Here is a 60948-nt window from a genome sequence, read left to right as displayed (position 1 = left end):
GGCCTTGGCTTTTACTCAACATTTTTCCTGTTTTAGTATTTGTAATTTTGGAAGTTACTTCCGATCCACCTTTGTAGAGAACAGGAGGATACTGCCATGCGGAATCACTGTGTAAAACAAAAAATGCTTTGCAAGCAGAGGGAAGTGAGGTTGAGTAAGCAGGAGTGAGGTTATTGGGGTCAAGGGTGTGGAGAGGGAAGGCGAGTGTGACGGAGGGGTTTTGGGGTTTTTTGTTTGTTTGGTTATGGAAACAAACTTGCCAAGGACTAGGAGGGAGCTGCCCCAGGGCTGGAAATAATCCCTCCTGTCTAGAAGAACTGGGGCTCCTCTGGGGATTTCTGCAGAGGCCAGAGGCAGTGGCAGTGCTGACCTGGGTCTGAGTCCCCTGCCAGAAACAGGAAGGAATGCCACCCATTCTCCTCAACTGGAGAACGTTCATTGGATTGCAAGTAAATGAGAATAGTGGTTCTATGGAACTAGCTTTGAATCCGCTGTTACAGATTTTTTAGGAGTAAGCCTGGGAGACAGAGGGAGACCACATCTCTCAAAAAAAAAAAAAAAAAAAAAAAAAAAAAAAAAAAAAATTAGCCGAGGTGGTGGCCTGTGCCTGTGGTCCCAGCTACCTGGGAGGCTGAGGCAGGAGAATTGCTTGAGCCCAGGGAGGTGGAGGTTGCAGTGAGCCACAATTGCACCACTGCACTCCAGCCCGGGCCACAGAGTGAGACCCTGTCTCAAACAAACAATCAAAATTAATTGCTTGCAAATTTCAGTATTTTATTACACCATCCTCAGCCCCGCCAAGGTTTGATTAGCAGAGACAGGTCACGGCAGGAAGCTGTCCAGCGGCATGGAGGGGACCCTGTCCTCAGCCTGTTCCACTCAACGCCAAAACAGCCATTTGCAGTCGGGTATGGATGGCACATTCTCTACATCTAGGGATGACCCCGTGGTTGCCAGATGGCACTGAGGGCCTGACAGAACCAGGATCCAAAAGTGCTTGACAGGCCGCAGTGAGGGCAGCTTGGACCAGATGCCTTTAGGAGGGATCAGTGGAGGCTCCGGGCTGGCCGGGAAGGCTTGCAACCACGGAGGGCGGTGCTGAATACTGCAGCTCGCCCTGGAGGAAAGGCGGCTGGCTGCTCCTACAGAGTGGAGCCCTTTGGTCTCAGGAAGAGGCCCCGAGGGAGGGGGCTGCCCTGCCTCCGGGGCCACCGGACCCCACGGAAGCCTCCGAGCTCCTCTCCTTGTCTCCCGCTCTGCCCACGCCCCCCGCCTCCCCTGTAAACCCTGCCCTCCCGCGAATGCCGTCCCGCTGACAGCACTCAGGCCTCCCCCGCGGCCGGTGCCCACCTGATCAGGCCCTGGCCACCCCCCACCCCTCTCTCACTCACTCTTCCCTGGACATCTGGGGGCCCCCCACTTGGGGCGCCTTCCTGGCCGCTCCCCCGGCACCCTCGCGGCAGACTGCGCTTCACTCAGGTCTCAGTGCAAACGTCCCCGTGTCCTTGAGGACCCCCGACTCCACCTGTATAAAATCGCAGCTCCCTGGTCACTTTCTATCCGCTGTCCCCGCAGTGATGCATTTCACTTTCTCTTACCACCACATTACACCTTGTATTTTACCTGCTTGATGTTCACACGGAGCTCTGCCAGAGCAGACCCTGCAGGCCCCCTGCAGCTCTGACCCAGTGCCCAGGACCATGCCTGTGGGTGCTCAGTGATGGCCACTTGCGGATGGATGCGCGAATGAATGAATGAATGAATGAACAAATGAACGCTTTTTAAGAGAGACAGAGGAGAACTTTAGGCTCAGAGCTAAGGCAGGACAAGAGTCTCCAGTATCATATGGCCCCAAGCAGAGGTGATGAAACACAGCCAGTGAGGTTTTTACTAAAAACTAAGGACTTGATCACCATCGGAGTTGTACAGTACAGTGAGGGCCACAGAAAATGCCTGCGTTTTGGAAGAATCCAGGTGACTGGTTCAAAAACAAAAGCAACTGGACAGAAAACAATTTGGTTGAGAACAAGTTGCAGAGGAAACAATTCAGCCCAAAGGACAATTTGGTCTAAAAGTATACTCCACATTATTTTTCAAAAATTAGAATTTTAATGCAGCATGAAGGTGAATTGCATCGTTTTGTGCCTTTCAAGTATTTTGCTTACATTTTGGCATATTTACTTTTACCCTGTGCTTTAAATTTCTAGTTAATTTTTTAGTTAACTATTTTCATTCTGTTCATTTTTAACGTTTTTTATCATGATTTGGCACATGCATATATATTTGTTTGTTTGTTTGTTTGTTTTTTGAGACAGAGTCTCACTCTTTCGTCCAGGCTGGAGTGCAATGGCACGATCTCAGCTCACTGCAACCTCTGCCTCCTGGGTTCAAGCGATTCTCCTGCTTCAGCCTCCCGAGTAGCTGGGATTACAGGCATCTGCCACCATACCCAGCTAATTTTTGTATTTTTAGTAGGGATGGGGTTTCGCCATGTTGGCCAGGCGGGTCTCGAACTCCTGACCTCAGGTGATCCACCTGCCTCAGCCTCCCAAAGTGCTGGTATTACAGGCATGAGCCACCACGCCTGGCCAGCACATATAGATGTAAAAGTGCATAAAACATAAAAGTGCTGTTTAATAGTTATTATAAAGTAAGCACCCACAAAAACACAACTGGTGAAGAGCCAGGACATCACTGGCCCCCAGGTACACCTGAGTGTCCTTCCCAACACAGCACCCTTGTTAGCCCTGAAGGACACAGCCACCCTGCTGCTGGGGTAACCGTGTCCTTTTTGCCTTTGTCCTTTTGCCTCCTAAGAATGCATCTCTAAGCCTGGGCTTTAGGTTTGCCTATCTGTTTGAGAATACTACACAAATGAAATTATATTGTGTATGTTTTGGGTCTGGCTTCTTTCATTCAACACTGTGACATTCGTTTTTCTTGTGTGGTTGCAGTACATTCCTTTTCATTACCGTACTGTGAGTTTTATAACAGCAAAATATTGGAAATGATCTAAATGTTAAAAAAAAAAAAGTGGGGGGGGAAGCTGGGAACAGTGGCTCACCCCTGTGATCTCAGCACTTTGGGAGGCCAAGGTGGGTGGATCATTTGAGGTCAGGGGTTCCAGACCAGCCTGGACAACATGGTGAAAACCTCGCCTCTACTAAACACATAAAAATTAGCGAGGCATTGTGGCTAGCGCCTGTAGTCCCAGCTATTCTGGAGGCTAAGGCTAGAGAATCACTTGAACCCAGGAGGTGGAGTTTGCAGTGAGCCAAGATCACATCACTGCACACCGGCATGGGCAACAGAGTGGGACTCTGTCTCAAAAATAAATAAATAAATAATAAAAAATGAAATAGGGGATTGGTTTAGTAAAGTATGAAAGTTTACAAAACAGAAATTACCATGTAATCCTATTTTTGTTAAAAGGAAAGAAAGAACAGGCAAGAACAATAGAGTGAAAGAGAAAGAATGAAAGAAAACACATTCATATGAGTGTATACAGAGAAAGGTCTGGAAAAATACACCGTGTTTGACCTAAGCAGGGTGAGTGGGTTCAAGTTTCTGATATATGTATACAAAATATGTGAATGTGTGGCCCAGGCCAGTGACTCACGCCTATAATCTCAGCACTTTGGGAGGCTGAGGCAGGCAGATCACGAGGTCAAGAGATCGAGACCATCCTGGCCAACTTGGTGAAACTCCGTCTCTACTAAAAATAAAAAATTAGCCGGGCATGGTGGCAGGTGCCTGTAGTCCCAGCTACTTGGGAGGCTGAGACAGGAGAATCACTTGAACCTGGGAGGCGGAGCTTGCAGTGAGCCGAGATCACGCCACTGCACTCCAGCCTGGGCGACAGAGCAAGACTCTGTCTCAAAAAAAAAAAAAAAAAAGTGAGTGTGTGTATATATATATAATATGTAGATCTAGATATAGACTGACCAACGTTTCTGCTTTTCCCGCAAGGCTCACTCATTGCTTTTGTAATTAAAAATATATATATACTGAAGGAATTTGAACCACGAAAGAATAAACAAAGCAATAAAAATGAACAATCAAAAAAGGATTTGGAGTTTTAGGGGGGTTTTAGGGGTTTTTTCTCTCCTAGTTGATTTTCAGCCAATTGTGTCTCCTCTACTTATTTGATGATTTTTTTGGTGAGTTTTTTATTTTCATAAATTGATTTTTAGAATGAATATTTCCAACCACAGTTAACTGTTTTTGAGTTTCGTTAATAACTTATACACTGCTTAGTTAACCAAGACCTAGTTGTTGGTTACTTTAGCTTTTCAAATTCATTTTCATCCACTTTGTCTTGCCTTGCTCTGTTTATAATAGATGAAAACAACCTAAATTCATTTTAATAAAATCTTTGTTTGACCAAACTGTTCCAGCTAACTAAATTGAGTGCTCCAAAGTCAAGCCAGCTTAAATTCCAATCTCAGTTCAGCCACTTACCATTTGCACAAACACTGGGCAAATTAACCTCTCCCAATCTCGATTCCCTCACCTACTAAATGGGGATAAAACCTACTTTGTAGATGTTTTGTGAGAATTAGAAAGAAATTGCCTGGCCGGGTGCAGTGGCTCACGCCTGTAATCCCAACACTTTGGGCGGGAGGATTGCTTGAACCCAGGAGTTTGAGCAACATGGCAAAACCCTGTCTCTACAAAAAATACAAAAATTAGACATGGTGGCCCACGTCTATAGTCCCAGCTACCAGGAGGCTGAGGCGAGAGGATTGCTTGAGCCTGGGAGGTCTAGGCCACAATAAGCTGTGATCGTGCCACTGAACTCCAGCCTGGGACGACGCAGCAAGATCCTGTAAGAAAAGAAAAAGAAAGGAAAACAAAAGAAGAGAAAAGAAAAGGGAAGGGAAGAAAAGAAAAAAGAAAAGGGAAGGGAAGAAAAGAAAAAAGAAAAGGAGAAAAGGAAATAAAGAAAAGAGAAGAGAGATTGCTCATAAGCAAGCTGTGAGTTACTTCATCTGGGGCTGGATAATTCTTTGTTGTGTGGGTTGTTTGGTGCATTGCAGGATGTTTTGCAGCCTCTGACCTTTACTCACTAGATGCCAATAGTCCTCCCCCCATTCCCCGGCCCCTGGAAGATGTGACAACCAAAAATGTCCCCAGACATTGCCAATACTGCCTTAGACCTGTCCCTCTCCCACCTCCATAACAAATGCCCCCAAGTCCTGTTGGTTTCTCCTTCATGTTACTTTTGGAATCAGTTCCCCTTTCTTACTAGCTGGCTTAGCCCTTCAGCCTGTACCAGAGCAGCACAGAACTCCCGGGGCAACCTCCTTCCATCAGGCCTTCTGCCCTGCCTCCCTCCAGGGGCTGCACAGCGGGGTGAGACATGAAAACATGAAGGTCTGCTTTTGCTCTTTGATTTTCTCCTGTTTCTCCCCGCTCAGGCAAGTAGCCAGGACTTTCATTTTACTGGGCCAAAAGCCAGTGTTGCGTGTAAGACCCAAGACACTTTTCTTCCCCATCTTCTGTACCTGCCTAAACCATGGATCAGTGTATGTCCCAGTGCGCTGGACAGAGAGTCGTGGGTGGTCTCAGGATGAGTAAGGGAATACGCAGAGGGCAGATCTGGCTTGACAGGCGATGGACAGTGGTCAGTCCTGGGGACAACTGGCACCCACGCACCTCTCAGCAGCCTTGCTCCAAGCAAGTGGCAGGACATCACAAGGGGTGGGTGCCTGGCGTCCCTAGAGAGGGAGGACCTAAGACAGGGCCTCCTTGTGCCTGTGTATGGCACAGAAGGCAGCACAACCTTGTGGCCGGAAGGGCTCACATGTGCAGGGATGCTGGGCATTTCCATGGACACAGTGTGACTGCGACTGGGCAGTTACGACCTGCAGGGTCCCCTTTCTCCAATGCTTCATTGCTGCATAAGTTTCTGGGACCTTTCCCCCAATCCAGGGTGAAAAGAGCTCATCAAAGTGACTGAGAATGAATTTCTCAAATGCCTGGCTGAATGGGGACTCAGAGTTGGACTTAATTTTCTTTCTTTTTTCTTTTTTTTTTGAGACGGAGTTTCGCTGTCGCCCAGGTTGGAGTGCAGTGGTGTGATCTCGGCTCACTGCAGGCTCCGTGCCCCGGGGTTCACACCATTCTCCTGCCTCAGCCTCCCGAGTAGCTGGGACTACAGGCACCTGCCACCTTGCCCAGCTAATTTTTTGTATTTTTAGTAGAGACAGGGTTTCACCATGTTAGCCAGGATGGTCTCGATCTCCTGACCTTGTGATCCACCCGCCTCGGCCTCCCAAAGTGCTAGGATTACAGGCGTGAGCCTCCGCGCCCGGGCTTCTTTTTTTCTTTTTTTTTTTTTGAGAGCAAGTTTCACTCTGTTGCCCAGACTGGAGTGCAGTGGAGCCATCTTGGCTCACTGCAACCTCCACCTCCCAGGTTCAAGAAATTCTCCTGCCTCAGCCTCCCAAGTAGCTGGGATTACAGACACACACCACCATGCCTGGCTAATTTTTTTTTTGTATTTTTAGTAGAGACAGGTTTCACCATGTTGGCCAGGCTGATCTCGAACTCCTGACCTCAGGTTATCTGCCTGCCTCTGCCTCCCAAAGTGTTGGGATTACAGGCATGAGCCACCATGCCTGGCCAATTCACTTTAATTATGGAAAACTTTCTTAAATGACATCTCTCACATCAGCATCTATGAGTTTGTAAACTGAGGTTCAGATGCATCTCATGATGCAGATGCCATCAAGTCACTTCCCTGCCTCCAACTCTGCCCTGGCTCCCCATTACCTGAGAATGAAGGCTCCTCATGGCCCACCACAGAGGAAGCAGGGGCTCAGCTTCCACTCCAGCTTCCAGGCCAGACATCACTAATCGATCATGGCATCTTGCTGGCTGTGTCTCAAAACAGTCCCAGAATCCTTTGCAGCACTGCCCACTAGGCAGCCACATGGGTCTGAGCTGGTCCTTGAGAAGTCAGGAAGTTTCTCTATTTTACCCCCATTTCCCCATTTTACTGCTTCTTAGATCCAGAAATACCATTGGCAGATATGTTTACATTGCAGAGGTGGTGGTTGTTTCCTCCAAAAATATTAATAAACCTACAACACGTTTTTGAATTGAGTGCATTTTAGAGCTGAAATAAAAGCAGCATCTCCTTCCCTGGTCTCCTGGAGTTTCCTCAAAGGCCGTATGAGAGGATCCATGCTGGCCCCTGTCTTCTCCTCCTGTCTCCGTTAGCCGACACCAGCAGGCTGGTCCTTGCCTCCCTGTTTTCTTCCCTTTCCTCCCTCTACCCCAAATATTCCTGGGAAACATCCATTCATTTGTCTTTCAAGACTCAAAGATCTCTAGGGAGCTGTCCCTGACCGCACAATGTCCCATCCAGCACAGGAGTGGGGAGGAGGTCACAGCACGGGGTCACTCTAAGCCCTGCCTGCCTCCCTCTCCCAGACTGTCCTAGAGGACAGGGCTCCCTTCACACCCTTCCTAGTGCAGGGAGAGGCTCTGCTAGGGGCTCCTAGAGACAGGAAGAGCGCCACATGTGCCTTGGAGAAGTCACCACAGTCCATCTCAGAGTTACACAGTTCTCCAGGCTTGGAGGCTACTGACCCACAATATCAAGCAGTGAAAACTTGAGAGCCAGTTGATTAGCCCACAGTGAAAAGCATAATAGCTTTTCTTGCTACCCAGCCAAGAAGCTTCCTTACCCGCAGTTACTTGGCAACAGTGGACTCAATACAGGAGCAGTGACTGATGGGCCTGGAACGTGGGGTGGCATCAGCTCTGACAGCTGCCCCAGTATCCCCTCAGTGGTAGAGGACCAGGTGGGCAGACCAGGTCACCTCCCTGGAGCGTGGAGGCTGGCCCTTCCCTCGCATGGCCACAAGGGCAGGACTCATGGCCTTGACTCTGTGACTCCAGCTGCCCTCTTGATGGACACATCGTGTCCTCAGATAAGGACACACCTTCACACTGGTCCTCGAGGCACTCCCTGCACACCTGGGAGGCCTCCACTCTCCCGCCAGCGGCTGCGCTCGGCTTCCTCATTTGTCTTTCTCATTTGCTGCCAAGGGCCACCCACGCCTGGCACTGGGTGGGAGATCTGAATGACTGGGTGCTCCTGGGCTTCTCTTCCATAGGTGCCTGGGTTAGCAATTCAGAAACAACTTTCTGGGTATTTTAGAACTGGGCAAATAAGTAACCTGGAGCCAGGTTTCTCATTATTAGAGAAAGAAGTCGCAAATTTCAAGGGGAAGGTTACGATCCTTTTGCAGCTTGTGAGTGTGATGATTGGGTGTTTGGGAGAGCGTGTGTGATGTGCCACCCTCGCACCTTGTTACAACATCGGCACATTAGCCGTGTGACTTGAGAAATAATAAATAAAGGGGAAGGTTAGACTAAGCCCTAGAGTGTGGGGTTGGAATTGGAAGTATCAGCATGAACTCATATTTTAATATATAGAGAGAGGGAGAGAGAGAAATATAGAGAAGTGTACTCTATGGTTTTCTTCTTAGCTCTGACCACTGAGAGGTCCTAGGAGTGATGGCATGCCAGTAGCAAGAAGCACACACACCTGACACCCAGATCCTTGTTTCTGAATATCAGACCCCACTCAAAGGAACCAGGACTCCTGGAGAAATGGCTGATCCCAGGGCTGGTACAGGGAAGGGACAAGATGAGCCTGGAACATCTTCTGCCAGAAAATAAGGAAGGGCTCTTACGATGATGGGGACATGTCCCAAGGAGACAGGAGCCAGTTTGAAGCTGCTCCCGTGGCCAAACCTAAAACAATCTGAGCATCAAAATAAATAATGATTGTAAATGAGTATAACTCATAGAAAAATAAGAATCTCTAAGTCCACATGGTATAAATCAACCAATAAATGAGTAGGGAAAGCTCTTCTGTAGAGTTAAGGGCCAGCTAATAGGTATAGAAGGATAGAATTAGTCCTGTAAGCCCAGCTACTTTGGAGGCTGAGTCAGGAGGATCACTTGAGCCCAGGAGTTTGAGAACAGCTAGGGCAAAAAAGCAAGACTCTGTGAAGAAGAAAGAAAAAAGAAAGAAGAAGGAGAAGGAGAAGAAGAAGAAAAAAAAAGAGGAAGAAGAAGAAGGTAGAGGAGGAGGAGGAGAAGAAGAAGGAGATTAGAAAATCACCATCATTTGGTAATTTGGTAATATCACAGTGATAATTCAGGCAAAGATCATCAATGGATGCTGAGGCTAGTGGTGACAGTCTTATGAGAAACAGGATATTTATATGGCTTCAGAGTGTCTCCCCACAAGACACTTACTCATGACGGGGGTAAAATAGTTATTTATGGAGTAAAAACCTGGCAAACAGCACTTTGACCAAGTGATGAAACAAGTCGGCAACATGTGCCTCCTGATACGATGTACTGAGGACACACCATCACTTCTGGGTATTCCTGCCCGAAACACACAGCCCGAATCTCACCACAACTGAACATCAGATTCAGCCAAATGGAGGAACATTCTACAGAATAACTGGCCAGGTGTCCTCAAAACTGTCAGGGTCATGAAAACAAAGAGAAGAATTATTCAGATTAAAGGAGATGAAAGAGACGTGGCAACTAAATGCAATATGTAGCTGAATTCGGTCCTGGACCAGAAAATAATTTGGGGGCCAACGATGTTCTTGTTGGGATAATTGGAAACATTGGAGTGAGGTCTGAAGATCAGATGATAGTGGTATTACATCCGTGAACTTCCTGATTTTGATAACTGCATCATGGTTATATAAGAGAACGCCCTTGTTATTGTTATTGTTTTCCCCTAGGAAATATACACTGAAGTATTTAGAGATAAAAGTGCATCATATTTTCAGTTTTCGAAGGTTCCTATACATATAGATACAGAGAAAAAGAATGAGAATGAGAGAGATGATGAAGTTAATTGGTAAAATGTGAATATTTGGGGAAACTGGGTGAAACGTGGAAATTCTTTGTACTGCTCTTGCAACTTTCCTGTTAGTCTGAAATTAAGAGTTAAAGGTTTGCTGGATAAAAGCATGAAGAATTATCTAGTATGGTCTGGGGAACTGGCATGCATTCAGTTTGTGGTGGTCATTATTAGAGAAGAAGGCAGCTTGTAGGGGACCCTTAACTAGAGGTATTACAATGTTCTAGGCCAGGGCTGTTCAAACTCATGTCCCCTAGAATCACCTGGGGATCTTGCTCACTGCAGATTCTGGCGCTGGTCTGGGTAAGGATGGAGAGTCTGTATTCCCAACAGGCTCCCAGGTGATGCTGATGCCACCTTCCTGCTGGTTCATGGATCACCCTTTGGGCAATACAGGGGTAGATGCCACTGGAATTTAGACCACGGGTTCCCAAGCCTGCTGCACTTTGGGACCACTGGAGGAACTGATATTCATGGGTCTTCTCTGGTGATTATCATGTGCTCCAAAGGCTAAACCTTCACATTGATCCTGCATCCTCCTTTCCATCATCGCAAAAGCAGACCTTAAGTCTAAGGACTGCCATGGTGTCCAAGCAGAGCCTTTGCTGCTGCTTTACTCCCTCCTATACCCAGAAGCCAGATGAATCTTCCTGCTCTCCCATGGTTCAAACACACACTGTAGGAGGCAGGTGTGAACTCCTCACCCAGGCAGCAAGCCCTCTGTGGTGTGGCCACAACCCACTTTTTCTGGCTTCTCTCCTGGGCTTCTCTGTTTTTGATACCTGACTTCCCAGAGAGCAGCTGCTCACAGTCCTGCAGCCAGGTTCCACGCTGATGCATCTGCAGCTGCGATCACTCTCACCCTCATGCAGCAGCGGTCTCAACCTCACTTGGGTCTCCCGGTAAGAAGCACCACATGGTCCCTTCCTCCATCGGGGCCATGCTTCGGATATCACAGACCCCACTCCTCACTGTGCCCTCTCGGGGGGCCCACATTTCTCTAGGAGAGAAAACTGGCTGAGAGCTGGAGACCTGGGGGCTCAGACAGGCTCTCCTCACTCAGAGCAGGGGAAGAAGGTGTCTGCTGCTGGGACACAGCATCCCATTCGCAATCACCCAGGACAGGGCTCCGCTCCATGTGGTGTGTGGGAAAGGGCAGGGAGGCTGGGGTATTGCTCTGGAATTCTGGCCTGGCCACCAATTCCTTAGTCCACTCCCCAGCTCCCCACTCACCCACTTACAGACTCTTTGTCCTCCCTCCTTCCACCCAGCACGTGGCTGGGATCCAAAGGACCTGGAGGAAAATAGGTCACAGGGAGGTGCCACCTGCATTGTTCCCTCGGGAGAAGACTCGACCCATGAGAGAGCAGCATGTGTTAGGCCACAGAGAGTGGGGCTGAAAATCAAATTTGAGAAGGGGGATGCAGGACCTGGGAGGCATCCAGAGACCACCCTTTCTCCAGTTCGCCCATCACCTTCTCTAGTTCTCTCATCCCCTTCTCCAGTTCTCCCACCCACTTCTCCAGTTCTCCCACCCACTTCTCTAGGCATCACTTTTCTGGAAACAGATTTCCTCCTGATCCCACACCGGTCCTTCCCTCCACATGCCCTGGGGCTGATGGAGCTAATTTCAGTTAAGATGCTTGGCTGCCCAGGGAAGGGGCCTCAGTAAACCCCGGGGATTAGGGGCTGAGCCATGCCTCAGTTCCCAGGAGAATCACAGCTGGAATCGGAGGGAAGAAGGGGCCAGGGAGGGGCAGTTGATCCTGGCTCAGATCAGCTTCAAAAAGTCCAGGGGCTTCACTCCTGCCTTCTGTCTCTCCCTCAGGAGCTGTCCAGGTGGGAACTTCAAGAGGCTCATTCCACCCTGGAGGATGGAAAACGGTCCTTTACGCCTCCATCAAGAGGTCCGGGATCCCCGCATGTTCGAGTCTCTGACCTTGCGCCAATCTTCCTGGGCCCAAAGTTTGGAGGGTGCAGGCCACCCTCCCCTGAGAACAGGCTCTCCTGATGCGCTTGGTGGGGAGGCCTGAGATTTGGACAAATTGACTCCTCTGTGGAGACTTTTGTCCACTCAGCTTCTCCCTTTGAGTTTCAAATTCCCAGCCCTGCTGCATTCCAGAAAAAGAAACAGAAATTTGGGAGCAAATATGAGGTGGACCCCTAAAAGAGATGCACACCCCACTCCCAGATCTGGGAATGTCCTTCCCTCCATCAGGTCGCTCTAGTTTCAGGCTCTGTTCCAAGTCCCTCCAGGAAGAAGCTGACCTCCCACCGCCGGGACCCTGCCTTGCCGCAGCCTCCCCTGTCCTCCAGCACGCCCTTGAGCTGCCCCACGCAGGTCAACACTTGTCTCCTGGCCCTGCCTTCTGCCTCTAAGTTCTCGCTCCTGGACAGCTGTAAGAACCTATTTGCCCAGCAGACACTTTCCTGTTTGTTTATCATAACCATAATTTCCCAATCCCCAATCAAGACATCTCACATAAAACTTTAGGGTCACTTTTGGGTATAGGGGCAATTTGTATGCTAAAATACTACAGATTGAAATAAGTAGAGGAATTATGACGACCCAAAATTATAAGAGTAATTCTGGAGGGAATAAGTCAAAATATTTTATGCTGAGACTGTCTTAGAAAATCCAAGACCTGTCATCCCTGTGTATATGTTCTTATACCTCCAGCTAGGCACTCATTAGACACCTGAATCTCCCTTATCTTTGACGTTGACTCCCTCTCACATTACTCTCATCCTCAATCAACACATTACACGGTTTTTCCATGAATCAATCTTTATTGGTGTTTGCAGCAATAGAATTATTGGCACAAGGCACAATGGGCTTCAAAGCAAATGACAGAAAGAAAATACCATTGTACAGGTGGAAAGGCTCTTCAGGGAGGTGTCCCAGAGCAACTGTGACCCTCACAAAGACCCTGCAGCTAGGACCCAGCCCAGCTGAGACAGGCTTTGAGAACCTGAGAGGGACCAAGCCATACCTCAGGGGATCTGAAGGGGTCCCACAGTTCTTTCAAAGACAAGCATTTCTAGCTTCCTTGGGAACTCTTCCAGCCTTCAAGTCTTTGTCATCAATAGCAGCTTGATGACCATGGGGACCCTGTCCCTCTAAGCCAGCCTGCTCTCCCTCACCTGTGCCTGTTCAGTGGAAGCCTCCCCAACCAGGGGCAGATTAAGGCCCCTGCAGAGGGAGGCAGAGTGGAGGGAAGAGCAAGAGTTGATAAGCAGACTGGCCAAGCCCAGTGACCCCCATAGGATATGCACCCCCCTCCCCCCACAGCAGTGGGTCTTCCCACCAATATTTAGTAGGTTAAAGAAAAAGTGGCTTCTCAGTGGGATAGCTCCTGCCGCCCTTCTTCTGAGGAGGGGTCCTCCTCTATGAGCTCCAGGTCAAACTCATCTTCCAGGGACCCTCCCACAGGCAGAAGGCGGAACTTCTTCCCTTTCAGGGTGCATGTGCGGTGCTCAAAGTCCAGGACAGCATTGTGGTCCTGGAGCACGTCAGTGCCAATGATGGCTTCCTCGGCACTCGCGTTGGCCACTAGGAACTGTGCTTTCAGCTTCAGCTTGCCTAGGGACACCGCTGTGTCCCAGACACCCAGGATCTTCATTTCAGCACCATTGGCCACCTTTACCACGTTCTCAAAGGGCCGCAGGGTGTCCAGATCGCCATCGGTGACCTCCTCCCACAAATTTGGGTGGACCACAGAGACCTGGGCCCCAGAGTCCACCAGGAACCTCACGGGCACTTTGCCAATCTTCCCCTTGAGATAGTAGCCCTTACCCATGCTGTTGGCAAAGACGATCTCTTTGGGCAGGTGGCTGGGGGCAGCCCCAGGGACCCCAAAGGCCTTCAGGAGGGTCTCTTTCACAGTCCCATAGTCTCCCTGGTCCTGGGGACTGAGCCTATGGTAGACATCCAGGGCCTCTCCTCTGAGGGACTCTTTCAGGAACCTTAGCTTGGTGATATGGTCCCAATGGTTGAGGTTGTTGATGACTTCAAAGCGCTGCACCCAGAGGTTTGGGACAACATTGGCCCCATCAAAAGGTTCCGGGACAAAGGCATGCTGCCGGCGGCCTTCCTCACTACTGGCTCTGCTCCCAGCCATCCTGCTGCTCTCCTCTGGAACCTCAGCAGCAACCCACACCAAGAAGAGAAACCCACAGAGCAGTGTCGGCGCAATCACGCTGGAAAACGGGTCCTCTGGAAGCAGAGCGGGGATGACTTGCCCGGCCTTGGGCAAGCAGGAGGAAGCAGGCACCGTCGGCTGGCTGACTGCTGGGGCAGAGGCAGGCAGTGCTGTGGCCTGTTCACTCTGCAGAGCCTTTTTGATGCCTAGGCTGGCCCCTGGGCTCCCCATTCTCCTTTGTTCTGGAAGCTCCGCCCCTCCCCACCCCGCCCTCCTGCCAGCATCCGGCCCGACTAGCAGGATGGGTGCCTCACCCTCTGCATCCATCCTTGGACCAACACCAGCCAGCCCACATCCCAAGAAAGGCCAGCCTCTGTTGAAGGGGGACTACCCTGTACCCTCCCCAGCCTGTGTTCCAGAATAACAGACATGCCAAGCACTGGGAAGTTTCTCACACACATTCTAAAGCAGGTATGGGATCCTGTGGGATTTCCTGGAGAGGGAGGCAGAGGAGGGTCCCAGAATAAAGAATGCACAGAAATGGTCTTTTTTAAGTGAGTGAGGACACACACACACACACACACACGTGCACAATCATCTTTCATGGACTCAGTTGCTGCAATAATTTTCCTTCATTGATCACCCCTGATTCAGAGGCAGAGGGGTGGCCGAGCAACTCTGGGTAGGCCCCATCCTGGACTCCACGAGCATTGTCTCCACCCTCTCCACCCCTCTCCGTTTCCAGGATCTGTTCCAAGGGTCCCTTCCCCAGGCACTGCAGCCCTTCCTCTCCCACTCCCCAAGCTGGTCATTTGTGGAAAGATCATGGAGAAATTTCACTCCCTTTTCATTCTGAGAGAGAAAATGTCCACTATGTTGGTGATGCCAGTGGTGAGGACCTGGGGGGCTCTGGCTCTGTGCCCCTCCACTGCAGGGGTAAAGGGTAGCACGGGAGGACCTCCAGTCGTCTACGGAGGAGATCTGTGAGTCCAAGGGCTGGAGGACTGACTTGGGGCTGTGCAGAGGCTGTTGAAGGAATCCACTTTTATGTCCCCATTCAAAGGTCACTCCATGAAGCCTTCTGCCTGTCCCTAGAAAGGGCACCCACTCCTGGTTGAGCGTGTTTTACAGTGTGATCTGGTGGTTTGTTCACAAGTCTGCCTCTTGCTATGAACCAGAGTCTGGGGCTCACAAACCTGGCATTTGTGATTGTCTCCAGCCCCCAGAACAACTTCTTCTGGGACCCATGGGCTCTTTGCTGGGCTCCAGGCCTAGCTGTGTGCTGTCACCAAACAGGAGTGATTAAGGATGGGAGAGGAGGAAGACTCGATGGCATACCTGTGGCTCTGGGGCTGTTTTCCCTGGCCAAGAGCCTGTCCCTCTCCAGCTCCCTATGCCATGCATCACCCAGTGCCTGGCGGAATCCCAGCAGTACCCCACCTTTGGACAGTCCTGCCTCTGGATGGCCCAGGTCCCCAACCACAATGCAAGACTGTGCTGTCTCCAGCCCCTTCCTCCTGATTCAGTGAGCCAGCGGAGAGGCAGTTGGGTCAACACCTCTCATCACAGCTGCCTGGCTAAGGTGGGGCCATTGTGGCATTCCAGGAGCCCAGAGGAGGGGGAAATGGAGTCACTGAGGTGTTGAGAGCAGGTGGTTCTTTGAGAAGATTGTATAATGAAAAACCTGCATCCAGAGAAATGGCCCAGCCACACACAAGACCAGGAAGCCCTTTCTGCAGATGGACTTTTGCAGATAGCTTCCCAGCTGCTGGGATGAGTGTTGTTCTGTGGCTCAAAGAACTGATCCAGTGGTTTCCTGATTTCCCTGGTATTCATTACCTCTGCACATCTGGTCCTCCGGAAGTGGAAATGAGTGAGGAGGTTAGCATGCGACCAAGGGAGGAGCGAGGCAGGTGGCTTGTCAGCTGATAAGCTGAGACTGCCAAATGCCCTGAACCGGCTTTTCAAACCATAGTGGTGGACGTTGAATTCCGATCTCCCCACTGCCCTTAGACTAGAAATCGGTGGTCCCTTGGGACCTCATTTGAGTGGGTTTGGTGTTCACTTTGGCAAAGCATTTCACACACATCACCTCCGTGAGCAGTAGAACAACCTGGGAAGCAGACCAGCTCTGCTCCAGGACCCTGGAGCACAGGAGCTTCAATGGCCTCAGGTCCCAGGCTTTCCAGCGGCCAGAGAAGGGCATTCTGCAAGGACAGGGAGGTGAAGGGCTGGGCTGGGAGAGGTATAGCATAGGCGCTGGGGGCAGGGGTCTGGTGGGCAGTGGAGAAAGAGCTGCTTGTTAAATATTCAGGAATTTGGTCAGTCAATTGTTAAACCAATTGGTACTTGAAATCAGACTTGGTGGAAGTATTTACATCACCAAAATTGGCAAATGCTAAATCGAGACTTTTTCCCCCTCTGGAATGCCAGTTCCATCACACCCCTGCATGGAAGCCTTGGTCACACTGACTCTCTAGGGCAGGCAAAGCACTGTGGCTGGTGATGAACAAGTTTATAGTAACCTCCACCCCTGCTTAGCTGCTTGGGCCCAAATCACCTCTCTCACCAAGGAGCCCAAGCCCACCTTGGCCCCATCCTTCCCCAGAATATTTAGACTGCTGTGCTGCTGTGGCTTGAGGCAGATGGCCCTTCAGACTGTGTCTGTCCACACAGTTCCCTCTGGGACCTCCACAACAGAAGCAGGCAGGGGTCTAATGGTTACCATGAGAGCTGGAAGGGGTCGGCATCAGCCTCTGGCCGAGTCTGGGAGTCTGTCTCTGGCTAGGATCAGGGACATGGGTAAAGGTCAGTTCTCAAGTTCCCCTATGCCTTGGGAGGTATCCATCCCTAGAACAGACTGGAAGCACACAGAGACCTTGAAATGGCTATGCCAGAGGTGCCCCATGAGTTAAACCAGCCAGGGCAGGCCAGGTGCCACTACCTCCTCCCGGAACCTAAGAAATTGTGGTTAATTATTGACAAGTATAGGTATTGGGGCGGGACACCCTCATTATCACCCATTAGCGTCTCCTGGGTGTACCCTGAAGCAGGCACACCGCACTTAACCCTGGAGGAGCAAAGCAGGACAATAAACAGGAAGGAGTGGGGCTCCCTACCCTCCACACCTCCTCACTGAGATTTCTGGGCTGTGAGCTCAACCAGCCCAATTCTTTCTCAGCTCCCTGGTTCCCTTTTGCCGTTTCTTTTCTGTTGTTTATTTGAAATTGTTTCACTTCGGATATTCACCTGGATCCTTTGCCTGCTTTAGTCTCCCTCAGGCCAGTTGGGCAAATCAGGACAAGCCCAAGACTGGGCCCATCGGGCCTCCTGAGACCTGAAGCCCTTGGTGGGCAGTGAGTTCACTCCAAACACTTTATTATTTATTTATTTATTGAGATGGAGTCTCACTCTGTCGCCCAGGCTGGAGTGCAATGGCGTGATCTCGGCTCACTGCAACATCTGCCTCCTGGGCTCAAGCGATTCTCCTGCTTCAGCCTCCTGAGTAGCTGGGATTACACCACCACACCTGGCTAATTTTTCATATTTTTAGTAAAGACAGGTTTCACCGTGTTAGCCAGGATAGATCTCCTGACCTTGTGATCCGCCCACCTCGGCCTCCCAAAGTGCTGGGATTACAGGCATGAGCCACCACGCCTGGCCCACCCCAAACACTTTAGACCAGGGGTCCAATCTTTCGGCTTCCCCGGGCGACACCAGAAGAATTGTCTTGGGCCACGCATAAAATACACTAACACTAATGATAGCTGGTGAGCTAAAAACAAAACAAAACACAAAAAAAACTCATAAACTTATAATGTTTTTAAGAAAGTTTACAAATTTGTGTTGGGCCGCATTCAAAGCGGGCTGGACACGTTTGCTTTAGATTGTTCCTGCGGCCTCACGACTTCCCAGAACACAGTGGCAGCTTGCAGAGGAGCCTTTTTGAACCAACAGCCCAGGGCAAGAGACACCTTACGGACTGGGGTTCCCCTAGTGAGGCCCAGGCTGGAAGAGGAGGGTCGGGAAAGGGTAAGACCAGCACAGCCCTCAGCCACTCTGCCAGCCCACCTTGGCCACTTCCCCACACTGCCAAGGTCAAGGCCACCCTGGGAAGCTGGTGGGGAGAGAGCAAAGGGGGACCCAGGGGCCTTCCAAAGTGGCATGGGAAGGTTGGAGGGAGACAAGGAGGTGCACTCCTCCGTGGGCGTGAGACCCACCCTGTGCTCAGAAAGGCCCCAGTTTGGGGTGATGCTCTGTTGTTTCTGTGTTGAAATTCCTGGTAATTTTGAATGAGGGCCCCATGTTTTTCTTTTACACTGGGACCCTGCAAATTAAGTAGCTGGCTCTGTCCCCACCCAATCTGGTGGTGGAGTCTTCTCTTCATACACATACACGTACACGCAGACACACATGCTCCCTACTACACACCACATACATGTCCATCCGCAAAAACACACTCTCCCACACTGTACACACGTCCTGCACCTGTAAAACACACATGGTACCCACAGTCACACTACAGTTCTCAGTGCAAAACGTCTGAGCAATTGTGTAACTTGCACATATAATTCAGATCCCACCTTTCTTTTCATGTATTTGCATCCATATTTACATCGAGTATTAAAATCCTGTTTATTGGAGGCACCTGCTGTTTATTAGCCTCTGGACACACTTGCTGCTTCAGAAGACCAGGCAGGTCCCCATGGCCATGGCTTACAAGCTAATGAAAACAGGATCTAGATGTTTAACAGCCAAGTTTTGAAGAGTTTAAGACCAATGTGTATATGCAGGCTGACCCACTTAAAGCAGCCCTCGTCACAACCACGCTGCTTTGAAAGGAGCCAGTCTCTAAGTGGGTCAGCCTGCCTCCTGCTCCCGCCACCTAGTGAGGGCAGGGACTGAGGCCTCCATCCCCCATCCCCCCACCCCCGCCCCACCTCTGGCCATGGCAGCCAAGACCAAGGCCCCCGCCATTTGCCCCCCGCCCTCCTGCACAACTGGGCCCCCCAGCCCATCCGAGGCCCGAGGCCCAGAACTGGTGTGAGTGTGTGTGGGGTTGGTGGCACAGCTCCTCCGAGCACCATCCATAGCTGCATTCTGCTTCCAGCGTTCCACATCAGTAGGCTTATGGCACCAGGTCTTCAAACTGAAAAGAGACATAAAGAGGTGAATTTGGCACAAAAATCTGGTCAGGAATTCAGATCAAAGCTGGGTGGGCTTTGACCAAAGCAAGATACATTCGGAAATCCAAGGCACCTGCAGTTTCCTTATCCCCAAACCTAAACCCCCAGACCACCCATGCCTGCTCCTACCACGCGGGTACCACCCAGCATTCACAGTCAGTCATGGCCAAGGGCACACGGGCAGGACAGCTTGACCTTGACTGGACCCCCATCTTGGTCCCTGCCAAACCTCCCCAACATGAGCGTTCCTGCCACACGCCTCACCCAGTAGGCCAGTGTCGCTGCTGAAGGACAGAGCTCTCCTGCCTGCAGGGCCCTTCCCCAGCTTGCCACTGTTCCAGAACCTCTTCTTCCCATTTGGGTCTCCCTCCTACCCTTCTTTGCCCCTAGCTCAGAACCCTTCTAATCGAAGTGGCCCAGTGCAGCCCACCAGCCAAATCCACTATGTCAGGAGGCAGCAAAATGCTTAATGCGAGTCCCAACCCTGGGGGGTCCTGGAGGTGTTTGGGGAGCAGTGGTCCTGGCCCCAGTGCCATTGCAAGCCTCCAGGCCTGGGGTCAAGGCCAGGACCAACCAAGAGTTGGTCAGACCAAGTTTCTGACTAACTCCTAGAAGTCCAATCTGCCAAAACCGGTTCTCTCCTGTTTTTATCTTTCAATCAAATATGAAGATTACTAAGATGTCCTGAAGACCTTCTCAGTCGCCTCCTCAGGACCCAGCCCTCCAAATTGGGTTTCTGCCTTTTTCCCAATTGCTGGTGCCCCCACCCTAGACCAAGGCTTCATCCCTTCCTGCCCCATCCTTGCCACAGAGGGCCAGGGCCCTGCCTGGCAAGAGGGGCTGGCTCTAAGGAAAGACTCTATGCAGATTCCCTTCCTCCCATCCCCTCTTCAGGGTCCCCACCACTTAACTGAGGTGGGGAGTGGGACTTGCAACACAGGTCCAGACAGCTTTGGGGACATTAAATCACTTTTGACAAACACCCCTGCAATTAGTGAAATATTCAGGCAATCAAAACATACAGATTGGGTAATCTCCAACTACAAGTGGGCTTCTAATGACACCAGGAAATTTGGCTTAGAGCTGAACACATGGAGGGCTTCTGTCCAACTTACATACCTCAAAGGCAGCTTTGAACTAATCTGGAAATAGTTTGAACTGTCTCTAATGATAACTAGTATTGTGAGCAATTAAAACCTATCAAATATCCTCAGCGCAGGAAGTTGCATCTTTTCAATCAACTGCCAACCTAGCTTTGCTCTTAACATACAGAAGATGGGGGGCAGCGGCAGAGAGGGGGTACCTTCCCTCTAGCTTGTCAAAGTGATCCAGAACATGTGGGAGAGACAGGAGAGAGAGAAAGGGAAAAACAGCAGAGCCCTTACATGTATAGAAATCTCCAGGTGGCTGGGCGCACCATCCACACACATTTATTGAGCACCTACTGTGTGTCAGACACCATGCTCGTGGCTGTAAATTAGTGTCAGGCACTCGGACAGTCTGTGGCATAGACAGGAATGGACAATGCCAAATAGGTGGGTTGATTCAATTCCATACATACTTTTTCCTGAGGCCAACACCGCCTCACTTTGAGAGATGAATCAGACCTGCGCCCTACCCTCACAGAGTTCACAGATAAGTAAGAGAGACAGACTCGAACCTAGCTACTCAGGGATGAGCATAGGAGGTGTGGGGCACACCAGAGGCTTCCGGGCAAGACGGCAGCCCAAGGAGCCTCAGGCAACTCCCGCAACCAGATATCAGCCAGTATCACCAGAGAAAAACAAACATGAAAGGAATATTACAGGGGAAACCTGCAGTAGCCCTGAAACCAGAGAACGAGGGCATCCACAGACCAAAATCTTGGGTTAATTTTTGTTGCTAAAGGCAAACCATCTGAGGGGGGGATGTGGATAGTGAAGGCCCTGAGAATGAGTCAGTGCACGTGGACACACAGGATAGAATGCCTCGGGGGGATTGGGATAGTCTCTGGGTAAAATGGCAACTGTGTCTATGAACACAGAAAAAAGACTAGGAAGAAAGACACCGAAACAATGACAGTGGTTATTCTGGGGTAGTAGAATCATGAATGATCTTAACTTTCTTCTACAGATATTCTGTAAATATATCCTCTAATAAGAAAAAGTTATTTCAAATTAAGAAAACTTGTTCTTGCCATTTTCTGTAAGCTTAAAATTATTTCCAAATAGGCCAGGCATGGTGGCTCATGCCTGCAATCCCAGCACTTTGGGAGGCTGAGGCAGGTGGATCACCTGAGGTTGGGAGTTCGAGACCAGCCTGGCCAACATGGTGAAACCCTGTCTCTACTAAAAATTACAAAAATTAGTTGGGCATTGTGGCACATGCCTGTAGTCCCGAATACTTGATAGGTTGAGGCAGGAGAATTGCTTGAACCCAGATGGCGAAGGTTGCAGTGAGCCAAGATAGAGCCACTGCACTCCAGCCTGGGCGACAGAGCAAGACTCCGTCTCAAAAAAATAAAAAATAAAAATAATTTCCAAATAAAGTTTTTTAATGGGAATAAATAGGAAACTGTACCTTTCACTCAGTTTTGCTGTGAAATCTAAAACTGCTCTAAAAATAAAGTCTACTAAAATTTTAAGTTTTTTAAAAGGTGCTTTAAAAACTGGTACATTGACCAGGCATGGTGGCTCACACTTGTAATCCCATCACTTTGGGAGGTCAAGGTGGGTATATCTCTTGAGGCCAGGAGTTCAAGGCCAACATGACAAAACCCCGTCTCTACTAAAAATACAAAAATTAGCAGAGGATGGTGGCGCATGGCTGTAGTCCCAGCTCCTTGAGAGGATGAAGTAGGAGAATCACTTGAACCCAGGAGGTGGAGGTTGTGGTGAGCCAAGATAGCACCACTGCACTCCAGCCTGGGTGACACAGTGAGACCCTGTCTTAGAAAACAAACAAACACACAAAAAAACTGGTCCATAAATAAGATTGGCAATATTAATCATTGTTAAAGCTAGAAAATAAATCTAAGAGGGTTTAATTGAGTTTCTCACCACTTTGGGGTGTGTTTGAAAATTTCCCATAGTAGAAAGTAAATAATAAGTAAGCAAAGGCTCTGCGCCAAGACCCTCCCCAGCCTGGTCTGCTCAGCTCTTGGCCCACTCCTGGGCAGTCTGCATGGGCCTGAGTCTCCGGCACTGGAACCCCTGGTCGCTGGGGACAGGCAGTCCCGACTGTGGCTCAGTGTCCCTGGTCTGTGTGGCAGCTGCTGAGCGGACTCTCCCCTGCAGCACAGGCCTCTCCCAGGGCAGCCGCTCCAGCCTTGCACCCTCCCACCTCGTGTCCTGTACTCTCTTTTCCTGAATCTCCAAATTCTCACTCTCCATGGATTCCCTGCCTTTATCCAAATTAGCACACACGAGACTTTCACATCTTAAAAAAGAAAACCCTCACATGATCCTGTATCTCCTTGGTCAATGACCACTTGTCGCCTTCCTTCCCAGGCAGTTTCTAGAAGTGTTGGTCCACACTCACAGGGCCAAGGTGCGCGGATGCCCCACTGTGGGGCAGGTGGAGGCTGAGGCCTAGCCTGCACTCCTCTTGCCAAGCCTATGTGCCAGAATGAGGGGCTGAATCTGCCTGGAGGAAGGGGTGCCCCTTTCTAATTTGCACATGGTGCGACATGGTCCGGGGCAGCCTGCTTACACTCTGCCTCATGGTGATAGCTCCGTTCACTCACAAAGCCCCACTGCCCTCTGCCATCAGCCTTGCCAGGGACATCGGCGGTTCCCTGAGGCTGCAGTCTGGCCCTCTCAGCCTCAAGGACTCTGGCCTTCTGAAGCCCTCGCACTGCTGCTTTCCTCCTAGGACTTCTCTGCACCTTTGGTTTCTGTGGCCCAAGTTTCTGGGTCTTCCGCCACTACGACCACTCCCCTCTGTCCTTTGTGGGTTCCTCTCTGCCTGGATACTCACAGATGTGGCTCCCTGAGGCTCTGTCTACAGTCCATTCCCCCTCATTCCACACACTCTCCAGGTGAGGGACACCCCGCTCTGCAGCGCTTACCCATCCTCTCCCCGCTGCCCCAGCTGCCCACCTGACATGTCTGCCTACAAGCCCACTTCCAACAGTGAACGTGCTCTCTTCTCACCAGACACCCTCTGCCTCCTGTTTTTTTTTGTTTGTTTTGTCACCTAGGCTGAAATGCCATGGCTCCCTGAAGCCTTGACCTCCTGGGCTGAAGCAATCCTCCCACCTCAGCTCCAGTTCCACCTTAGAGGGGATCACAGGTGCGCACCACCACATCTGCCTAATTCTCTTAAATTTCTCTTAATTTTTTTTTTTTTTTGGTAAAGACAGGGTCTCCCCACATTGCCCAGGCTGGTCTTGAACTCCTGGGCTCAAGCAATCCTCCCGCCTTGGCCTCCCAAAGTGCCGGGATTACAGGCATGAGCCACCACACCTCGCCCACTGTGTTCTTTATCTGGCAATGGCACTGCTATCTAGCCAGGCCTCAGAGTCATAGACACATGGGACTTCCTCACGTCCACCCCTTTCTCATGGCCCCACCTGGACTGGTGGGTCACCAGTGCCCTCAGCTCTTCCTCCTGAGTCTCTCTCCCGCCTCCATGCCTCTTCACACCCTGGCCTCAGGGCACCCTGCTGAGGTCGGTAGTCATCCTACAGGTCTCCTTGCCTCCTGCCTCCTCTCCATTAATCCACCCTCCTTAGGCCACCAGTCATCTTCCAAAGATGTAAGTCTGCTCATGCCATTCTTCTGCTCAAAATTCCTCCATGGCTCTTCATCCCAAAATAAAATTTTGACACTCAACAAGACTCACAAAGTCCCCCTCCCTAGTTCATGCTCTACCCACACAAAATGGCGTGTAGCTCCCCAAACAGGACGGGCTTTCTCGTACCTTTTCACAAACCACTCAGCCAGATGAGCCCTCTCCACACCCCTGTTCTCCTGGCAAACGCTGAGAAGTCAACTAAGACACTACCACCTCCAGGAAGTCTCCTTTGATTTCCCTAGCAAACTCAGGGTCTCCCTCCTCTAAAGTGCTATCACAAGGGACTGCCTGGCCCAGCTCCTCTCTGAGTTGCAGCACTGGTACAGTCTAAGCATGAAAGTCCTGGCGTTTCTTGGCCTTTGGTCTCATCCACAACCTGCACATCCTCCAGCCCAGCCTGTCCTCACCCCTTTCCCATGAAGTATTGCCTGATCTTCCTCAGCAATTGCTTCTGCCTGGATGGCTTTGAATGTCAGGCCTGGCAGTGCTGTCTTTATCTGCAGATAAGCAGCATTCAAAGTTGGCTTTTTTTGGCCGGGCGCAGTGGCTCACGCCTGTAATCCCAACACTTTGGAAGGCCGATGCGGGCAAATCACCTGAGGTCAGGAGTTTGAGACCAGCCTGGCCAACATGGTGAAACCCTGTCTCTACTAAAAATACAAAAATTAGCCAAGTGTGGTGGCAGGCACCTGCAGTCCCAGCTACTTGGGAGGCTGAGGCAGGAGAATTGCTTGAACCTGGGAGGTGGAGGTTGCAGTGAGGTGAGATCATGTCACTGGACTCCAGCTTGGGTGACAGAGTAAGACTCTGCCTAAAAAAAAAAAAGTTGCTTTTTTTACTGTACTCATAGTAAGAAAGACATTTTTCATCATAATCCAGTACACATATGTATGAAAATATATGTAGCTAAAATAAAATGTATTTACTATGTGTAATATATTCTGATATTTTCTATCTGGGGCCACTTCTTTTTTAACTCTTTTAATGACGCTGAAAACTAATCTCCCAACCCACTAATTGATCCCCACCCACCATTTGGAAAACTGCTGTAGCCAGTAGGGATCACTAAAGACTCCCAGCAATGGATCAGCGTGATTAGAATAGCACATTAGGACCCTGCCTCTCAAATGTTCTAAGGAGCGCCGGGCGCGGTGGCTCACGCCTATAATCCCAGCACTTTGGGAGGCCGAGGCGGGCGGATCACGAGGTCAGGAGATCGAGACCATCCTGGCTAACACGGTGAAACCCCATCTCTCCTAAAAAAAAAAAAAAATACAAAAAATTAGCCGGGTGAGGTGGCGGGCGCCTGTAGTCCCAGCTACTCGAGAGGCTGAGGCAGGAGAATGGCGTGAACCCTGGGGGGCGGAGCCTGCAGTGAGCCGAACTTGTGCCACTGCACTCCAGCCTGGGTGACAGCGACAGTGAGACTCCGTCTCAAAAAAAAAAAAAAAAAAAAATGTTCTAAGGTGTAGGATCGTTTTGTAAATTTCCAATCTGTCACGTACTTTACTATTTAAAAACACAATAAGAATGAATTATCTGAAGGTAAAATTACAAAGATATTTAAAAATGCAAGTCTAGATTCATTATAATTAGATTCAACAGACAGTGCAGCGTGCTAAGAGCATCAAGTGCAAGAACGTTTGGGGAGACCAGAGATGTGAGGCGGCTTTGCCAGCCTTAGGATGCCCACAAGCCCTTGACATGTAGCCACGCCTGCCCTCCCAATCTCCATCCTGGAGCATTTGAACGTGCATCATCTGGGGGAGCTTTGCTGAGGAGAAAGGTGCCTCTGTGCAGTCTTTTGCCTTGTCAAGAGGGCCAGGCTGCCTAAATTCAACTCCTGACTCAGCCACTAACTGGCTGCAAGCTGTGGATAAAAGACTTAATTATTCCAAGCCTTGGTTTCCTCCTAGGATTGTCCTGGGAGATTAATCAAGCAATCCGTACCATGGGGCTTAGCCAGTGCTGCACCTGGTTACACTCGACCCTCTTGCTCTCATGGCTGTGATTCGGTTGCTGTCTTCTGGGTTTTCTTTCTTTACCATTTTTTTTTTTTTTTTGAGACGAAGTCTCACACTGTCACCCAGGCTGGAGCGCAGTGGTGCGATCTCAGCTCACTGCAACCTCCGCCTCCCGGGTTCAAGAGATTCTCCTGCCTCAGCCTCCCCAGTCGCTGAGACTATAGGCGCCCACCGCCACACCTGGCTAATTTTTTGTATTTTTAGTAGAGATGGAGTTTCACTATGTTGGTCAGGCTGGTCTCCAACTCCTGACCTCGTGATCCTCCTGCCTCAGCCTCCCAAAGTTATGGTATTACAGGTGTGAGCCGCCATGCCCGGCCCTTTTTTTTTTTCAAGATGGAGTCTTGCTCCGTCGCCCAGGCTGGAGTGCAGTGGCACGATCTCAGCTCACTGCAACCTCTGTCTCCCAGGTTCAAGTGATTCTCCTGCCTCAGCCTCCCAAGTAGCTGGGATTACAGGCTCCCGCCACCATGCCCGGCTATTTTTTGTAATTTTAGTAGAGACGGGGTTTCACCATGTTGGCCAGGCTGATCTGGAACTCCTGACCTCAGGTGATCTGACTGCCTCAGCCTCCTAAAGTGCTGGGATTACAGGCACGAGCCATCCACCGGGCCTGCCGTCCTCTCGGTTTTCACGAGTGTTCTGCAGTCCTCCTTAGTCTTCCTCGCCCTCCCTGATCCCTTTTCTTGGCCCCACACTGACTACTCAGGCCAAACCTTCACCCTTCCTCACTTCTCCACCTCCTGCTTGCAGAAGATGGCTTGTGTCCTGCTTGGCAGAGAAATGGCGAGCTCTCACTCCACCCTACCCCAGGTTTTCTTCACTCCTACATCCCTTTTCAGGGACTCTGTGCCTGGTCAGGCTAATCCTTCCACCTGAGGTCCCTCCAACCTCCTCAGTAGCCTCTTTCCATCAGCCATTCCCACCCTCTTCTGTGAATCTTTCCAAAGAGTCAAATCTCTGGCCACTCTTCAGACAAAGGCAACCTGCCCAGTAGTATGCTGGTAGATGTTTAATTAACAATGAGCTCTCTAGGGAAAATGCATGCATATATACACATACATACACTTATGATAAATTTTATTGACATAAAGGATGGCTAATAATTTACAAATAATAAAAAATATATACTACTCTTTATTGTAAATTGCACATAGCCAGTTGGGTCTTACAGAATGCTTTCATTGATTTTTGCCAACCTGCTGAATCTATAGCCAGCCTACAGCTGTAACTGATAAATGAATGTAGTTCCAATATGAATGTTAACTGATATTTTTGTTTGTACCAACTAGCAAGAAAAAAGTGAAACCAGAAAGACAGATGTTGGAACTTCACTTGGTTTTTTTTTTTTTTTTTTTACAGAATGAGTTGCCCAGACCTTGGAGTGCAGTGGAATGATCATAGCTCACTGTAACCACAAACTCCTGGGCTCAGGAGATCCTCCTGTCTCAGCTAGTGCACGCCACACCCAGCTAACTTTTTTATTTTTTGTAGAGAACTGGTTTAGTTATGTTGCCCAGGCTGGTCTTGGACTCCTGGCCTCGAGCAATCCTCCTGCCTGGACCTCTCAAAGTGCTGGGATTACAGGCAAGAGCCACTGCACCTGGCCAGAACTTCACTTGTTTGTCAATGGTGTTAGCAATTTCTTTACTGAAGCAGAGAATAGTTTTTGAATACTAGAAGAATATTTGCTTCATTTTTCTGTGCCATTCACAATGCAATGGCCATTGGCAAAACATACATTTAAGTTTAATGTGCATTATTAGCATTTTCTCCATAACTTTCTTAAGTCTAGATAGTCAACCAAATAATGAATAAAGCCCTGATTTGTGGTGGTTGCTGCCCATTTCTGTGGTGTAAGTATTCCCACTATGGCTGATTTCAATCCACCAATATGATGTCACTGAATGCAGACTTCGGGAAAAAGCACAGTAACACAACATTATATAGTATTTCCACAGACGTAATAGATGTACATAATCTTAAATGAATAAATAATAAAAAAATATAAAATTATTGCCAGGCACGGTGGCTCACGCCTGTAATCCCAGCACTTTGGGAGACTGAGGCGGGCAGATCACCTGAGGTCAGGAGTTCGAGACCAGCCTGACCAACAAGGAGAAACCCTGTCTCTAATAACAATACAAAATTAGCCAGGCATGGTGGTGCATGCCTGTTTTCCCAGCTACTCAGGAGGCTGAGGCAGGAGAATCCCTTGGATCCGGGAGGCGGAGGTTGCAATGAGCTGAGATCGCGCCATTGCACTCCAGCCTGGGCAACAAGAGTGAAACTCCATCTCAAAAAAAAAAAAAAATTATTAGGAAGTGATGGTTTTTGAAAATTTATGATTTTTGCCTTAATATAATTCATTTAATTGTAAGTTTATATAATTTATAATTTAATTTTTCATAATAGCTGGGTTTAACCATTGGTTCACGAAATTCCTGAAGATTTAACAATCAGCTCATAGGAACTGGTATAATCTGAGCACACCTGGATCTGAACCCCAAGCCCAGCTCTTCCTTGAGCAGGGCCCTCAAAAGGCTCTCCAAACACCTGATGGCCCTGCCCAATGTATACTTTTCAGATCTGTCAGCAAAACTGAACTCATTCTCTTTCTCTCCAGTCTGCTCCTCTGTGGGCTGCCATGTTGGTGGAGGGCTTTGCCATTCACCCTGGGATGGCAGGAGTTGTGGATGAGAACTCTGGACAGGAAGAAGGCTGGGATCAGAAGATGGGATTTTGGAATTGTTTAGAGCAGAGGTGAAATAGTTTCGGGTAATGACAATGTTAGGTGGGTGAAGAGTCCCTGGGCTGAGGAGGGCACGGAACCGTAAGGCTAGGCTGTTCCTGAAGGTCGGGGCATGGGCTGACGGCATGTTCACACTCCTGTTACATCTTCTGTCAACTAGCTTCCCTGCAACAAGCTGTGTCTGACAGTCCTCCAGAGCTCCTGGGGCAGGGGTCCCAGAGCGGATTGTGGGTCACACGCCTGACAACCTCCCACACCCATATTCCTCTGGGATCGCTCCACGCTAAGGTTGGATTCTCAGGCAGGAGGAAGGAGGATCAGCCTTGGCCAGAGGCACAGAAAGCTGCAAAGCCCCCAGCCCCTCCCTTGAAGAGCAGAGCTCCTTCTGAGGACAGAGAAGGATCTGGAGGGGATGTGGAGGCAGGTGTTTAACGGAGGACTTGACCGTATCTGGGCTTTCCATGGCAGTGATGCCTGGACGGAGGCCAGAGTGTCCTACGTGAAGTGGGAGATTCTGAATGGAGCCCACAGACAGCAAGAGCCCAGCCTGCAACCCACCTTTCTTTTCACATCACCTGACTCCCTGTCCACACTGCTGCCCCTCGGCCTCCCTGCCTGTGCCACTCCTCCCCCGAGAAGCCTCCCTGCCTCCTCCCATGTACTTCAGGGAATTGGTAAGTTTGGAAAGCACCCAGAATTACTTGAGGAAAAGACTGTAGCAAGTATAATTTGAATTTGCCAAGAGACTTTGCCACCAACTTCACTCGCCTAGAGAGAGAGGCCAAGTCCATGGGTTTCTCCCTGTGGTTCTGTGGCTTCACTGGGAAAATGTGGGCCTTGCTGAGCTATGGAGGGGAAAGGAGTGGAGCGTGAAGGAGACAGGAGGCAGAAGCCCCTCACAGTGCCCAGCGCACAGTACAGGCCGAGATGATGTGCTGAATGGCGGGCCTCATGGCCATGTGAGTGGAAGGCCAGGCAGAGCTGCTTGTTTAATGTCCCCTACTCTTTCCCCCATGGTCAATGAATTTGCTTTTGGTTTTGAATTTGCTTTGGCTGAACCAGGGACGATTTCTACATGGCCTTGAGGCCACAGGCATATGTAGTCAACTGCACACCTCAGGGCGCAAGGGGTTACACCTGTTCCTTGCTCAAAAGTCATGGGAAGTTGCTAAACAGACCAAAAGAAGAACCAGCACGCTTACTGCTCTCCGACCTCCCCTTCCCCACCCCACCCCCAGCTGTTAGCTCACAGAGGGTCAAAACAGGCAAGATAAAATCTGTCCAACTCACAGCTTCAAAGGAACTCAAGTTAGACACGTGACCCAACTGCACCCAGCCTTGTCCCTCCCAGGTGCATGGCCCTGGAAGACCCAACCCTCCGGCCACGTGGCCCATGTAGAGGCCGGGTGAGCAAAGGCTTCCGTTCCAGACCCAGTGCTGCCCTCCCATGAGATCCCAATCTGATTTTGGTCTTCCTGTAGTTCTCCTTGGAAGCCAGGCCCAGCCCCACAGTGCCTCCTCCTCACGCTCACCTGGCTCCCTCCAATCCAATCTGGGGCAGGAGGCGATGCGGACCACAGTCTTCACCGCAACCTCGACCCTGAGGGCCCAGAGTCAGTGCTAGAGCCACCTACCAGGAGTCAATTCCATAGCCCTTGAGGCTGAATGAGAGCCCTCGGGTTCCTGGATAGCAGAGAACACAACCCAGACATGGCCCTGGATATGAAACAAATCCTTTCTGAACCTGACACCAGACTTTTCCCCAGAGGTGATTTTTAAAAATTATATTTTGAATGCTTTCCAGATTTGAGTGAATGAATGAATGGGTGACAATGATCCTAAGTCATGAGCCTTCAAGGCCTGTGCACTTGTGGGTTAAGAAAGCCATTTCTCAGCCTGGCATGGCTGGCCCCCTCCCGTTCCCCCTCCAGGCACAGAGTGTCCTGGTAAGGTATGATGGCACAATACGGCCTCTCCATGCCTTATTTCCACCATCTCCTGTTGCTGTGCCCCCATCAAAGCACACACAGAGAGAGCCCCATATCAGACCAACCTATAGGAACAGACTGCCCCCCACAAAACACACACACTCATACACTGAGGAGACACAAATTGGGCAAAAATGGGACAGGCAAGGTGACTCATGCCTATAATTCCAGCACTTTGGGAGGCCGCAGCAGGTGGATCACCTGAGGTCAGGAGTTTGAGACCAGCCTGGCCAACATGGTGAAACCCCGTCTCTACTAAAAATACAAAACTTGGTCAGGCATGGTGGCGCGCACCTGTAGTCCCAGCTACTCGGGAGGCTGAGGCAGGAGAATCACTTGAATACAGGAGGAGGAGTTTGCACCACTGCACTCCAGCCTGGGCTACAGAGCGAGACTCTGTAAAAAAAATTAAAAATAACAAAAAAGGAAAAAAAAATTGGGCAAAAATGTAGAAATTCAATTTTACTGAACTTTTTAAAAAAATTATGGGAATTCTCAGTGTCTCAAAAGAAAATGACAACCTCCAGACAAGCACATTTAAGTAAACAACATAAAGGCACTGGCAGCCACTGTGGGTGGGAAGTCACCAGCAATGGGAGCCCTGCCCCCTCACGGTTCCGTCATTGTTTTGCAGGTGCGATTCCTGCTTCCCCCACCATTCTGTAAGTTGTGTAAGATGCTGTTGAAAGAGCACGGGGCTGAAAGGCAGGAACCTCACGTTCCAAACCCAAGACCAGCCCGGTATCTGTGTGTCCTTGGGCGAGGTCCTCTTCATCTCTGGACTATCGTGTCTCCATCTGTAAAATGAAGGTTGACCTTCCTGTATAATTTCATGTCTTGGGTTTCTACTGTACTCTCACTCTACCTGGCCCATTAGCACCTAGGAGGGGCCTAATAAATACAAATGAAAAGAAGTGGCCCCAAATGATTTTTTAGTCATTATAACCCCAAATCTGGTTTCAGCTAAGATTTGGATACAGAAAGTACCATTTCCCCACTAGTTCAATGGGAAAGTTGGGTGGAATGCATCTTTGGAGGGTCACAAAGTGGAAATTAGACATAAGAGTAACTCCAGAGGGGAGAGTGAAGAAAAGGAGGTGACAAGGTAGCCAGTGGGACCTGTTGGTGTCACCCTGAGTTGTATCATTCCAGGCTGTCCGGCCTGTCCTCTAGGTCATGAGCCCCAGAAGTGGGTCCCTGCCCTTGGGTGGTGAACGACAAGTGTGGGTATGGATCCCCTAGACACTAAATTCAAACTCAGACATCCCCTACCCTGCCCCAGCCCATAAAGGAAGCAGGCTGGGGCCCTATGGGCTTCCTTTGCACAAATGCAACTGGCCAGGTGCCTGTTTCTAGTTACAACCCTCTGCAGGGTGGGCGTGCTGGCAGTCTTGGGCCTTAAGGCCAGGCAGTGATCCCAGCATTCTGAGAAATGCTTGCTCCAACCCCCAGAGAAGCCTCTTCCCCAGGGGGCTCTGTACTCTCCCAACACTCTCTCCATCCCTCCAAGCCTCCAGGGGAGTCTCCTTGGGGAAAGTTTTCCCAGGCTGGTTCTGAACGTGGTCACACACTCATCCCTGGATAGTTGCCCCACAGAGGGGACACAACCCGGAGGGCTAGGGAGCTCAGTCTGAGAATGGGACCAGCATTGCCTCACCCACCAGGCCACCTTAGGAAAACAACTTTGGGCCCCATTTTCCCCTTCATAAAATGAAAACACAGGCCCAGCCCATCAAGCAGTTATGCGGATTAAAGGAGATAACGCATAATAGCCTTAGGCCAAACCCAGAGCTAGCTCCCATTCACCCTGATGATTACGCAGAGCTACAAAAGCCTTCACAGATTACACCAACGACAGGCCACAGCAAGGCATGACAAGGTTAAGAAAGCCCTTTCCCAGCCTGACACAGGTGAGGGTGTCCTGGTGAGGCAGTGACTGGGAAAGGCCCCGAACACCGGAAGCAAACCTCGCGCCCTCCGAGGTGGTAGCAGCCCGTGGACAGGAGAGCTGGGCTGCTTCAGAGGTCATGGAACCCTCCCCTTCATTGCACAACTGAGGAAACTCCCAGACGATGGGTAACTTGTCAGAGGCCACATGGCAGGTCTGTGCCATTTGGACAAGAGGCCGTATCTTCTTCATATTTCTTCTCTGTGTGGCCAGATTATTTCCTTGATACTCGTGTGTTTCAATGGTTGCATTTTTCCTCCTCCTCCCATTCCAAGAAGGTCTTGGACCTGTCCTCTTTTGGGTGTCCCTGTTGCAGGGGACATGTTTTTTGTTTGTTTTTGTTTTTTTGAGACAGAGTCTCATTCTGTCGCTAGGCTGGAGTGCAGTGGTGCGATCTCGGCTCACCGCAACCTCCACCTCCTGGATTCAAGCGATTCTCCTGCCTCAGCCGCCTGAGTAGCTGGGACTACAGGTGCATGCCACCGCACCCAGCTAATTTTTGTATTTTTAGTAGAGATGGGGTTTCACCATGTTGGCCAGGATGGTCTCAATCTCCTGACCTCGTGACCCACCCACCTCGGCCTCCCAAAGTGCTGGGATTATAGGTGTGAGCTACCACGCCCGGCCAGGGACGTTTGAGTTTCAGGACCAGGCAGAAGCCATCCCAGGCCCTTCTCTCCTTTGTCTTTGTTCCAGTGTCTGGGCTCCTTGTAGTCTCTGAGGGAAGAGTCTTGGGAGAAAATGAGAACAGAGAGGGGAGGAGGAACTGGGGAGTGGGAAGAGGGCAGAGGCCTGTACTATGTCCCTCTGGAAGGGGCAGGACACAGAGGTGGGGAGGCCAGCCCTGGACATGGGACCTCCCTAAAACTGGGCACAAAGGCCCCCAAAACGGCCTGGGGGCAGAGTCTCAGCCTCATGAGGCCCTTGAGAGTGACAGGCCCCTTGCCTGTCCACATTTCTGGGCAACCTCCTGGATTCTGGGGTGACCCTCACTGGATGGGGCCTAAAAATGACCAAGATGAAGTTTCCTCCTCCTCAGGCACCATGGGAGCTCAGAATTGGAGCTGAGTTGATTTCAGGAGCATTTCCTGCCACCTGGGTTGGTGGACTGAGCTCCACGCTCTCCACGTGAGGCACTGCTCAGTCCCCTTAACCACACTGCTCTCCACAACACCATCACCCACTTGTACGATGCTTTACACGGTGACTTCACGATCATCTTCTAGTATGTGAACAGGCCTAAATTGTGCCCATTTAATGGGTGAAAAAACTAGGGCTCAGAAAATAGAATGAGATTTCCCCCTAACGTTGGCCTGCCCCAGAGAGCAGGGAGCCTCATTGTTGCCGGGTTCCACCGCCCTGGGCAGGCCTCCCAGAGAGAAACCAAGTCTGTGTACAGGGAGCACGTGGGCAGCCTGCCCTCCCCCATGGCCCCTTCAGTGACTTAGTAGGATGCAGCACCAGTCACAGCTTCTAGATGCTCACCTGACTCTGGCTGTGTGTCACCTTGAGTGGAAGCTAAAGATCTAAACACTGACAAAAATTCCTGCAGGTGACTGAGAAATCAAAAACAAAGAAAAGCAACTGGCCACCAAACAGATGAAAAAATCCGCAAACTCATTAGCAATGAATTAATGCCCACTAAAGCCACACTGTTATTATTGCTGTTTCTCTTTTAAGTTGGCAAAGTCTTTTTCTCATCCCCTGCAATGCTATTTGTGGGAATATAAATTTATATGATTTTCATGTATACATGCACACACATACATACAAATGTGTGTGTATGTGTATATTTATCTAAGAAGTCTCACAAATATTCACACCCTAAATACAACATGCTATCCTGGAATGTATCCCAGAACAGTAAAGGACATTCATGGAAAAAATGATGAAATCCCAAAATATCTGGAGTTTACTTAACAGTATCATACCAATGTTAGTTTATTAGCTTTGGCAAATGTACCCTGATTAGGTAATATAGGAACGTTAGAGGAAGCTGGATAAAAGATATATGGGAACTCTCTCTACTATCTTTGCAACTTTCTATAAATCTAAAATTATTTTATTTATTTACTTATTCATTTTGAGATAGAGTTTCACTCTTGTCGCCCAGGCTGGAGTGCAATGGAGAGATCTCAGCTCACTGCAATCTCCCCCTCCTGGATTCAAGTGATTTTCCAGCCTCAGCCTCCCAAGTAGCTGGGATTACAGGCGCCCGCCACCATGCCCGGCTAATTTTTGTATTTTTGGTAGAGATGGGGTTTCTCCATTTTGGCCAGGCTGGTCTCAAACTCCTAGCTTCAGATGATCTGCCCACCTTGACCTCCCAGAGTGCTGGGATTACAGGCGTGAGCCACTGCGTCTGGCCTAAAATTATTTTAAAATAAAAGGTCTTTTTTAAAGTTCACATTCTTTTACCCAGAATTTCACTTCTCAGATTTTATCTAAAACTTATCAGAGAAATAGATGGACATCCTTTACTTGCAAGGATATTGTACCACTTGTGATAATCACAAAAAAGTATGAAAATTATATGTCCAAGAACAGTAAGTAGATTAAACAAATTATGCTGCATCCAATGATGATAGAAAGTGGACAGAAAGTATTACATTATAATATTTATTGATGTGGAAAATGCTTACAATAGAAGGTTAAGTGAAATAATTAGGACACAAAACTAGATACACTTTAAGCTCAATAAAATTTTTTGAACTATGTACCATATATTAAGAGTAGTTACAAATGGATCATATAATTAGAGTGAATCATAGTTTCTTCTAAATGCATTTATAAATTTTTACACAAAGAAATATGTTTATAATAAGGAGAAAAGGTTTTCTTTGTTGTTGTTGTTTGTTTGTTTTGGGATGGAGTCCTGCTCTGTTACCCAGGCTGGAGTGCAGTGGCGCGATCTCGGCTCACTGCAGCCTCCACCTCCCAGGTTCAAGCAATTATCCTGCCTCAGCCTCCTGGGTAGCTGGGTTTACAGGCACATGCCACAATGCTCAGCTAATTTTTTTGTATTTTTGGTAGAGATGAGGTTTCACCGTGTTGGCCAGGCTAGTCCTGAACTCATGACCTCAAGTGATCCGCCTGCCTTGGCCTCCCAAAGTGCTGGGATTACAGGCATGAGCCACTGCGCCCGGCTATTTTCTCTACTTTTAAATGATGCACAGGTTGGTAGAGCCCAGTTGCCTGTACCCCCAGAGCCAGGTCTATGTAGGCAGAGCAGGTGGCCATCTGCATGATGGAAGGGGCCTTGAGGAAGTGATCATAACTGCAAATCTCTCCCTACGAGCTCCTTCCTCTCTCCCTCCCTCTCATCTATCCATCCATCCATCCATCCATCCATCCATCCATCCATCAGGCACAAGAGCTGCAATGCTCAGGAGGCCTTACAACAAGGATCTACTCTTCAGAGCTACCCTTTGAAGTGGACACTCTGTGATTAAATCTCTTTTATTAAGGCTAGGTATGGTGGCTCACGCCTGTAAAGGAGGATCATTTGAGCCCAGGAGTTCAAGACCAGCCTGGGCAAGAGAGAGAGACCTCATCCCTACTACAAATAAAAAATAAAAAAAAACCAGCCGGGCCTCTTGGCACATGCCTGTAGACCCATCTACTTGGGAGGCTGAGGTGGGAGGATCACTCAAGCCCAGAAGTTCAAGGCTGGAATGAGCTGTGATCCTGCCACTGCACTCCAGTCTGAGTGACAGAGCAAAACACTGTCTCAAAAAATAAGTTTTCTAAGATTTTTAAATTGACCACCTATGTGGGAATTAATTGATCAGAGCTTTCTGGCCATATGGGAAGCTGAAAGGAGAGGAGGCACAGGAGGTACCAGCTGTACTAAAGAAAAAATAAAGGGAGAGGTTGGCAGCAAGTGGCGCCTCATGGTACAGACGCATCTGGGTGAGGACAGGAGGACACTGGGCACTAGGAGTCATCAAGCAGAGCAGGGAAGACAGAGTCATGCAGGCTGGGCAGTCCTGGGGGCTGCTTCCCCCCTTCTCAGGCCTGCAGCTGGTCACCACGAAACCTTAGGCCTCTGAAGTGTGGCCCCTCAGACCTGGAAGCCCTTTAAGATGCCCTGAGCAGATGGCATCGCTGCGTCAGAACCCTGGAGCAGAAAGGGCTAGCAAGGCTGGCAGATGGGCCCCTCCCCTCACCCTGTGGGGGCCTCTGGAACCCTGAGTATTTATTTATTTATTTTTTTGAGATGGAGTCTTGCCCTGTCACCCAGGCTGGAGTGCAGTGGTGTGACCTTGGCTCACTGCAACCTCCATCTCCAGGGTTCAAGTGATTCTCCTGCTCCAGCCTCCCGAGTAGCTGGGATTACAGGTGTGCGCCACCACGCTGGGCTAATTTTTGTATCTTTAGTAGAGACAGGGTTTCACCATGTTGGCCAGGTCGGTCTCGAACTCCCGAGCTCAGGCAATCCGCCCACCTCCCAAAGTGCTGGGATTCCAGGCGTGAGCCACCATGCCTGGCTGGAACCCTGAGTATTTCTGTCTTCTTCTCATTGGAGCCTCTTGTACTGGATGCTCAAGTTCTAGTGGCCTCCCCATGAACACAGTTTTGCAGGATTTGGCCAAGGGCGAAGTAAAAAGAAGAGCTGGTTTTGAAAAGGCAGAAGTAGGAAGAAGCAAATGGGGATTTCAGGACTGGCCTGAGTTCTGTTCCCTAGGGCATAGGGAATTCTGCGAAGAGCAGGTAAGGATTTGGCCTGGGACTCTGAGGGAGGGACCAGAAGGCAGGAGGCTTCAGAGCAGGGCAGCCCTTTGGGCAAAGCTGCCACCTCCTGCTCGGGCCCGGCGAGGCTGGGCTGGGCTGGGTGCGGCAGGCAGGGAGATGGTGTGTTGAAATTAAAATTGGTGGAGGGATCTGAGGAATGGGGGACGGTAGGGGAGCAGTAATTACACAGTTCTGTGCATGAGGGCTGACCTGGAGGGCCTAAGCAGGCACTGGTGTGGAGGTGGGAAGGTGAGGGATTCTCATGTGCAGTGGTCAATGGTTCTGCTTGTCCAGCAACTTCTGCTTCCCTTCTTCTGGACAGCACCTCACTTTTCTGAGGGGGAACTACTTCTCCCCCAGTTCTATCATGGTCCTGGTGGGGCTGTCAGCACAGGATCCAAGCCAGCCAGTAAGACTGTCTGAGAGATTTGAACCTGGAGGTCACACAAGGAGACTAGCACTGCCTCTGCCCAGAAGCAGTCTTCCTATTCCTGAAACCCCAGTCCCTCCTTTCCCAGCCTTCCTGAGGTCTTGGGATTCAACCCTTTCTTCAACTCTATGAACTAGGAGGTTTTATTTTTATTTTTATTTGAGACTCAGCCTACCGAGTAGCTGGGATTGCAGGCATCTGCCACCACGCCCAGGCTGGAGTGCAGTGGTGCGATCTCAGCTCACTGAAACTTCCACCTCCCAGGTTTAAGCAATTCTCCTGCCTTAGCCTCCTGAGTAGCTGGCATTACAGGCGTGCACCACCACACCCAGCTAATTTTTGTATTTTTAGTAGAGACGAGGTTTCACCATGTTGGCCAGGCTGGTCTCAAATTCCTGACCTTAGGTGATCCACCTGCCTCAGCCTCCCAAAGTGCTGGGATTACAGGTGTGAGCCACCGCACCCGGCCAGAAGTTTTTAAATAAATGCTCTTTTTGGCTTAAGTTCATTAAATCCAAACTGATACCTCATACAAAACCTGAGCTATGGTAATAATAATCCCCATTATTTACAGCATGAATACACTGAGTTCTACCATGTGCCGAGAACAGTGTGGAACACATCATGTACATTAATCTAATTCTCGTTTTACAGATGCGGAAACTAGGACATAGAGACAGAGACCGTGTCTAGAGATCCACACTTAAAAGAGATAGGGGATTCAGGTCCAGGTTTTTTTTTTTTTTGAGACAGAGTCTTGCTCTGTCACCCAGGCTGGAGTGCAATAGTGCGATCTCGGCTCACTGCAACCTCTACCTCCCAGGTTCAAGCGATTCTCCTGACTCAGCCTACCGAGTAGCTGGGATTGCAGGCGCCTGCCACCACGCCCAGCTAATTTTTTGTATCTTTAGTAGAGACAGGTTTTCACCATGTTGGCCAGGCTGGTCTCAAACTCCTGTCAGGTCCAGTTTTTTTTTTTTTTTTTTTTTTTTTTTTTTTTTTTTGAGGCAGAGTCTCGCTCTGTCGCCCAGGCTGGAGGGCAGTGGCACAATCTTGGCTCACTGCAAGCTCCGCCTCCTAGGTTCACGCCATTTTCTTGCCTCAGCCTCCTGAGTAGCTGGAACTACAGGCACCCACCACCATGCCCAGCTAATTTTTTTGTATTTTTAGTAGAGACGGGGTTTCACTGTGTTAGCCAGGATGGTCTCGATCTCCTGACCTTGTGATCTGCTCACCTCGGCCTCCCAAAGTGCTGGGATTACAGGCATGAGCCACCGCACCTGGCCTAGGTCCAGCTTTATCTGGCTTCCAAACCTACGCTCTCTTTTTTCTTTGCTCTTCCCTCTCTTCCTTCCTTCCTTCCTTCCTTCTCTCCTTCCCTTCTTTCCTTCCTTCCCTTTTTTCTCTTTCTTTTGGAATCAGACCTCAGGGACAGACTGCTGAGTTAGCCACACTCTTCATTTCCTGGCACCTGATCGCCACTGGTTCATGCGAAGTCCTTCCCTTGTTTCATGACGCACATTCTTCCCATCTCACCAAACTCCCCTTCCCATGGCACCATGATCATGGCTCACGTGTGATGGGGCCTGGCCTTTCACCAACAGGCACTCCAGACACTTGGTTGAGTCAAGCCTTTGGGTTTCTTTGTGTTCTTGGGGATCAAAATCCACTTTGACTTAGGAAACTTTTCAGCAGTCCCATCCATTGGCCAACCCATCAGCCCTGTTATGGGCTCAGCTCCGAGCTGGGCTGAGATATAGAACTGGTAAGAAAGGGAAACTTCAAGAAGTTTAAAATTCCTTCCATTCAACAAATGCATATGGGGCACTGACTTCTTCTGCAGGTCCAGATAGAAAGATGAATATAACTTTCTGGCACCTGAGAGCCATGAGCAATTTAGCAATACTACCTTGGGTCACAGACTGCTGTAGACGAGGTGGTGGAGAGCTCAGACAGACATGGAACCCAGCCCTGGACATGAAATAGATGGCAGTGTTAGCCGCAGAAATCACGAAGAACCACGCACCTACGTAAGCACAACCGTTTCTGCTCACCCGTCTTGGTGTTGTGCAATCACAGTCGGCAAACTGCTCATCGAATTTGGAGGGGAAGTTTGGAATGGCCAGACTTAAAACGCAGACTATGTGGCAAGCAGTAATAAAAACTCACTGTCGGGACGGGGGAAATACCTCAGAGAAGGAAGCAGTCATCCTTGACTTATGGAGACTCAGAGCAGGGGGCCTGTCAGACCGTCGAGTGGGACACAGATGTCCCCATCCATATATGCCTGCCCATGAGCAAGCAAGCAAGGCGTCTAATATGAATCCCAATCAAAAGACACAAGTGCAGAAAGCTCTGCCCTCAGGTAGATTCATAGCTGAGCCTGCTTCCTGAACGGGCAACTCTTATCTACATGAGGCCCAGGACACATGGCAGTGGGTAGTTTAGCTAACAGGGGGAACGGTCCTCCCCAGCAGCCCCTCTGCTCAGCAGCTGAGAAGGCAGCAGTGAGCACTCCCCTCGCCCAGAGAGACACAAGTGTGCCCAGAATGGAATCTGCTCATGAGGGGCTGCCCTCTGGGGTAGGTCAAGGCCTCCCAAACCAGCACATCCACGTGGGCACACCTACAAAGCCTCTATAACTCAGGTCTGTGTCCCCAGCCCAGCAGTGCTGAGCAGGAGGGAGCCCACACTGGAAGTGGGATGACAACTTCCCAGACCCTCGTCCATGCAGCAGACCACAGGCACTGCCCTGGGTTCTGACAGCAGTACCAGCTTCTCTTCAGGACCTGGGGACCCTTTAATCCAGATGGTGGGGGACAAGAGAACCATGAGACCCCTTTCTAGGGGGCCCTCACTGCTGCCCTGCTGGGCCAGGTGTCACCTTGCTCTGTCTGCTTTGATCACACCCATTGGGACACCATTTGGGGTTCCAGCTGTGTACACCTCTCACTGTGAGCCAGGAGAGTGGGAAAAGATTGGGAGGTCACTTAGTGGCAGACTCTCAGCCTGCTCTGGCTGGAGCTGAAAAGGTGTCCTGTCGCACAGTACACAACACATACTGTGCAATGCTGTCCACCCCAGCCTTGCCTTGTGGGGTCTGAGGCCTGGCAGAGAGGGGGCTTAGAACTGTGGAGAAAGCCCTGCAGAGGATGTGCACCTTCCTCTGGGCTTTGAGAGATGAGCCACTTTGGGTTAGGAAGGAGGATTAGGAATGCTGCTCCCAGAAAAGGGATCAGGCAACAGCCGGAACGAAGATGCAGGGGTGGGAATAGGTGAGAAGTCTGGTCTGAGTGAGGGGAAGGCATTGGGAAGAGGAGTTCTGAAACACAGCAAACCCCTAGGCCAATCGCCAGCCCCTCCTGGTTCTTTCACTACAGCACCAGACACAGAAGCCGCGATGTTCCCCAAGGCTACATCCTTCTGGGCATCTCCTGTCTCCCTTCTCCTATCCCTCATCCCTGGTCCAAATAGCCAAGCCCCAGGATCACAGGAAACCCACGGTGGGCTGTCCTTGGCCCCTGACACTTCAGTCCCATTCCCCTGGGCCTCTTGACTCTTACCTTTGCCCTGGATGGACTTTTACATTCATGTTAAAAAAAATCGGTTCGGGGTGGTGGCTCACATCTGTAATCCCAGGGCTTTGGGAGGCCAAGGCAGGAGGATCAGTTGAGGCCAGGAGCTCTAGACCAGTGCAGGCAACAAAGTGAGACCTCATCTCTACAAAAAAAAAAAAAAAATTTAGCTGGGCAGCACATGCCTGTAGTCCCAGCTACTTGGGAGGCTGAGGTGGGATGATCACTTGAGCCCAGGAGTTCGAGGCTGTAGTGAGCTATGATCTTGCCACTGCACTCCAGCTTGCACCACAGTGAAACCCTGTTTCAATAAATAAATAAATAACAAATAAAGGATGGTTGTCTCAGAGCTGAGCAGGGACTGGAATGGGAAGGTCTTGGGACCCTGTGTGGGTAGGACACTTACTGGCTGGGTGCCACCTTCAGGTAGGAGAGTTCCCAGGTACAGCTGCTCTGAGGCCAAGGCCTCCCATTCATTCATCCAACAAATACTTATCAAGCACCTACAATGTGCCACGCACTGCCCTAGTCTCTGGGGGTGCACCCGTGATGAAGAGGTTTAAAACCCCTGCCACACTGGGGAGAATGTGGAGAAACTGGAATCTGTGTGCATTGCCAGTGGGTATGTAAAGTAGTATACAGCCACTGTGGAAAATGATATGGTGGTTCCCCAAGAGGTTAAACAGAGAATTACCATATGATGCAGCAATTCCACTTCTTTAGGTATAGACCAAAAAGAACTGAAAGCAGGGATTCAAACAGATATTTGCACACCCATGTTCACAGCAGCACTATTGGTTTGCAATAGCTGAAAGGAAGAAACAACCCAAGCACCCACGCATGGCTGAACAGATGAACATGTGGTACAGTTACATAATGGAATATTATTCAGCCGTAAAAATGAATGAAGTTCTGACACATGCTACGTGGATGAATCTTGAAAACATTATGCTAAGTGAAAGAACCAGACATAAAAGGACAAATACTCTATGATTCTACTTACATGAGGTGTCTAGAGCAGTCAAGTTCATAGAGACAGAAAGTAGAGCGGTGGTTGCAGGAGCTGAAGGGAGGGAAATGTTTGGTGGGTAATGGGAGTTAGTGTTTAGTGGGTAGAGAGTTTCAGTGTGGGAAGATGAAGAAGTTCTGAAGATGAATGGTGTTGACGGCTACATGATATTGTAAATATACTTAATGTCACTGAATTGTACACTCAAAAATCATTAAAATGGTCAATTTTATGTTATATATATTTTACCACAATTAGAAACAAACAAAAACCTTCCCCATGGAACTTATGTTCTTCTGAGTTGCCCCAGACGAGAGCTTATAACGAAGAGTAGTGTTAACTCTGCCACCTCAAAGCAGGGGTCAACATGGGGTTCTGCAGAAGAGTCTGGAGTCGGATGGGAGGGGTCAGGAAGCAAGAGGTCACACCACATTCCCCTCACTCTCTGTACCCAGAACAGCTCTCCTGTTACCAATTTAGAGTATATTCTGATAAAATTTTATTTGACAAAAAGGCTGCCACCACTAAATAACATTTTTTTTTTCCTAAACCACTGCCTTCCTTCTCTGAAACAACCACTGACCGGGAGATGCTTCCATGAAGAGTGAGCAGGCAGGGGCCACTTTGCAAGAATCTGCATGGGCAGGGGATAGGGTCCAGAGGGCAGGGCTCTCACAGCCCCGCCACCATTCCCCCGGACTGGAGGGTCAGTTATCAGATTTCTGGCTCCATCTCCTCCTGGAGGGCAGGGTTCTCGGCTGAGTCACCTCTGGTCTTGCCCAGGGTGGGGTATGGAAATGGCACCTGATTTTGGCATTGGAAACCTTGGCTCCAAGTCCTGGCTGGGCCTTTTATAAGACATTTAATGTCCCAGCCTATTTTCTTAGCTGTAAAATGAGAATAACCCTGACACCACCCATCTCCCAGGATCAGACACAACACTACAGCACAGCACAGGACGGTGCTTGGCACAGAGGGGGTGCACGTACATGGGGGGCCTCAGAGTTCAGGCCTTAAGGCCCAGGAATGGGGGGCTGTGGGCCCCAGGTGTGCCCAGGAGGCCCTGGGGCAGGTCCCTGAGCCCTTGGACTTGCCCAGCCAGCCCTGCCAGTCCTGGCCAGTCCCGGCGCTCATTTGGGGCGTGGAGGGGGCACTAAGTGCACAGCCGCCCCCAGAGTAAACAGCCTGATGAGCACGGGAAAACAAGATGCTGAAATGCTTCTGAGCCACGTCATGGTTTCAGAGGCCCTGGCCCGCCAACCCCAGGAGCCTTCCTGGGCCCCACCCAGGTGATGTGACCACACCCTGTGCTGCCCCTAACCCATCTCTGCGTGTGACAATTCTGTGCCTTCTATGCTGGGCTGTGACTTCTTGAAGGCGGGGACCCACCCTACTGGTCTCTATCCCCCGGCACATAGACAGGGTTCAGTAACTGCATGTTAAATCAGCGGTGACGATGATGATGGTGGCAATGACAGTTGCAGCAGCTATCCAGCACATGGCCCTTGCCATGGGTGTGGCCACAGTGCTAAGAATCTTCATTTAACTCTTTTAACCCTCACGGAAATCCTCGCAGGTGTGTCCTGTTGCCATGATCCTCATTTTTAATGAAGGCGCTGAGGCGCAGAGAGCTTAAGTACCTTGCCAAAGGTCACACAAAGTGACAGAGGCAGGGCTTGAACCCCAGTGCCTTGGTTTGACCTTTTTATTTTTGTTTATGTATTTTTATTTTATTGTATTGTATTTTTTTGAAATGGAGTCTCACTCTATTGTCCAGACTGGAGTGCAATGGCGAGATCTTGGCTCACTGCAACCTCCAACTCCTGGGTTCATGAGATTCTCATTCCTCAGCCTCTTGAGTAGCTGGGATTACAGGCCCCCACCACCATGCCCGGCTAATATTTGTATTTATATTAGAGATAGGGTTTCAGCATGTTGGCCAGGCTGGTCTCGAACTCCTGACCTCAAATGATCCTCCCACATCAGCCTCCCAAAGTGCTTGGATTACAGGCATGAGCCACTGTGCCCAGCCTGTTTATTTATGTAGAGACAGGGTCTCACTCTGCGGCCCAGGCTGGAGTGCAGTTGTGCGATCAGGGCTTACTGTAGCCTCGACATCCAGGGCTCATGTGATCCCCCCACCTGAGCCTCCTGCCACACTTGGCTAACTTTTTAAAAAATGTTTTGTAGAGGCCGGGCGCGGTGGCTCACGCCTGTAATCCCAGCACTTTGGGAGGCTGAGGCGGGTGGATCACGAGGTCAGGAGATCGAGACCATCCTGGCTAGCACGGTGAAACCCCGTCTCTACTAAATATACAAAAAATTAGCCGGGCGCAGTGGCGGGCGCCTGTAGTCCCAGCTACTCGGGAGGCTGAGGCAGGAGAATGGCGTGAACCCGGGAGGCGGAGCTTGCAGTGAGCGGAGATTGCGCCACTGCACTCCAGCCTGGGCGACAGAGCGAGACTCCACCTCAAAAAAAAAAAAAAATGTTTTGTAGAGATGAGGTCTTACTATGTTGCCCAGGCTGGTCTACAATTCCTGGACTCAAGCCATCTTCCTGCCTTGGCCTCCCAAAGTGCAGGGATTACAGGTGTGAGCCACCACACCTGGCCTCCCTTTTAACCACTCCTCCCAGCCACCTGGACAAGGGCACCTTCTCTCCTACTGACTCTTCATCCATGGTAATCATCAACGTCTGGTGAAGGGACATTAGGTGCCCTCGGGCCACCTTCATACGCAGCCTCTATGATCCCTTCTGAGGTGTACCCTGGCAGAGAGGCCATCTTGAGACTGTGTAGACCCTCCTTTGGCAGGGAACTCCGCACCACACCGGCACTCATCTCAGATGGGACCCCAGCCAGCCTCCTCAAACATGGCCTGCTGGACGTGAAGAACGGTCCCTCTCTCACCCTTGGTGGCTCTTCAGCTATATAAATTCACCTCTCCTCTGGCTAACAGCCTCGTCACCACTGCTCTGCCCCTAGACCCCCTCCCTCTTGGTGACCTGCCTGGCGAATTCCTACTTGGTTGGGATCTGAGAGCTGTACCCCACACACGGGTACTTGGCCCAAGGAGTGGGGATGGAGAAGGGCTGCGGTCCTCCCTGTGCTAGGTCCTTGCCTCCCACGTGTGGGGGGCTCTCCCGATCTTCACACTCTTGGTCCATAAGGAGCCCATGGAAAACTAGTCCCCTTGGGCCCCCAGGCTCCTCCACTATGTATTTGAATGAATCATTTTAGTGAACCCAAATGTAAAACGTTACATTTTCCCTTGTAAAATGTCTTCTATTTTCCACCCTGACAAGACTATTTTGAGTCATGACTTTGTTACCCCAAAGTCATTTATTGTTCCTCCGGGGGCTGGGTCACCTGCAGCCCAGGGAAGCCTCCCTTCAGGGGCTTTGTTATTTTTTTGAGATGGAGTCTCGCTCTTGTTGCCCAGGCTGGAGTGCAATGGCGCGATCTCGGCTCACCGCAATCTCCGCCTCCTGGGTTCAAGCGATTCTCCTGCCTCAGTCTCCCAAGTAGCTGGGATTACAGGTATGCGCCACCAGGCCTGGCTAATTTTGTATTTTTAGTAGAGAGGGGTTTCACCGCGTTGGCCAAGCTGGTCTTGAACTCCTGACGTCAGGCAATCCGCCCACCTCGGCCTACCAAAGTGCTGGGATTACAGGCGTGAGCCACTGCGGGGCTTTATTAAAAAAAAAAAGAAAAAAGAAAAAAAAAATCACATTGCTGAACAAGTTTCTCTTCTCTGTCTTGAAATCTAGGACTAATAAATGGATTTGTCTCTGGTCATGCCACCTCTCTCCAGAAGTGCTGCTTTAGGGGCTCTGGCCAACCTGGATGACCACCCGTGGGGAACGTGACCACCTGTGGGGAACGTGACCACCTGTGGGGAATGTGACAAGTGGGTCGTTTTCTAGGACAGAGTTGAGAGAGCTCTATTTTACATTTTCTCTACTGTTAGGGGCTTCATTTCACTCTTAATGATCTTTGTTCCACTTTTTTTTTTCTGCCAGTGTGAGGACTATTCTTAAGGGAGGTAGAGTTGGAAACAAAACGGGAATTGGGCACTTTTTTGTTCTCTCTGCATCTTCCCCTAGCCAAGGGGAGTCGCTGCCTTGTCCATCCTCTTGCTCCAAACAGACCAATAAAGAAGCAAACAAACAACTTTGGTGCCGACCAGGATTCCTTTACAATCGTTGCTAATTCTAGACTTTGGTCCTTCTGGGCATTCTGACATATCACAGCCAAGGCATCAGGCAGTGTGAAAACCCAGCAGGTTCATTGAAAACCTACACTCATCTGTCCTCCTTGGCTGCTGCCCACCCCCTTCCTCCCTGTTAAAAGCATTTGCAATTTCATCATCAGAATCTAATTTCCACTAGGTGGAATGCTTATGCCTGGCAGGTTTTCCTCCACCCCTCACATTATTCTAATCCCACTGAAATAAGAATTCCTTTAGGCAGCTTGTTGAGACCACCATTTTGATCAAGCCCTACTCCATTCTCGCCTTGGGGACATGTCACAGAGTGGCTTGTCTAAAATCTTTTCCTAGAACTTTGATATTGTTATTTTAGGTTATTATTGTGATTTCATGTTATCCTCCCCCTTTGGGAGAAATGGTTTCATCATTTTTTAATTAAATTAGATTTGCAAAATGTCAACAATAGGATGTGCAATGCATTACACGTGCATTATGTAGTACCCTATTGTCAAGACAGAGACCTCCTGGTGAGGTGACAGAGCCCTGGGCTCCACTGCCTTCTACTAGACCGTTGCTTTCTCAGGTGGTGAGGAATAAGTCATCCTTATCTAAGAATTCTTGTCTAAGAAATACCTGGCTTTTCTTTGAGATCCCCTCACTGATTGAAGCACCCCTGCAGTCACTCAGGGTGATTCACAGAAGCAGATCTGGGGACCATGTGGCCAGGGAGCGGGGAGGAATCAGGCTACCAAAGAAACAGAGACCTGGCTCTGCCTTGGCAAGTGGGCTGCCCTGGCTCAGGCCACGTAGCAAAGAGGGCAGAATTTGTCCTCAAGCCCACACCTGCCTACCCCTCCACCACTGCTCCCCAAACTGCACCCCTAGCCCAAATCTGAGTTGCTGTGTCCTGTCCCATGGCTATTTAGGCCATCCCACCAGGCCTGCCATCCCCAGGGAGTGTCCAGCTCAGAGTCCTCTCTCCATACCTGTCTCCAAGTGTCAGCAAGCTTTCAGACTGGAAAGGATTTATTCACAAACTCATGTGGGTGAACAAAGGAGTCCAACAGTAAGGGAGACATTTTCAGCTGTGAGGCCAACTAGGGCTGTGTGGAGAGGACTTGCCCCCTGAACCTGAGATCACAGTGGCCTCGGTCTCCAAGGTGTGAGAAGCACGTGTGAGAAGCACGGCCGGCCCGAGTCAGAGCCACTCAACAGCATCTTATTCATCCAGAGTCACTGAGGTTCCCATCAATTACATTTTCTGAAAATGAAACTTGAATTGCCCAAACACTATTTTAACCACTTTGAAAATAAATCGTCCTAAAAGGTGGCCCATAGTCCCTAATGCCTTAAAACCTCTCCTTTTCCCACTGAAGTGGTCATCATTATCCCTGTGGAATGGGACAATAATGTGATTGTGTTTCCATGTGCTATTTAATTACAACTTTCCTTACAGCCTTCACTTTCCTGTTATCTACAAGTCTCTCTCTAAAAACCACCTTCCACCAGCCACCCTTCCAGGCTGTTTCTTTTGCAGAGCATTGGGAAATCAGACAGCACTCCTGTTAGGACAGACAGTGTGCTCCACAGATGTCAGCGAAGCTTGAGGCCCACAGAGAAATAAGGCACTTGGTTCAGACGCAGGGATTTTGATTAAGCTATTTCTGAGGGTCTTCTTTCCAATACCTTCCAGTTCACCGCTAAAATCCAAAGGCAGATGGGGCCAAGACTCACTTGCACGTGGAATGCTCCTTGAATCTATTTCTCATGGTCCTCTGACTGGTAAGATGTTTCTGTCGTCGTGACACTGTCAGGCAGGCATTCCAGGGCTTGCTCTGCTTCTATTTATGTGTGGCCCTGCTAGATGAGCAGCGTTGGTGAGACCCCTAGACCTGAGAAGTCCCATTAGAGGGATCAAGAGAGGTGAGATGTGCAGCCTGTGTCCCTGACCCTGACCTGGCATCCTTCTCTTAGGTGTCTAGTGTGTTCTATAGACTTCAACCTCCTGACACAGCATCTGTGGCCATGGCCATTTTACAGCATGACCAACAGAGCAGTGAGAGTCTGTGGAAAGAGCAGAGCCCCTCAGAGAGACCACCTGGATGAGATCACCATGTGCTAGCTCTTCAAGGAACCCAGGGTGCAGCGTGTGGGTGGTACAGCAACAGGCAGCCTGGGCTGTGTTTGGAGCTGCTCTGAGTTGGGAAGGGCTGGCTGTCACAGCTGGGGCAAAGATGCAGCCAGGATCTCACTCTGTGTTGCTCACCTGGTGGGTTGTGACTCGCTACTGGGCCATGAAATCAATTTAGTGGGTCACAACCAGCCTTTCTCTTTAAAAAATAAACAGAATAGGACAGGTGCAGTGGCTTATGCCTGTAATCCCAGCACTTTGGGAGGCTGAGGCAGGCAGATCATGAGGTCAGGAAATCAAGACCAACCTGGCTAACACGGTGAAACCCTGTCTCTATTAAAAATACAAAAAAAAAAAAATTAGCCAGATGTGGTGGCAGGCACCTGTAGTCCCAGCTACTTGGGAGGCTGAAGCAGGAAAATGGTGTGAACCTAGGAGGCGGAGCTTGCAGTGAGCCGAGATCGTGCCGCTGCACTACAGCCTGGGCGACAGAGCGAGACTCCGTCTCAAAAAAAAATAAATAAATAAATAAATAAATAAATAAATAAATACAGAATAATATCCAAGTGCATCACGTGTAGTCAGGGTGAATATTATTTTGACAAAACTTTTGCAGCTGGGTGCAGTGGCTCACGCCTGTAATCCCAGCACTTTGAGAGGCCAAGGCGGGCGGATCACGAGGTCAGGAGATAGAGACCATCCTGGCTAACACAGTGAAACCCCATCTCTACTAAAAATACAAAAATAAATTAGCCGGTCGTGGTGACGGGCACCTGTAGTCCCAGCTCCTCGGGAGGCTGAGGCAGGATAATGGTGTGAACCCAGGAAGCGGAGCTTGCAGTGAGCCAAGATCACGCCACTGCACTCCAGCATGGGTGACAGAGCAAGGCTCCGCCTCGAAAAAAAAAAACAAAACTTTTGTTTCAGTGCTATGTATCCATACATCGAGGTGTGTCCTGGTTGGGACAGGAGATATCTTTCTCACCATGAGCGGTGGTCGAAGAAGTTGGAAATACAGTGGTTACACGCACATCCATCCTGCAGTTGATCTTCCTGAGACCCATCCCTGCCACCTTACCCTCAGTTGGGAAGCCAAATGGAATTTGTTCAGGGCCCTAGAACTAGCCTCACCTGGAAGGGACAGAGAAGTCTGGGAAACCTTCTAGGAGGAGGTGGGGCTTGCTGTGGTGGGAGCAGGGAGAGGGACGCAGGGCAGAAGGGAGGGCAGGGGCAATGGTCCCAAGGTGGGAAGAGCAGGAAGAAGGAAGCCTGGAGAGGCCTGGGAGGGGCAGTACTGGACATTGCCTTCTCATGCAGGCAGAATGAAGGCTGAGGCCAGGGTTGGGGGGAGAAAGAAAGCCCATTTGGTTTCGATGTGGAAACAGCCAAGTAATCTTCTACTTGATGCCTGCTTTTGCAGATGGTTGGAATCATCCTTAGTTAAGAACCAAGGCTTCCTCCTCCTTTATTCCAAATCCCTTTGGGGAGCACTTGGTAGTGGAGCAGTCAGGTGGGTATCAGCCTAACATGCCTAGCTCTCACCAACCCAGAGAATACAACTTCATAGTGCCTGCTTTCCTTTTTTCAGTTTAAATTACAATTTTAAGGTGGGGTGTCGAGGTTCACCCCTGTAATCTCAGCACTTTGGGATGCCAAGGGAGGATCACTTCAGCCCAGGAGTTTGAGACCAGCCTGGGCAATATAGGGAGACCCCCATCTCTCAAAAAAAAAAAAAAAAAATTAGCTGGGTGTGGTGGCACACACCTGTGCCCCCAGCTACTTGGGAGGCTGAAGTGGGAGGATTACGTGAGCCCAGGAGGTCAAAGCTGCAATGAGCCATGATCACAGCACTGCACTCCAGTGTGGGTGACAGAGTAAGACCTTGTCTCAAAAAAAAAATTCAATTTTAATTCATTAAAATGAAAAAATCCAGTTCCTCAGTTATGCTGGACACATCTCAAATGTTCAATAGCCACATGTGGCCAGTAGCTACTTCATGGAACAGCACAGAGAACATTACTATCATCATGGAAAATTCTAGTAAGCAGTGATGTTCCAGAACAACGAAATGAATAATTTATTCATTCCTTCAGGAATGCAACGTCTTTCATTACTTCTATGACACCTGAAATTCTAAATGCAAATGCTTCTGAGAGACGCACTGGAATGACTTAAGTTCTTACCAAATAATAACTGGTTGATATCAAGGGTCCAAAGAAAGCCACCATCTACAGAAACCATCTACCTGAGGCTGAGTCTGTGTGACAGCATGGGGGCTGCAGGGATGTCGGACGGTCAGATACTGTCCCTAACCGGAGGTGCTGTCTGAGAATGCTGATGGATAACGGTTAAGCACCTCCATCAAGGAGTGTGGAAAATTCTGTGACCTGTGAAGAAAGAAAACGACCCAAAGTTATTATTCATCTTCAGATGAGGGGACAGTTTATTTTCCAACAGTCCTCAGCAGGGGTTATTACATGAGAAACAAGCTCTTCTCTATTTCTAGGTAAGGCAGAATAAGAAGTGGACACATAAGGAGGCTGGGTGTCGGGCTCACGCCTATAGTTCCAACACTTTGGGAACTTAAGGCAGGAGGATGGCTTAAGCCCAGAAGTTGAAAGCTACAGTGAGCTACGATCACACCACTGCACTTTAGCCTGGGTGACAGAGCAAGACCCAGTCTATCTAAAAACAAAAAATGGATGCAGGCCTTTGCAGAGTAGGATGCTTGTGAACTTGGCCCTCCTCTGCCCTCTACATTTTACTCAATGACCAAGTCCATGGCTTTATCCATCTCCTGCACACCAACACCTCCCAGAACCATAGTACCAACCTAGGCCTAGAGATCTAAATACTAACTTATCCTCACCAGGAGCCCAAAATGAATTGTCACAATCTCTGTGCCCTGCCCCCACCACTTCTCTTCCTGTAGTCCCTACCCTGGCTCATCCTCCACCACCCTCATCCAAGTCAGCACCTGTGAGTCACCCTGGGCTTCTCCTCCTTCCTCCCTCCCCTGTGCAAAGTCACCATGTCTTGGCCACCTCTCCTGTCTGCCTCAAGTCAGCCCTACTCTCCTCCTCACCAGCCCTGCCCCAGCTGCATCCTCCTCCTGCCACACCTGCTCTCTGGCAGGAGCCGCCCGCTGGCTTCCCTGCTTTCCAGTCATGGCCACCTCCAGCCCGGTGGCGCTGAACCACAGATGAGCAATAGAATGACCTGGGGAGGTGTTTAAAATCTAGATCCTGACTCAGTTGATCTGGTTGGGTCAAGCATGTGTATTTTTGCAAAAGTGCCCCAGGTGATTCTGACACATACTCCTAGTTAAGAACCACGGTTACGGCCGCCTCTTCCTCATCGTTATTAATAACAAGAGAAACAACAATTGACATTTTTTGTGCAGTTACGTGCACTGCCTCATGTAATCTTCATGACAACCCTATGAGACAGGAGCTGTCTTCTACTCCCATTTTACAGTTGTTGAAACTGAGGCATAGAAAGTCTCATGGCTAGTGAGGGGCAGGACCAGCTCATGACCAGCCTGACTTTTAACCGCTGTGCTCTCCATACCCCTTTATAAAGCCGAAATTCGTATGTGGCTCCTCTCCTCACACCATTTCCTGATAGTTACAGGAAAAAAAAAAAAAAAAGCAGTGTGGGGACACATTTATGATTTCCCTCTCCACCCAACCTCCCACCAATAGCTTCTTAACGCTAAAAGACGTCTCTTGATCAGGGTAGTGGGGACATAGTGAAAACCTACGTAAAAATCCACTGAGATGTATGCTTAGGATTTGTGACTTTATGTTTGTTATTCCCCAATAAGAAAAGATCCTTTAAAAAGTCACTTAAAAAAAAAAAAAGAACCTAGCAAATCTGAAACAGATAAAAATATGCATCTGCTAAAGAAACTGGGGAAAGGCCATAAAAATGCCAGCAACTGTGAAGAATTCTTTCTGGCAATAACACAGGTAAGAACAGGCTAGGAAAAGACCCCCAGAGCTAACCCACAGGAAATGCTCAAAAAAGACCAGGCTGGGAGAGGGCACTGGCTAGAGGCAGGACCCCGGGCGTGACTGACAGGAAACCCCAACACAGTGAGCTTGACAGCAGTCGGCAGTCAGGCACAGGCCAAGAGCCATAGCAGTAACAGCAGCAGCGACACAGGGACTCTGAGGGCCCACAGGACTGTCTTTGGGCCAGGGACTGGGAGCTGCCCCAGGTGGAGGTCAATGACAGTGAGTTAACTCCTTAACTTTCACAATTCACGAAAATACTACAGATTCCATCTAGATTAATATTTTGTTTTTTGGAAACAGAGTTTCACTATATAGCCCAGGCTGGAGTGCAGTGGCTAGTCACAGGTGTAATCGCAACGCACTACAGCCTTCGGCTCCTAGGCTCAAGCATTCCTCCTGCCTCAGCCTCCCAGGTAGCTGGGACTCCAAGTGCACACCACTGTGCCCAGCTAGATTAAGATTTAAATTAAAAAAAAAAAAAAAACTCACTAAAGTATTGAGATAGTTTGTGTGAATATATTAATATAAATTCTGTAGCAGAAGTATTCCTGAAACTGACATAAAGACAGAAACAATGCCTATAATCCCAGCACTTTGGGAGGCCAAGGAGGGCAGATCACTTGAGCTCAGGAGTTCAACACAAGCCTAGCCAACATGGTGAAACCTCGTCTCTACTACAAAAATACAAAAACTAGCCAGTGTGGTGTGGCATGCCTGTAATCCTGGCTACTTGGCAGGCTAAGGCAGGATAATCACTTGAACTCAGGAGGCAGAGGTTTCAGTGAGCTGAAATCATGCCACTGCACTCTAGCCTGGGTGACAGAGCAAGACTCAGTCTCAAAAAAAGAAAAAAAAAAAAGAACCAGCCCAGTCCTAGAGATCCAAATACCAGTGACTTATCCGGCCAGGAGCCTCCACGCAACAATCCCAAAGGGAATTGTCACGATGTCTGCACCCCACCCCCACCACTCCCTTTCCTGTAGTCCCAATCCTGGCTCATCCTCCACCTGCTCACACCCTGCCCTCCTCCAGGTCAGCAACTGTGAGTCACCCCGGGCTCCTCCTCCTTCCTCCCTCCCCCGCCCAAGGTCACCACATCTTGGTCCCCTCTCTCAACTGCCTGGAGTTGGCCCCGCTCGTCTCCTCTCTAGCCCTGCCCCACCTTCGGCCTCATCCTGCCACATCTGCACTCTGGCAGGGGCCGCCTCCCTGCTGGCCTCCCTGCTTCGAGTCATGGCCACCTCTAGCCTCATGGTTTGGAAAGCCTATATAGACTACCTTGATTACATGGATATTTCAGATTCATGAATGCTTTAAAAATGAACAAGACTAAATGACAAGTGACAATCTAGGATAAAATATTTGTAATATATGAGAATTGGGCAAGGTGGCTCACACCTGTAATCCCAGCGACTGGGCAGGCTAAGGCAGGAGCATAATTTGAGGCCAGATGTTTTGAGGCCAGCCTCGGCAACATAGTGAAACCCTCATCTCCAGAAAAAAAAAAAAACCACACATACACACACACACACACACACACACACACACACGTAATATATGACAGACAAGGAGTTAATAGCCTGAATACATCTTTAAAATAAATAAGAAAAAAATAATATACCACACTAAATAATAATAATAAACTACACAAATGAAGTGGGAAAAATGGAGAAATATATCAATAGAAAACAGAAAACTGACTGGGCTCGGTGGCTCACACCTGTAATCCCAACACTTTGGGAGGCCGAGGTGGGCAGATTGCTTGCGCTCAGGAACTTGAGACCAACCTAGCCAACACGGCGAAACCCTGTCTCTACTGAAAATACAAAAACTAGCTGGGTGTGGTGGCATGCACCTGTAGTCCCAGTTACTTGGGAAGCTGAGGTGGGGGATCACCTGAGCCTAGGAGGTTGAGGCTGCAGTGAGCTGTGATCATGTCACTGCACTCCAGCCTGGGCAACAGAGCAAGACCCTGCCTCAAAAAAAAAAAAAAAATGAAAAAGAAAAGAAAAGAAAACTAGATAAAGCACATAAGCAGATAATTCATCAGAAAGAATTACCAACGGCTGGCCTGTAAAAGAGTCCAAGTAATAAAAAGAGAAAAGGAAAAGGAAAGCAAACTAAAGCAACAATGATATACTATTTGTTTTTGCTTATCAAATTTGCAAAATTTTCAAAAATGCTAATCCCCAGTGTTGGGAAGGACATAGTGAAGGAGGCACTCTCATAGGATTGGTGACAACAGCCTAAGTTGATACATCCTTCCTGGAAGGCAATTTGACAATACGTACCAAATCCTTGAAAGTGTGCATACTCCCTGATCTACTCTATTTAACTTTTTAAATTAAAAAAAAAAACTAAAGTATTGAGATAGTTTGTTTGAATATATTAATATAAATTCTGTAGCAGAAGTCTTTCTGAAACTGACATAAAGACAGAAACCATGCCTATAATCCCAGCACTTTGGGAGGCCGAGGAGGATGAATTACTTGAGCTCAGGAATTCAAGACAAGCCTGGCCAGCATGGTGAAACCCTGTCTCTACTAAAAAATACAAAAGTTAGCCGATGTGGTGGTGCATGCCTGTAATCCCAGCTACTTGGGAGGCTAAAGCAGTAGATCCCCTTCTACTTAAGGGGATCAAAATAAGGATGTGGCTGGGGTTGGTGGTTCACACCTATAATCCCAGCACTTTGTGAGGCTGAGGCAGGTGGATCACCTGAGGTCAGGAGTTCAAGACCAGCCTGACCAACATGGTGACACCCTGTCTCTATTACAATACAAAAACATTAGCCAGGCATGGTGGCACATACCTGTAACTCTGGCTACTCAGGAGGCTGAGGCAGGAGAATCACTTGAGCCCGGGAGGTGGAGGTTGCAGTAAGCCAAGATCTCGCCATTGCACCCCGGCCTGAGCAGCAAGAGTGAAACTCCATCTCATAAAAAGAATAATGATAATAATAATAAGGATGTGCACAGAGTCAGAATTATATATAATGGCCACAACTATTAATAACCTAAAGTGGCAATAAGAAGAGACTCGTTAAATCATGGTAAATTCATAGTGAAATATAAGCGATCAATAAAAATTTCATTGACAAGAAAAAATGTTCACAATGTACTGCTAAGTATAAAACGCAAGTCATAGAACAGACGTACAGTATGAACCCATTTATGTAATAAAATATATATGCACAGAAAAAATCTTAAAGGAGATAACCAAAACCATAGCAATGTGTATCTCTGACAAATATTAGCATGATTTTTAATTTTTTCTGTTTCCTGTAAGAAACATGGCAGTGGGCCGGGCGCGGTGGCTCACGCTTGTAATCCCAGCACTTTGGGAGGCCGAGGCGGGCGGATCACGAGGTCAGGAGATCGAGACCACGGTGAAACCCCGTCTCTACTAAAAATACAAAAAACTTGGCCGAGTGTGGTGGCGGGTGCCTGTAGTCCCAGCTACTCGGAGAGGCTGAGGCAGGAGAATGGCGTGAACCCGGGAGGCAGAGCTTGCAGTAAGCCGAGATTGTGCCACTGCACTCCAGCCTGGGCGACAGAGCGAGACTCCGTCTCAAAAAAAAAAAAAAGAGAAACATGGCAGTGTGCACTGGCAGAAACCCCGCAGGTAATGCAGACCCCACCATACCCCCACCTTTCCATCTACCTGGTGGGGTTCCCTGTCCAGAGCTGCCCTGTGGCTCTGAGCATTGATACCCTCTGTATGAGACATAAATGCTATTTCTTGTGCTGCTGTTTAACTTTTCAAGCTTAATCTTGCCTCCTCAATTTGCTGTGGTAAGACTGGGTAAGGTTTGTGTCTCACATTTCTTATGTGTTCTTCTCACTGCCTACTACATAGCAAGTTCACAGCAAACAGCCTAAAAAAGAATGTGTCATTTCTGTGCCCAAGATCCTGTGGGCGGGCTGGCCCCACAGGTGTGGCATCTGAAAGAGCCCAGTTCTAGGCCAGCTTTAATTTGCATGTTGTGGGCTACCTGTCAATCTAGTTCTATGAAGATGCCTATTGTGCTGCTAATTACTGTAGAGTGATTGGGCTGCTTGTTTAAAGCACAGGTTATTGCCCTCACACCAAGAGGCAAAGCCAATCCTGTGGCATCCTGTAATTAATGAGCCCACAGCATTTCTTCCTGCCTCTAGTGCAAAGTTGGCTTTGATCCAAGGGAGTGCTTCCCCTCCATCTACAACTTCACATCTTTGCTGTTGGAGGCCTCTTCTGAGAAAGTACCTCCTTTCTTAAACTGGGGGGCTGATCAGAATAGCCCTATGTCCCCAGTGTTCAAAGTCAGCTTCACCAGCTCCCCCTCGTCCTTCTGAGTGATAGAGTACGCTCTTAAGTCCAAGCAAATTTACTGCCCTACCAGCTCAGTTTATAGGCCCAGAGGCCAAAAGAACCCTAGAGACCACTGCAGGGGTGACAGACGGTTTGTTCATTCAAATTCAAAAAGTAAATGTTTATAGTTGTCGATAATCTCTGCAATCAGCACTCACTTCAGTTAAATCCTCTGTAGAAAAATGAGTTAAATCCTCTGGAGAGGCAGTCAGAATCAGGGAGAGGCCAGACAACTGCCTCTTTTTCTCCTTGTGTATGTGTGAATGTGTCTGGTGCTCACAAGGTTCTTGAAGGAGTGGATGGAGGAGAGAAGTCCTGAAGCCTTTGCCATGAGCACATGTGAGAGGCATTATGGAGGCCAAGCCCAGACTTCCATCATGGGGACCTTGGCCAAGGTACTTCACAGCTCTGTGCCTTGGCTTCCTCATCTGTAAAATGGGATGACCACAGAGGACCTGCCTCACAGAGTGGTTGTTGATGGATGTTAAGCACTTAGAACAGTGCCCAGCCCAAGGTGAACAGGACACAAGTGTTTGCCACTGTTAACAAAAGCAGAGGGAGCCTTTTGAAAATGTCATCTTTTGAGTCTCCTGAGCACTCTCTTGCTCTCTCTGTGAAGAAAGATTCCACATAGCCTGGCATGAGAGCAAGCTCCCTTCCCAGTTGCTTTAGAAGCCAAAGAAGTGGCTGTAGCTGAGTTGGAAGACAGCTACTGGCCACAGAACATTCCTTTGGAAACTCTTCTCCAAGCAGCCCACCAAGGGCCTTGGGTGTTAAGAGAGCCCAGCCAGCCATGACGACTGCCACAGGCCTAAAACAAGGGTTGTGCTGTGGTTTCAATGTTTCTCCCAGAAAGCATGTGTTGGAAACTTAATTCCCAATGCAAGTGCTGGGATGTGGGGCCTGAAAGGTAATCAGGCCATGGGGCAGAGTGAATGAATGACATTATCATGGGAGTGGGTTCCTCACAAAAGAACAAATTTGGCTCCCTTTTCTCTCTTCCACTCTTCTCGCCTTTCCACTTTCCACCATGGGATGATGCAGCAAAGCCCCTCGATCTTGGACTTCCTAGCCTCTAGTACTGTAGGCAGTAAATCTCTGCTCATTATAAATTGCCCAGTCTGTGGTATTCTGTAATAGCAGCACAAAATAGACTAACACAGGGTGTTTGAGAGGAATCCCACACTGGCTTACGGGAGGGCCATCTGCCACAAATGGAGTCTTCTAAGGGTGAGGGCTGGCCAAGGCTCCAATTATTGGAGGAAAGGTTTCTTTTCTGTAGTCTGAGACAGAAAAGCAGAAAAGGAATAGGGACCAACTCCAGATGGAGTTCTTGTTTTTAAGAGGTGGGTTAGGCCAAGCATGGTGGCTCATGCCTGTAATCCTAGCAATTTGGGAGACTGAGGCGGGCAGATCACGAGGTCAGGAGATCCAGACCATCCTGGCCAACATGGTAAAACCCTGTCTCTACTAAAATACAAAAAATTAGCCAGGTGCGGTGGCCCGCACCGGTAGTCCCAGCTACTCAGCAAGCTGAGACAGGGGAATTGCTTGAACCTAGGAGGCAGAGGTTGCAGTGAGCCGAGATCATGCCACTGCACTCCAGCCTGGCAACACAGCAAGACTCCACCTCAAAAAAAAAAAAAAAAAGAAGTGGGGTAATTGAGTGCTAGTCAGTTGGTCTCATGGCAGGACACTACTTCAGAAACATCAGTATTTGGTAAGAAGATAAGACTACCTGAGTCATTAAGAAACATTCATTTTCTTATATGGTAGAATGTGTTCTTCCCTCTGAACCTAGACTTTCTGAAAGGAAGTTAAACCTCTTCTCGTCTCCTGCTCTATCTCCTCACCTAAGCCTCAGCATTTTCTTATTCAATCAACATTTTGGTTCCAGGCACTTGAGCCAGCCTTGGGCCTTAGGTGAATTGATGTCACTGGTCCCCTTCTGTTGTTACCTCCTCACTGGGGCTCAGAATGCCACTGCCTTTTGTCTATTTTGTTAAATGCTGTACCCCCAGTGTTTAGAATAGTGCCTGGCTCACAGTATGTGCTCAGCAAATAGCTGTTAAATGAATGCATGAAGATGCTGCAGCGTCCATCGCCCTCCCTCAAGCCCATGCCACCCTCACACAGAGAGGTTCCACTATGGTTTCTTCTTATTATTATTATTATTTTGAGTCAGGGTCTCAGTCTGTTTCCCAAGCTGGAGCGCAGTGGCAATCGCAGCTCATTGCAGCCTGGACCTCCGGGGCTCAAGCAATCCTCCACCTCAGCCTCCTGAGTAGCTGGGACTACAGGCACAAGCTATTATACTCTGCTAATTTTTAAACTTTTTGTAGAGATGGGGTTTCCCTATGTTTCCCAAGCTGGTCTTGAACTCCTGGGCTCAGGCAATCTTCCCACCTTGGCCTCCCAAAGTGCTGGGATTATAGGAGTGAGCCACCATGTGCACCCAGCCTGTGGTTTCTTTTATCAATGTTTTTGTTCCACTTCTACATCCACTTTTATCTAATTCTGTTGTCTTCTTGACAAGCACGCCAAATTGTCAATTTTATTTGTCTTAAATGTACGTATTAAAGTTACATATTTTCTTGTTTTCTAATTCATCAACTTCTTCTAATTTGTTCCAGTTCCTTCTTGTCAGTTTATTTTTTGTTGTCTTGCTTCTTGAATGTCCAACTTGCTCAGTTAAATTCTATCCGGTTTAATAATAAAGCATTTAATTCCAAGCATTTTTCTTTGAGAATAGCTGAGCCATATTTAGTAAACTTTGTATTGCCTTCAACATCCTTAATTTCTCCATAGCTTGTGACTGCAAGTAGAGAATGACAATCTATCCCACTACCCACCCCCAAACTTCACCAGCCATTCTCCTGTTCTTTGAGAGGGAAATTGGTATCTACTCATTGTTTATAAAAAGCTTTTTGTAAATACACCTTCAAGCCACTTCCCTTCATCCCAGATACCATCCACCCCTCAGCCCCTGTTACACAGAGACTCAGGAGCCATAGGGGAGAGCCATGTGCTGGGCACTGTCTGCCCTGCAATAGCCCAGGGTTTCTCAATGTCAGCACTATTGACACTTTGAGCTGGATAATCCTTTGTGGCCAGGCCGTCCTGTGCATTGTAGGATGCTTGGCAGCATCCTGGCCTCTTTCTACCCACTAGATGCCAGTAGAATATGCACACGTGCACATGCCCATGTGCGCACACACACATACACCCCAAGTTGTGACGACTAAAAATATATCCAGACATTGCCAGATGTCCTGTGCTGGGGCTGGGGGGTAAAACTGTCCCTGTTTGAGAACCACTGATACAGTCCTATAAAAGCCACAGCCAGAGAAGCCAGTACACACAATCTTACCTCCCACCTCCGCAAAGGTCTGGGAGGACCAAGGCCTGGAGGTCCCACAGTGGGGCCCCCTGTGGTTAGGTGTAGGAGCTGCAAATGAGGAAGCGAAGGGGGCCAATTCTGTTTCCTTATGTGGGTGTAAATTTTCCCTCTTGCAGATGGAAAGAAAATGGGATCTAGGTGGCTTCTAGCTGGGAGGTACCTTCAAACTTAGGAGACCAAGAAGGTACAGGGGCAGGCTTCTCCAGCACCCAGTGGCCTTGGCCTCAGTTAGAGGGCATAAGAGGACACCAAGACTCGTGGGAGCCCAGTCCAGCCCAGAGGGGAGAGGGCCAGATAGGATTCAAAGCTGAAGCCCTGGCCAAAGCAGAGAGAACACCCTTACTTCGTAGAGCCTCAGGGTACAA

The 60948-nt window shown here is 49.3% G+C and overlaps 1 protein-coding gene, 1 long non-coding RNA gene and 1 other non-coding gene across 3 annotated transcripts; 1 reads left to right on the top strand and 2 right to left on the bottom strand.

Moving 5' to 3' along the window:
* The first annotated feature begins 8252 nt into the window (after positions 1 to 8252).
* LOC129463350 (small nucleolar RNA U13) lies at positions 8253 to 8356 on the top strand. The gene has a single exon (XR_008651138.1). It is a non-coding gene; the product is annotated as a small nucleolar RNA U13 (small nucleolar RNA).
* Positions 8357 to 12621: 4265 nt separating this feature from the next.
* On the bottom strand, positions 12622 to 14283 carry ASPRV1 (aspartic peptidase retroviral like 1). Its single transcript, XM_055242533.2, has one exon. The coding sequence runs from the start codon at positions 14281 to 14283 to the stop codon at positions 13252 to 13254; it is 1032 nt and encodes a 343-aa protein (XP_055098508.1). The 3' UTR covers positions 12622 to 13251.
* Positions 14284 to 17864: 3581 nt separating this feature from the next.
* LOC134732474 (uncharacterized) lies at positions 17865 to 31555 on the bottom strand. Its single transcript, XR_010115675.1, has 2 exons — positions 30323 to 31555; positions 17865 to 19201 (listed from the first exon to the last, which is right to left on the bottom strand). It is a non-coding gene; the product is annotated as an uncharacterized lncRNA (long non-coding RNA).
* Positions 31556 to 60948: the final 29393 nt, after the last annotated feature.

This window comes from Symphalangus syndactylus, chromosome 14 (genome assembly GCF_028878055.3).
Source record: "Symphalangus syndactylus isolate Jambi chromosome 14, NHGRI_mSymSyn1-v2.1_pri, whole genome shotgun sequence".
Taxonomy (NCBI): Eukaryota; Metazoa; Chordata; class Mammalia; order Primates; family Hylobatidae; genus Symphalangus; species Symphalangus syndactylus.
Note: the sequence above shows the minus strand (reverse complement) of the source record. Positions and strands in the feature narration are given on the sequence as shown.

Bases quoted from the DNA above. Each gene is read 5' to 3' on its own strand.
- ASPRV1 (XM_055242533.2), bottom strand. From the start codon at position 14,283: ATGGGGAGCCCAGGGGCCAGCCTAGGCATCAAAAAGGCTCTGCAGAGT.